This window comes from Aulonocara sp. 'chitande type north' Nkhata Bay, linkage group LG23 (genome assembly GCF_057382095.1).
Source record: "Aulonocara sp. 'chitande type north' Nkhata Bay isolate Kocher_YH1m ecotype deep benthic linkage group LG23, A_spYH_male_GT1.1, whole genome shotgun sequence".
Taxonomy (NCBI): Eukaryota; Metazoa; Chordata; class Actinopteri; order Cichliformes; family Cichlidae; genus Aulonocara; species Aulonocara sp. 'chitande type north' Nkhata Bay.
Window position 1 is genome coordinate 36,898,237 of NC_141365.1, and position 72,089 is coordinate 36,970,325.

The 72,089-nt window shown below is 40.5% G+C and overlaps 2 protein-coding genes and 1 long non-coding RNA gene across 3 annotated transcripts; all 3 read right to left on the reverse strand.

Moving 5' to 3' along the window:
• Window positions 1-7,043: 7,043 nt before the first annotated feature.
• On the reverse strand, window positions 7,044-9,761 carry LOC147302355 (E3 SUMO-protein ligase ZBED1-like). Its single transcript, XM_086283817.1, has 3 exons — window positions 8,387-9,761; window positions 7,958-8,210; window positions 7,044-7,792 (listed from the first exon to the last, which is right to left on the reverse strand). The coding sequence occupies exons 1-3, from the start codon at window positions 9,502-9,504 to the stop codon at window positions 7,376-7,378; spliced, it is 1,788 nt and encodes a 595-aa protein (XP_086139943.1). The 5' UTR covers window positions 9,505-9,761; the 3' UTR covers window positions 7,044-7,375.
• A 1,806-nt stretch (window positions 9,762-11,567) lies between these two features.
• Window positions 11,568-12,967, reverse strand: LOC147302356 (uncharacterized). Its single transcript, XM_086284643.1, has 5 exons — window positions 12,775-12,967; window positions 12,161-12,222; window positions 12,022-12,084; window positions 11,878-11,937; window positions 11,568-11,795 (listed from the first exon to the last, which is right to left on the reverse strand). The coding sequence occupies exons 1-5, from the start codon at window positions 12,965-12,967 to the stop codon at window positions 11,568-11,570; spliced, it is 606 nt and encodes a 201-aa protein (XP_086140769.1).
• An 806-nt stretch (window positions 12,968-13,773) lies between these two features.
• LOC147302357 (uncharacterized) lies at window positions 13,774-20,037 on the reverse strand. The gene is made up of 3 exons (XR_015127187.1): window positions 20,006-20,037; window positions 13,957-14,342; window positions 13,774-13,874 (listed from the first exon to the last, which is right to left on the reverse strand). It is a non-coding gene; the product is annotated as an uncharacterized LOC147302357 (long non-coding RNA).
• Window positions 20,038-72,089: the final 52,052 nt, after the last annotated feature.

The following is a 72,089-nucleotide window of genomic DNA, read 5'->3' on the forward strand; positions in this document are numbered from 1 at the left end:
CACTAATGTGATTTCTACTCAAAGACCACCTTTGAAATTGGGTTAGCACGAAAGTTTGTGCAGCAATACCATCAAAGTGTCATGGCGCTGACAAGCCTATCAGCAGAGAGCAATCAAAAGCATAAGCAAATCTCATTCTCTCACTGAAATGAACTATAACCATCTAATGTAAAAACCACGGGAACCAATAAGTATACCATAGGCAAATATGGATCTGCTGAAGCATCTAGAATCCAAATGGCAATTTCCAGCAATTATTACGTATAAACTGACAAGCTTGACACATGGCGAGGACTTCAGAATCCTTCATTCTCTGCAGCACTGAGTCAACATTCAAGTTAGACTGATAGAGTGAACATCTCATGTATTCAACTGCTACTGTAAAAAGATAGAATAGAGAACTATATATCATAACTAATATATATCACTGGACCCAATCATAAACTGGCATTATAGAAAATTCAGAGGTCAGTAAGCATTGGTTAGCTTAGATAAACTGAACAGACTGCATATTTTAAAAAAAGGAGGACGTAACCACTTGAGTTAGCATGAGTCTTTACAATGGGACCTCACTAAGTGTTTTCTCTTTTGAAACAGGATGTAAGAGATGGATCTGTCTGACAGAAATAAGGGGCCACTTGAGGCTAGCCCAAGTCAAAATGCTATAGTCAGCCATGTTTAAATGCAGATATTTACAACATAAAAAAAATTTACTTTGTTCATTTTTGGTGAGTGAAGTTCAAATCTTTTGTTGGTTTAGCAATAATTAGCAGGGATCTGTGTTTGTGTGCTGTAATATAGATTTTATGGCTTGCCAGCATTAGCTAATAACTTTATACGCCAAACTATACTCCAAATATAGCTTCTTCAACACCAAGACTTGCAACTGAGCCCATAAAACAATATGTCGAGAGTTTACTGAGGTCAGTTAGAAAGACTGTTTAGGCTTAAGGGATTTCTGCACTTGTTTCACTATGAGACCTGGAAGCTAGATTTATCATATATATATGCAATGTTATATATATAATAACCTTAACCCTAGAACACTATCGCCAGGTGATTTTCACCCGAGCAAATGTATTTACATAATTTTCAATATGTTGCGTTTGTCTGAGTGTGGTGGGTCCCTGGGTAGCTTCAGCATTGTCTTTGAGGTCTTTGAAGGCGTGGGTGTTTCCCTACCCCAAATCCCGCTTTTTCCTACAGGCATGTGTTCGGGTAAATTTCACCCGGCAAAAGTGATAGAGGGTAAAGTAGGCTTTGGGTGGATTTCACCCGGTGATAATGTTAGTGTATAAAATCAGGTGATCTTGCCGCATTTCAAGGGTGACAACATTCAGGCTCACCATATTTACTGTCCCTCTTCAACTACAGCTGTCACCCTGTTGCAGGTTTAGTGTCTTTGGCATCCCAGCTAGTGAGTAACACATAGGCAAGGTTTGTTTAACTTGGCAATTATTAGCTGATTAGATTTCTTTTTCTTTTCTTTTTTTTTAATCTAAAAGCTATGTTATGTGGCATGACCTTAGTGGGAACAATAAAAACAAACAAAAGGGAGATCCCACAAGTGATGAAAGTTAAAGAAAATCACCGCCAGGCTCCAGTGCATTTCTCTTTACCAAAGAATTAACCTTGGTGTCCTTCCCTGACAAAGCTTCAAAAAAGAAGTTTGCACTGCTGCTGTCATCCATGCATACACAACCAAGCATAGGACCCACTCGTAAGCCTGAAGTGATTGAATTTTACAACAAAACAAAGGGAGGTGTCGATAATTTTGACCAGATCTGCGCTCACTATGGTTGTGGAAGAAAAACCAAGAGATGGCCCCTTTGCGTGTTCTATGGCATGGTCAATGCTGGTGTGATAAACTCATGGATCATTCACAATGAGAATGCAATGAAGAGAGGTGACAACCAAATGCAGAGGAGGCCTTATATGCAGGCTTTGGCATTGGCACTCATCAAACCATGGGCAGAGCAGAGGCTCCCTTCTTCAAATCTGTCACGTCAACTCAGAGTCCTGCTCTGTAGCGTGCTCGACATCCCTACCCCTGGCACTCTTGAAGGTGAGGCAGGACCAGTGGCAGCAGAAAGCAGTGGTCCCTTAGTGAGGTGTGCTGACTGCCCCACAGGCTTGGACAGGAAGACGTGATACAGGTGCCATGTCTGCCGTCGACGGGTGTGTCCACGCCATTACTACCCTGTGTGTACCGACTGCATATAAGGAATAGGTAAGTAAGAGTGGTCCTGGAATTTGAATGTTATCCTTATTTAGTGCAGTAGTTATGAATAAATATCAACAAGTGGTGATTTCCAAGGGAATTCATATGGTAAAAAAATATTTTAGTCAACTGGTCATTTTTACCCACTCAAAAAATGCCATTTTTTGTTTCTCTCTCCTGCAGCTGTTCGCGTGTCAAGGAGACTGTGCCTTCACCAGGGAAGACTCAAATATCCCAGGAATGGGTGGACCAAAGACCAAGTTTCCAGCATCATTATATTTTTGTTTAGTTCTCCAACTGCTAATTTTCCAGAAATTTTGGAGCATTTTTTAGGGTCCCCCCATGAAACTTTTTTTTCCCATTTTGTTAGATATGGCACAACTGAAAATAAAAGAAAACCACTCTAATTTGTCATGTGTTGTCATATATTTTATATATTTTGATGACAAGTACTTTTTGTTGGGTATATTATATTGGGTAAAAATCACCCGACGTTAGTGATGGTGTTACTATTTTTAGCGATAGTGTTCTAGGGTTAAGAAGACAGACAATGCCTATGCTAGATCATTAAAACAAGAAAAAAAGAGGTTTTTTTCATTTATTAAAAAATAAACAAAAAAAACCCCATTGTCCAAACAGAAATTTTAATATCCTTTGCTCCGTTATCATATTTATTTTTTTGTGCGCTCTTTGAGGTCTCTCATTTGTATATATACACATTTCTTTATAATGACGTCCGCAAGGAAGGAAAACTTAAGTAATTTGTCTCACTCTGCCTGTCTTACTGTGTGATGGACTTACACACAGAAATGCAACAAGAGCTAGGAGAAACTTCAAACAGGCTGAATATTGCCACAGACTTGAGAGTAACTCTATCATGAAACCCCTTTGAAACATAAATGGGTGCGAACACGGAAAAGTGACATGCTGTGTTGGGAGTGAGGCTTTGTCTTTCAATAGCAACTCAGCTTCAAAGTCCTTGCACATAGGCACTGAAGACATGGGGAATCTGTCTGAACATCTACTGCGTGTGGTGACATGCAGCTTCAAAGTGCAACTCAAAAATGCACTGAGAACGTTGGACATTTATCTTAACATCTCTCTGTTGTAACGTATCAAAGAACTCCTCTGCACCATGGGGCAATTTGTTCAATACAACTAATGCGATTTAAATGAGGAGATGCTATGGAAGTTGCTTTCACTCAGATTTTACCTTTATTTAATATTGGTAGTCTACCGACACATTCAGTAACACTTGATGTTACAGTTTATGTGGAGGACTCACACGCAGGACTCAGATGCACACAAGAATTTTTTTTTACAAAGTCCACCGGGTGTATATACAAAAGGTGCAGGGACAGTGCTATATGCAAAAAGGTGACAGGACGGGGCTCCAGGGAAATCCAGGGGAAAAGCACTTGTTTCTCTTCAAACAATCCACACACGCGACCAGTCTCTCTCTCCGACACTCACCACATGGGAAACAGTCCAGGGAGTCTGTACACAGAGAAACGCTTGTTAATACAAAAGCACTAAGACATGAGCGAAAACTTTCTGAGGCTTGACTTCACTAACGCGAGTCACACACAATGATCCAGCGAAGAACAGCAGTCGCTCCTTGGCTTTAATGCTGGCCACACTAATGAGGCTCAGGTGTTTCTTCCTCGGTGGGGTGTGGGCGGAGGGTGTGAACCCGCAATAAGTTCCGCCCAGGCAAGCGAGAGAGAACAAGAAAGAGAAAGGCAGAAACTGCTGATCAGTGCACTGCTGATCCTCCAGGCTGTGACAGTTATCATTTTTTTAAATATTTCATCTCGTCCAAATGTTGCCCTGCCTATGGACATATGAATTGTTTTGTTTGTGCAATCATGGAAGAAATTCAAATGATGACATATTCATCACTTTATGCTTAAGCAAACCTTTGTCACCTAGATAGGTGCAAGAGCTTCTGATGGATAGAGCCCTTTCTGTCAGCATGTAGTTATTTGAAAGGGCAAACTGTAAGATCACTTGTCAACTTCAGCTTCATTCTGACAATGTTTTGTCAGGAATGCTTTCATGGCTCATATCTTCTACAAAGCTCTTTGAGAATACGTGTTAAAAAGAAAACAGTTTCGTAAGTCTCTGTAATTTTTTTAAATTTGAGGCTGTTGTCTTATGCATTGGTCGCCATCCGATGATGAATGGCATAAAAGCGATTCTTGATTACTTTTGCAGGGTTACATGCACACATTTTTCAATCCATCACTGAAATTTTTATTTCAGGTCAACTGTTTATATTGGATATGATTTAATCCCGTCCAGTTTTTACGTGCACCAGCAAATTTAATCAGAAGAGTGTGACATGCATCAATGGATATTATCCTGTTTTTGTTAGTCTTTCCCGCACTTTATTACCTCTCTGAAGAATATCTATTTATGCTGGGCTCAGATTACTCAAGATTTTTGAATGTTCTGACCCTTCAGGTCTGAAAAAAGGGCCAAGTTACTAAAACCTCATATACTCAAGTGACCAACTCCATTTGTGTCCTTCTGTATTGGCCAGTATATACAGTGGGGCAAAAAAGTATGTGTGTCTGTACACATATATCTTATTTTCATTGTGTCCTAATCCACAAAGTCGTCATATATCAGGCTAAGAGGCATAAACAAAACTTAAGCTTTTGGAGTTTGCATTATGTCTGCTCACTATAATCACTATAATAACCACGATACTTACTGTACATCACAAAGGTCAAATTTCACTTAATCTAAATCTAAAGCACTGCAAACAAACAATTCTAATATAATAACAACTGATAAAAATGATTAGGGTCAACAGATTGAGCACTTTTTTAAATTAAAATAAGGATACACTAAAGACAATTAACACAAACCTCAGAAGACTTTTAAACACTGTCCATAAATGGCATCTTCATAATTAAATATAGTTCATTTTTCTGTAATATTAAAGGACCTGTAGCACCAAAGTCATTATTCAAGGGAGCTTCAATGCGTTATATTCAGCTAGCCAAACTTTATTTCACATTATCCCAATGTATACTGTAGTGTGTATGTACAGTGGGGCAAAAAAGTATTTAGTCAGCCACCGATTGTGCAAGTTCCCCAACTTAAAATGATGACAGAGGTCAGTAATTTGCACCAGAGGTACACTTCAACTGTGAGAGACAGAATGTGAAAAAAAATCCATGAATTCACATGGTAGGATTTGTAAAGAATTTATTCGTAAATTGGGGTGGAAAATAAGTATTTGGTCACCTCAAACAAGGAAAATCTCTGGCTCTCACAGACCTGTAACGTCCTCTGTAAGAAGCTTTTCTGTCCCCCACTCGTTACCTGTATGAATGGCACCTGTTTGAACTCATCATCTGTATAAAAGACACCTGTCCACAGCCTCAAACAGTCAGACTCCAAACTCTGCCATGGCCAAGACCAAAGAGCTTTCGAAGGACACCAGGAAAAGTATTGTAGACCTGCACCAGACTGGGAAGAGTGAATCTACAATAGGCAAGCAGCTTGGTGTGAAAAAATCAACTGTGGGAGCAATCATCAGAAAATGGAAGACATACAAGACCACTGATAATCTCCCTCGATCTGGGGCTCCACGCAAGATCTCATCCCGTGGGGTCAAAATGATCATGAGAACGGTGAGCAAAGATCCCAGAACCACACGGGGGGACCTGGTGAATGACCTGCAGAGAGCTGGGACCAAAGTAACAAAGGTCACCATCAGTAACACACTACAACGGCAGGGAATCAAATCCTGCAGTGCCAGACGTGTTCCGCTGCTGAAGCCAGTGCATGGCCTAGCCAGTCTCCAGACCTCAACCCCATAGAAAATCTGTGGCGGGAGTTGAAAGTCTGTGTTGCTCGGCGACAGCCCCAAAACATCACTGCTCTCGAGAAGATCTGCATGGAGGAATGGGCCAAAATACCAGCTACTGTGTGTGCAAACCTGGTAAAGACCTATAGTAAACGTTTGACCTCTGTTATTGCCAACAAAGGTTATGTTACAAAGTATTGAGTTGTATTTTTGTTATTGACCAAATACTTATTTTCCACCCTGATTTACGAATGAATTCTTTACAAATCCTACCATGTGGATTCATGGATTTTTTTTTTTTTCACATTCTGTCTCTCACAGTTGAAGTGTACCTCTGGTGCAAATTACTGACCTCTGTCATCATTTTAAGTGGGGGAACTTGCACAATCGGTGGCTGACTAAATACTTTTTTTCCCCACTGTAAATAGATATAAAGCAGGGCTGTCGATGTTACAGCGTTAACTGGAGCGCAGAATAGACAAATGTTGTACAAACTGCTCGAAATACGTTGACAGTGACATTTCAGGGATTTTGAGTCATTCTGCGCTCCAGATGGGTTAATTGCGTTGAAAATTTTAATCGTGTTAATCGTGACAATGGATTAACGCACGTTAACGTGTTACCTTTGACAGCCCTAATATAAAGGCAAGTAGAGACAGTTATGAAAGTGCTTTCTAAGATGAAACAACAGAGATTGCTTTACTTTGGCACATTTTAATGTATCCGTATTTCTGGATTTGATAAGACATGTACTACTTGCCTTGCTTGCCCTGATGAAATAGCACTGGTATTTAGTGATGGAGCTTTGGTTTATCAGAAGAAGAAGCTTTGGTATGTCAAGACTAGTGCTGTCAAGAGATTAAAAAAAAATAGAGATTAATTAATTATGATTTTTAATTAATTGATCTAATTAATCTCTTTTTTAATCTCACCTAAAAATAGCTGAGGAAAGCCCTCAACTTATTGTGGCAGACCAAAAGACTGATATAACAAAGAAAGTGACTTTATAAAGTCATTTATTGTTTAACAAACGTTAAACAGATGCAACCATTTACATACTGTTGTATTCTTTTGTAAAATAAGTGGAAAAATAAATACAAATAAAATCAAATAAATTAAGTGCTGCAAGTTAGCACATCAGAGTTGCTCTTTTCTGAGCAATACAGCACTGAAATTCCTCTGCTTCAGATAATGAAAAGTAAAACTGACATTGCAGTGCTGCAAGTTAGCACATCAAAGTATTCTTCCATCACAAAAAAAAGTGCTGAACATCAAGCAATCTATTCTAGTAGGCTACAAATGACACAGCAGCTATGCTGACCACATGTGTCTCATTTCTTCTTCCTCAGCCAGTCGCTAAGACACACCAGCCTGGTAACATTTTCTGGAAGCAAGGCTGCCCTTTTCTTTTGCACTATGTGGCCTGCAAGGCTAAAGAGTCTCTCACAGGGTACAGAGGTAGCTGGGGAGGCCAGGTACTTTTGTGCTAGGACTGACAGCTTTTCATAGACTCCTGAGTGAGCATACCACCACTGCAGGGGACAGTCATCAATACTGATGCTGGGTTCTGCTCTGTAGCGCTGCAGCTCTCCAGACTCAATTCCATCTTCTGAGTCAGAGTCAGACCCCAGAAGGAGTTCGCTCCTCCTCTTCTTCTGAGCTGGTCCATCATCCTCTGTGGAGGGCTGGAGACTATCTGCTCTTCTGGGCTCTGCTGCCTGGAGCATATTCTCCAGAATGGTCCACACCTGAATGAATGAATGAATGAATGAATGAATGATTGTGATTAAAACTAAGTGCTTTTTTTAATTTTTATTTAATCTTGTAAAGAACTTTGTGTTCCATATAATAAATAAAAGTTTGATTTGATAATGAATTGGACTCATTAGTCCAGCTTAACCTTATTGTCCTACCTGTTCCCTCTTTTCTCTTGGAAGACATTTCAAATCCTTAAACCGTGGATCCAATGCTGTGGCCACCTCGAACCATATCTCGTTGCCATTAGCTCGTCGTGCTGCCAGATCCTTCTGGAAGGCATTCTTGAACTTCACCACGTAGGCAGGATCATCATCATTAATGTCCATGACACGGTACAGATGGCGAAAAGCAGGCAGCACTACAGAGCAAGAGACGTAGGCCTCACCACCCAGCAGCTCTGTCACATACCTGCAGAGGTGGAGAGGTTTGCTAAATAAACCTAGCTGGATTCATTTAAATCAAAGTGTAACTGATTTCCAATTTAATTGTCCTTAAAAGTTCCTTGTTATGTTCATTAATTTTGATTTTACACATGTAACAGTAGTTTATATAATTAAAATGGGAAGGTGTTTATTTGAACTTACTTGCATGGTTCAAGCAGGAGCTCCAGCCTCTGCAGTTTCGCCCACTCAGCTTCGGTTGGCAAGACCAACCTGTGGTTCTGTTGGTCCAACGTAGCCTGGACAGCCTCTCGGTTACATAGGAGGCGTGAGACCATTGCGAGAGTCGAGTTCCACCTGGTGGGTACATCCTGTATAAGTTGATCGCTCTTCTTTCCGAGTGCTACTTGTTGTTGGTTAAGTTCTGTGGTACTCGCAGGGCTTTGTTTAAAATGACCAACAATCTTGCGGCACTTTGCCAGTACACCGACAAAACCACTGCTATCGAGACATACCGTGATGGTCCTCTGGAGAATGTGAGCATTGCAGGCGATGTGCTCATATGGAAGTGCTCTCATAGCAGCCAGCATGTTTGCTGCGCTGTCTGTGCCAATGGTGGATATCTTGTTTTCAATACCCCAGTCATTTGCTACCTTGAGGAACTGTTCGGCGCATTTATCAGCAAAGTGCCTGGTTTCTGTTCTCATGACGGTCAGTGCAAATGAGTTGAGGTTCCACTCACTATCAATAAAGTGTCCAGTCACCCCAAAATAGCTGTGGTTGCCAGCTGAGGTCCAGTGATCTCCGGTTATAGCAACACAGTTGGGAGAATCCTCCGCCAAAATCTCAAGTTTGTTTTTCTTTTCGCCGTCGTACATTTTGCTGATTTTGGTCGTTACTGTAGTCCTGCACGGCGGCTTGTATGACGGGTCATTGGACGCAATTTGCAACACCTCTGTCAATCCTTCGTCCTCTACTATATTTATCGGCCTACAGTTCATCGCTATCCACTTGGCAATAACATTAGTCAGCCTGTCGGTCGCAGACTTGCTCATACGAGGGGTATTCTCTAGTTTTGTTTGGCGAAAAGCTTTGCTCTGGCTTGCTATATTGCTAACGTCTTCACTGCTAGCTGTTGCTGCACTCGCGGCTGGGTGCTTTGCGTTGAGGTGATAGGCCAAACTTGAGCTGCTTCGGTGGTAAGCAAACTCCTTCTTACACTCTAGGCAGACCACTTTACCTTTGTCAATGGTGCCGTCGGGGCGTTTATGAAATACAAATTTCCCGTTCATTGGGCCAACAACTCTCAGATGCGCCTCCATATCCACACTGTAAGCTAATCACCACTTCTCACCTTGACCTCACGACGTGACTCCACCCCCAACAAGTCAAGCACAAGGAGCCCAGCACATAAAAACGGATTTTATAACATAGCAACTCTCATACAAAATCAATGACGTCAAGAGATTAAAAATTAGATTAACGAGATTAAAAAACATAACGCGCTAAATAGCATTGTAATTAATTAATCGCAATTAACGCGATAATTTGACACCCCTAGTCAAGACTTTAGTTTTCTCCACAGGTGTTTCATATATTTTTGACCCTGGCAACAGTACACAACTACAACCCGTAGGCAACAGTTTGTTAAGGCTCTGCATGGAACCAGCAGTTGTATATTATGACTTAGAGTAATTTTTAAGCAATGCAAACATGAAAATGTGGAAGATGCTACTTAAGAAAACAACCTTTAGAAACAAAAACATGCCCAAAAAATAGCTAATTGTCATGAACCGAAGTTCCGTGCGCAAGCTGGGCCCTGTTTCAGGAAGCCGGTTTAGTGGAAAAACTGAGTAAGTATACCCTGAGTTAACGAAAACTCTGGGTTTTCGGTTTCACAAAGCGAGTTCAGCTGCAGCCTGAGTGAGTCACTATGACGACACACGCCGTGAAGCTAACCTGCCCCCTAGCAGGTTTACTACAACTAACCCTGACTGTCTCCGCCCCTTTGTCGGAAACCTGACAGTAGGAAGTCTCAGACATGGCGTGTCCCTTCCTTGAAGAGCCGGTAGATATCGAAGCCCAAATTCTCCGCAGAGCTCTCCGCCGGGAGAGAGTGATTAGAGCGCGTTTGGACATTTTATCATTTCCTGATGATTTTCTGTGCGAACGTTACCGTTTCTCAGCACAATCTATAATTTATTTGGATAACATCCTCAGGCCATATATTACGCATGTGACACATCGCGGACATGCGCTCAGTCCATTACATATTCTTTGTACCGCACTCCGTTTCTTTGCAAACGGGAGCTTTCTGTACAATATTGGTGACGCTGAGCACGTTTCCAAGGCTACCGTCTGTCGGGCAGTCAGGAATGTCACAGTAGCACTGAAACGTCTCCTGCACTCGTTTGTGGTGTTCCCCGGTCACAGACCCACAAGATTCATCAAAGAGGGATTCCACAAAATTGCAGGTATCAGGAGGACCTAAACGTAATGTATGATGTGGTGATACTTGAACTACTACTTAAATGGTACATAAATTTACAGGGTTCCCAGGCGTGATTGGCTGTATAGATGGCACCCACATCCCAATCATTGCACCCTCAGCAAATGAAGGAGACTTTGTGAACAGGAAGTCTTTCCACAGCATCAATGTACAGGTACATAATTCCCTGTAGCATTTCACACCAACAAGTGATGGCATCATGGTAACGGATGCTAATATGTGTTCTCTGCACTGTGTAGATCATATGTGATGCTGCCAACATCATCACAAATGTGGAAGCCAAGTGGCCAGGCTCTGTCCATGACTCACGGATCTTCCGAGAATGTACACTGAGCAACAGATTTGGACATGGTGGGTCGAAGTAACTGTGAAATATACAGAGACCAATTGCCACAGGGACGTTTGCACTGACATGTATTCTTCTGTCCTAGGAGAGTTCACTGGCCACCTGCTCGGTGATAGGGGGTACCCATGTCTACCCTATTTGCTCACCCCTTACCCTGACCCTGAACCGGGCCCACAGCAGCGTTATAATCTGGCCCATTGCAGGACACGGGCCAGAGTTGAGATGACCATCGGAATGCTCAAGGCCCGGTTCCAGTGCCTTCGTGGACTCAGAGTCACCCCAGAAAGGGCATGTGACATCATTGTGGCATGTGTGATCCTACACAACATTGCCACGATTAGAGGTGAACAGTGTCCAGCTGAACCAGACGACAGCAGTGATCCACATGATGGACATCCTGACCCACCCACGAACGTACAGGATGGGCGAGCAGTCAGAGACACCATATGCCACAACCATTTCCTGTGACCCGGCAACCCAACATGTCACGAGACAAATACACAGATACTGTGGTCAACTTGTTTTATTGGTCACCCTGTATGTCCTGTGCACAATGAATAAATGCGAATATTAGTATGTTGTACGAACACTGACATGATTCGTCCATCTATGATCACTCCACCCACCCTTAACTGTTGTTCCAGCAGTACAATCTCCAGCTTCGACTTTTGGATCTGCAGCTGGAGGTGCACCATTTCCATGTCGCACTTTCTTATCTTCCTGGCCAGATATGTTCTATACAGCTGCTTCACAGGGAGCTATTGCAACAAAGGACATAGCATTGGCATCCATAGTACATGCCTACTTAGGTTGGTTGTGAATGTGTGCTGGACAACCCACTGCGGAAAGCTTCGTTGTAGGAGTGGCTGGACCCTCTTCCTCCTCATTTGCAGCATCACTCTGCCGGGGACATAGTAGGTCCATGGTGTCATCATAGTGCCACATTGTAGTCAGTTGTTATATTTTCCACTGTACACTGTATACCTCATAGTGTGGCACTGATGCGGCCTCCTCTGTAGCAGCTGTCACTGTGTCGTCATCATGTGCCTGTGGTGGAGACATTTAACAACATTGCTGTTCCACTGTTGACACATGTAGTCTGTGGAGTATTACGAGTACTCACAACTGCATGTCGGTCTGGCTCAACAGGGGGCTGCACCAGATGCAGTACACCATCACCGTCAACTGGGGGAATATGGGGTTCATACAGGTCACTCATGACTTATGTGGGCGCAAATGGCAATTACCAGACATACCAATCACCATACACCTCATTGTCAGTATGCTCTCGGAGACAACCGACACTGAGGGAAGGCAAAATCAGTAGGTGTCAGGGTGGGAACGCCTTTATGAGCTCTATGTTGCATTGAGGTATATGTTCATATGTTACACTCATTGGGGAGGGTACGGAATGTACTACTCGCTCTGTCTCTGGGAACAGGGAGCTCACCCTGTGGGGGGTTAACACACACACACGTATGCAAAATTAACGGACACCGCTATGCACATAATAAAGACGTACCACTGCAGCTCGGTGTGTGTGAGTCTCTCCCTGGGCCCTCACCCGTGCAGCACGTTAACAGTTTCCAAGTGTCTCAGTGTTGTCTATTCACCTAACTGTTTGATGACTGTCATTCTCTGTCAGTAGGACAGTAACTGCACTGCGACATAGTTCATTTTGGTCATGGTGACTGTGCAGAATGGATGTGTGCACGCCATGTATTGTTTTGGATTTACCCCTTATGTAGGCACTTGTGTCTTGCGGGGTTATTGACTCAGAGGATGTCCCCGCAGAGATGCCTTCAGCCACAGGGCGCCCACTGTTTTGGCTGAGGGCCAACTGCTCAGCCTCTGTGAGTGGTGGTGGTGGAGGACCCCCACCTGTTTTCCGGGCCTCCGCTTTTTTTCTGTTGGCTGTGACAGCACACATTTGAGCATACAGAGTAAGCAAGTATGTACTTGTAATGTGCTCAGATAGTTTCAATAAGTGCTCACAGAGGGGAAATTACTGTGGCCTCTAACTGCAATTGATCTACATAGGACACACAGACCAAGCACTATGGCTCATGATACAATTACACCTCACCTGTTTGGACTATGTTCTTGTATTTCATTTTTACTTGCTGCCAGGTACGTTTGGGGCCTGTTGGGTTGCACCTGCGCTCACATCACATCACAAAATAAAATGTATAAAATAACAAATAAAATAACATATGATAAAATAACGTGTTAAATGGGTGGAAATCCCTCGATCAATGTTTACATTACCACTCACGCATTGACTCTGTCGGCTATGTTTTGCCATGCATGCTCCCTTTCCTTTGCAGCTGCGGCTGTGTTGCTTTTTTTCTGCATGATGTGCATGCTGTCGGCATATGCTGCCATCAGAATTTCCGCCTCGAGCGCTGTGAAATACGTCGCCCGCGCCTTCTTTCCCTCCGTCTCCATGGTGACTCGCTTAATCTGTGCTCCGCTTATCAGGGCTTTATGTATCCTCGTCCGCGCGCTTCACTTGGGGTTAAAGCAACTCCGCCTTGATTGAACTAATTGTTATCAGCCTTTCTGGAACGGAATATTCCGAGTTGGACAGTTCGGGGTTACTCAACCGTGAGTGTCGTTTTTCACTCTGAGTTTTCCAAACCGGCTTCCTGAAACAGGGCCCTGGACCCAGAAGCAGAACACACACACCAGGGTAGGAGGGAATAAAGAAAGCAAATTTATTATAACTAAAGGTGTCCCGTGAGGGTAGCCGAAAAAACAACGTATGGAACCAGAAGAAACCGAGGGACTGGGGAGGTGAACTGCGCAGGGAACGCCGAGAGCGGGGCTGTGAGAAGCTGCAAGACAAAAAAAGAGAAACAGATTACTGGGGTGCGGAAAAAAGGCAGCATACGAGGGAAGGTGGAGTATACGTCTTACGGAGGTAGCCGGGCTGAGTGAACCAGAGGGGGGGGGCTCCAAAAGGGTCGAGACGGCGAGGCTGATAGTGCTTCCGAATCTCAGGCGGACAGGTGGACAGGCAGGTGGCTCGCAAAAACGCCGAGTTGTGATCTGAGTACACAGGGTAAAACAGAGTCAGTTCCAATGGACAATTTGTCATAAGGGGTTTTTTCCCGCAGGTGTACGTTACCGCTGAGAGGCGACTACGGACTGGCGTGGAGCAGCAGGTAGGGCAGGATTAAATAGTCCACTTGGTGATCGCCTGGGATGGGATGCAGGTGTGGGGTTAGCAGCCACGCCCGTGGGCGTGGGCATCCCAACAGCACCCCGGACGCCGGGCCGCGGACCATGACAGCTAATAATTTCTAAATACATAATTTAGGGCCAGCAAAGAAAATTTAAAATGAAATTTCATTGTGCAGATAGTTTATATTCTTTCATTATTTTTTTTCTATACCAGTTGTTCAATTTTCTGTCTTCCTGTCTGTCATGGCAAAACGTGGTCTTGGAGACACCTGCTGCTACTACAAAGACAGACTTGAGTATTTTGGTAACTCTTTATATCCGTCTCTAGGCTGATTTTGTAATGATTATAATTATTCATGCAGACTTCATTCAGATAGGCCACAAAATCAATCTCAGGAGTGATCATGGCAATTCGGCTGATCTTATTGTTGGTCTAGGTAAGCAAATAGCTTAAAAAAAAGCACATAGCTGAAAACACCTCAACACAAAGATTAATAGGTATGATAAAGTGCTTTTTCCATACAGTGTAGCTTTTGCTATTTCATTTGCTTTAACCTGTCCATAACTGATACATATCTGCAAGCCACTTTGCAATACACCTAAACCCCAGCTCCTTTATTTAATGATTTATTTGACTTACTGATTGTTAAATATACTGTCTCAAATCTCCACCCCATCCATTCCACATGTGTGCAATCAATAGCCAGTCTTAGAACAGGGCATACCTGCTAAATAGAAACAACTAAATGCAAAACTGTCAGTCATGTTTTGCATGTAGTGGTTCTGACTGAAATCAGTTTATATTTCAGTCAAATGTTGCTACTTTTAATTTCATAGCTATATATAATAGAACTATGATTCAGGTAAGAGGGTGAATGGGAATACTACTCTAGGACTAACCCCTACCTAAAAACAAGAAAAAAACTAAAATATAAAAAAGAGCCATAAGATTACCATAAACTTGTTTTATATTTTGTACAATCAAAAGGTTGTACAAAATATAATGTGCCTAAAATCTTGAGAATCTTGAGAATTTGAGATGAATTTACACTTAACAAAGTTATTAGTTCCATAGATTCGGTGCCAAGCTACTATGACCTCTTGTCTCAATTAATCTATCATAGTGGCTCACCTTTGACCCTTTTTATATTGTAAAACACAGTCAAAGGACCTTACTCTGGATAGATATTTAACCTTTCACATTGACACTTGCGCAGCCTGGCAAAAAGGGCATCTCTGCCCTCATCAGTTCAGTTGTTCAATGATCATTTGGCAGATGTATAATGTAAAATTTCTCACATATGCCCACCAGTAGATACAACATACATGGTGAAGCAGAATATATAATAAGGTGGCATCACCGAGAGAAGAATTTTTGGGGGGCTTTCTCACTTTTGTAACAAACCAGACCTTTCTCTTTGCAAAACTAGTATTAGCCAGGTTTGTAGCTTTATCTTCCACACACACATGCCCACACACACATACACACACACACAAGTGCTGTAGAAGTAATATTTTGTTTCTCAGTACTTAATCCTCCTCCTGTCTGATGATCTCTGGGATCTGCAGTATCCATTGCCTTGGTCTTGACAATCCCCCCTAGATTACTTATCTTACTTATCATCCATCTATATCCCTCTCTCACTCTATTTGCCAACATATCCCTCCTTTCCTCAGTTCACTTTCCTCTTATAAACCTTCCACCTCCCTCGCCCTTTCTCATGCAATATGTCTCAGCTAATTGTATTAATAGAAACCAATAGCTCAGACATTGTAGGGTTGTAAATGACTACAGTCTTCTCTCCTTTGTTTCAAAAATACAAACATGGGACAGAGGGAGAAAAGACAAAGGTAGAAAAAGAGAGTGAAAGGGAATCCAAAACGGGGGGGGGGGTTAAGCAAAGAGAAAGTAATTACAGCAAAGGAGAAGGAGAGAGACTACAGACCCCACTCAATAAATCAGAGCTGCAGAGCAACCTGTCAGTCTCCAGGCTCTTTTTATTGGTCACCAAGGATCAGCTAGTATTAGTCACTGGGGTCTCACTGTGTGTGATTGGATGGTCGAGTGGGCAACGAGTGTGTGCCGGTGCGCGAGCATGTGTGTGTGTTCACGTCTGGAAGGATTCCATCAATAACACATGGATTGGGGCCACAGGCGGAGACAAGGAGTCATGTTGAAGATGGTGGCAGGAGAAGAGCAGCCTTCCCCGTATGTGTGTCTGTGCTGCATATACATGTGTCAGTACTCAGACTGGGAGAAAGGGAGAGGGGGGGAGTGAGAAAGGGAGAGGGAGAGGTTTTCATGTTGGGTAATGAAAGCGCATACAGTGGGAGAGGGAGTGCAGGGGAAGCGAAATCCAGTACTCACTAATGATCATCATGAGCAGCAGCAGCCTGTGTGTGTATCTGTGTCAGCTGTATATGTGTCTGAGAAGAATCATAATTCAAGGCCCACTTTTGCCAACTCTAGCACCCAAAAGCATTAAGGTTATTATTGATGAGTGGAATTCTTGTGATTCTTGGACTGAGGCTCTGTTTGTATGTGTGGCAACAGTCAGGTAAAGAAGATAAACTTATGCCCCCCCATACCCCTAAGCTCCTATTATGGCTGTCCAAGGCAGCAACAGGGTCAAGCTGAAAGAAATAAAGAGGTAGAGGGAATCACAAGAGGGAAGAATTCAGTGAGCACCCTCAACAAAACCTAAAATACTGATTTTCTCTGTCTGTCACACACATGCACCTGGACACCTATGTTTGTGGGGACCAGTCACTGGTAAATGCATTCCCTGGCCCTTTATCTTGGCTATCGAATGGCTAACCTCATTCAGATTCAAATTAGTGCAAATACAATTGTGTTGTAATCCTAAAACAGGAATTTAAAATTTGTGGGGACAAGAATATTGATACCATACTGGCCCACTGGAATTGAGCCTAATATTACTTCTTGAAGTAAAGCTCAGAATGCCACATCAGCTGATGGATGAGTCAGTTCCCTTCTGTGTACAATACACCTCTGCTTGCACATAATTGCTAATTGCTGTTAATTCTACTATCCACTTTGCAACAACTTTTCTCCCTGTTATTTTCTTTGCAAATCCATTTCAACCAATTTACAGTAATTAGGCCAGATTTACTAAATGGGGCAAAATAGCATCTAAACACAATCCCCAAGTAGTCCACATAGGTGTGGCTAGTTTTAAGTGTAATGCAAAAAACTTGTCCTGTTTTCTAAATCCAGCAGATTAATTTCGATATCAAGATAATAAGACATCATTTCTTCGCCATTAAATATTGTTGCCATTAGCTGTACATTGCATGTCGTAAATGTTTGTTTGCATATTTCTCCTCCCTATATTTTGCACCTTGAGAAAGGAAATCCCAGATATACACATGCAATAGGGTCAGTTGCAAAAGTCTCCAAGTTCCAACCTCTTATTCGCATGAGCTCTCTTTGTAAATAACAAAAGGCTTTATACCAAAATCTATACATTGGTAAATCTGACTGTTAATCTGTCAGATATTGCTGCTCCTCTTCCCGCTTTTATTGTATGCACATGGAAGATGCTGGCGAGGTGTCACAACAGAGCCGTTACACCAAATATAGATTGCTGATGGAATGATGATTCTTTTTTGACTAAAGTGTTCTTAGCAAAAATATAAGATGCTCTCTGTCTCTCTCTCTCTTTCTGTTGACAATACTCAAAGACATCATGCATTTTGGGGTCAAATTGAAAGAAAGGCACATGAGAGGTCAAATCTGATATTATATTTAAATGCTAGCTATAATGTGATACTTAGAATCCCTAGATGCCAGTAAAATACATTTTATGAAAGTTTGACCTTATTTGACTTTGAAGGAAAGGTCAGAGGTCAAGTGATGCAATTGTTTAAAGAGAGAGAAAAAAAGGTAACAATAGGAAGTTTTAATCCCTTGTGTCTTTTTCTTTCTCAGGCGGTCGAGTGAAATGGCATCAAACACAGAGTTTAACTATAAAAGTGCAGTTAAAAGGGCTTACTGAGTGTATCACAGACTACATAACTTTCTGCACCGACTCCATTGTTCCAGCTCAGACTATTCATTGTTACCCAAATAACAAGCCGTGGGTGACTAAGGACATCAAAGCCCTCTTCAACAACAAGAAGAGGGCTTTCAGAGGGGGCAACAAAGAGGATGTGAGGAAGATCCAGGTGTTACTAAAGGACAAGATCAGAGAGGCTAAGGACAATTACAGGAGGAAGCTGGAGTGGAAACTCCAGCAGAACAGCATGAGAGAGGTGTGGAGGGGCATGAAGACCATCACTGGATTCAGGCCAACCAACAGCAGGGGAGCTGAGGGAGGTGAGAATAGAGCCAATGAGTTGAATCTGTTTTTCAATAGATTCGACACCACAGTGTCTGCTCCTACCCCCACAACCTCACCTGTAGTCAGCCTGGAATCCAGAGCCACACCACTGTGCCAGCCTCTCTCTTCACATGTTGCCTCCTGTGAGATTCCTGACACCCCTCCCCCACCCATCACCTTCACTCAATACCAGGTTGAGATGCAAATGAGGAGACTTCACTCAGGCAAGTCTGCTGGACCAGACGGAGTGAGTCCCCTTGTCCTCAAGACCTGTGCCCCCCAGCTGTGTGGAGTCTTTCATAAACTGTTTATGCTGAGTCTGAGTCTGCAGAGGGTCCCGGTGATGTGGAAGACATCATGCCATCATGAAGACCAAGGAACTGATCGTGGACTTCAGGAAGACCAGGAAACACTTGACCCCTGTTTCAATTCAGGGGGTCAGTGTTGACATTGTGGAGGACTATAAATACCTTGGAGTACACATTGACAATAAACTGGACTGGGCTAAAAACACCACAGCACTTTACAGGAAGGGCCAGAGTCGTCTCTATTTTTTGAGGCGACTGAGGTCCTTCAACATCTGCCAGAAAACGCTGAGGATTTTCTATGAGTCTGTTGTGGCCAGTGCGATCCTCTATGCTGTTGCATGCTGGGGGAGCAGGCTGAGGGTTGCAGATGCCAACAGACTTCATAAACTAATCCGTAAGGCCAGCAATGTTGTGGGGATGGAACTGGACTCCCTCAAGGTGGTGTCGGAGAGGCGGATGCTGTCCAAGATAAAGACAATGTTGGATAACACCTCCCACCCACTCCATGACATGCTGGTCAGTCACAGGAGCACGTTCAGTGAGAGACTGAGATTACCGAAAAGCACCACTGAACGACACAGGAAATCATTCCTGCCTGTGGCCATCTCCCTGTACAACGCATCCACTTAACACACTGGTTACTGCTACAACTACACATGTTTCTTTTCCAACTATTTATTTATGAGTGACTTATGTATGTATGTATGTATATATATATGTATATATTGTACTATTCTTAGTTAGTGTATTGTCTGTCTTGTCTTAATGTTGGTTTAAAATGGAGCACTGTAACAAAAAATAATTTCCCCCAGGGATCAATAAAGTATTCTGATTCTGATTCTGATTCTGAAAAGGTAGATAACAATAGTAGGGAACTGAAATGTAATCACTGATAGCTTGGATGAGAGAAAGCTTCTAAATTACAGTGGAGTAAGACCAAAGAGTGAAAGTGAAAAGCAATTCAAAATCCCAGAAAGCAGCCAATTTTTTTAAGCTAAAAATATATATATCAGCGTTTACTGTGTTTTTAGCCCTTGTTCTGTCGTTATTGTGCGTCCCTTTGCCCAACTTGACAGACAGCTAACGGTTTCAATGAACATTGGAGGCGGAAGTAAGTTTAAGGCTTTTTACTTCGTCAGTAGTTCAATGATTGACATCCTTTTCTTCCCGTAAAACTAAAAACAAACACAAAGTAAATGTCACAAGATGTCTTTTCCTCTTTACACACACTTCTAGGATATGAACTATACTGTTATATAGTATGTGTAATCAACAGCGACTCAGTATTGATCACAATACAACTTAGCGAGTTTAGCTTCCTCAGAGATAAACATAGCAGATGAAATAACTGGTTTCTAAACAAATCTATGTAATAGAAATGCACCAAATAAACTTGTAAACATGTTGTACATTAATACTCACAAGCAATAACTCTCGAAGGCAGAAACGTTTTAAAGAGCAACAACATATCCTGCAGGCTAACAAGCGACCAGCTTCCTGTTTCCTCTACCCACAGGAACACAGAAAAACCCCACCAAAATAAAAGCAGGTGAGAATTCCCATTATGACCAGCTGAGGGTGCTGAAGAGAAAGAACCTATGCATGTCATAACAGCCCTCTTTTGGGAAATATGTAGTGCGATTGTTGAGGTTCTTTGCTCAACTTCTGGTAGGATCAAAGTAAAGTTTAAGTAACAGAGATGCCTTGAGTCACTGCCAGAGTCGCAGTGATTCTCTTCTTTGGAACTAATGGGCTCGCTCTGTGCAAAGTCACAATCTGGTGTGAAATCTGCCCATTTGACCAAGGAGTCACACTTAAAATTAATAATTAAAATGTAGAGTTTTAAAAAGTAGAGGCATATGAGCTTTCTTGTTGACCTAAACGAACAGAAAGAATGATAAATAAACGCATTGTAATTGGTATATCTAAATATGTTTAATATTAGTATGGTCATATTTACATAATTTCAGTACAGATAATCATTGAATTCTGTAATGCAAATTAATATCATAGGGAGAAAATTTGGTAAGCTAGCCAACTGGTATACTGATCAAATATAAATCTATAGAAAAATGCTCTCTTACCTCTTATTCCTGATGAGGTTTTTTTTTGGGGGGGGGTCATACCGAAACATCTCAATTTTGTAAATTTTGGTCATATTATGTTTCAGTAAGGAAGGGGAGCCAATGAACATACTGTTTCCCGGTCCACTCCACGCCTTTCTTGTCATAACCGATTTCAACACATCAAAGAGGCAATGGGAAAAACATCTTGAGGCTTTAAAATCGGACTTTACAAACCAGTGGTGATATCACGGTAGTTATGGCCATCTTTTAAACTGTCTATGGCAATTATGTTAGCAATAGAGCTAACAATACATATACAAAAGAGTTCAACAGTGAGAATTCACAATCTTCTTCATATTATAGAAAGAAAGTATACTTTATTGATCTCCGTGGGGATTCCTCTCTGCATTTAACCCATTCTCTCAGTGAAGCAGTGGGCAGCCATTGGGCGCCCGGGAAGCAGTGTGTAGGGACGGTACCTTGCTCAGGAGTACCTCAGGGTAGCCGTTCAGTGGATTCAAACCATCGACTTTCCGATCATGATTGGGGCCACCACTCTACCTACTGAGCTATCCCTGCCCCCTATTCTATGAATGCTGCCTATCTTGATTGGGATTAGGGTGATGGTCTGTCTGTCACATTGCGATTTTATTTGCAATGTGATGGAAAAGAACTACTCTACCCGCAATCTTTTGAAACAGCAACATAACTCACCAATGGGGGTCACTTTAAATATATCAGGTTGCTCAGTGAGAGTGGAACTTGAGAAAGTGTGAGGATGGTAATTGCAGTCAGAAATGAAGCACAGTACTATATAACAAGCCTATACTTTGCTACATATTCACATAACACAAAAGATGTTATTATACATTACTGCAAGACTTAATTGGATTAAATTAGAGAAGGCTAAAAGTGGAATCAGGGATTTGCAGTGCATTATGTGATGAATAAAAATATTTTTATTTTTTGGTCCTTTATTTTTATTGTCATGATTCACCACATAGCTGGTTGGCTTGGTACAAGGGTAACAACTTTTTGTATTGTATTGATTTTCTGAAACATTGGCGGAAAAAAGTGAAAGTTACCCTTATACTCTGTTAGCCAGCTTGGCATAACTTAGCTAGGTTCTTCATCATATCAGGTCAATAAAGTAATCTGAAGATAGCTATACAAAGATGGCTCAATTTGATCCCAAGCAATTCCTCGATTCACACATCAGAGTAATGCAAAGAGCATTTATGTGCATATAGCATATTTAACAGACTCTACACTACATATACTGTACATACACACTACAGTATACATTGGGATAATGTGAAATAAAGTTTGGCTAGCTGAATATAACGCATTGAAGCTCCCTTGAATAATGACTTTGGTGCTACAGGTCCTTTAATATTACAGAAAAATGAACTATATTTAATTATGAAGATGCCATTTATGGACAGTGTTTAAAAGTCTTCTGAGGTTTGTGTTAATTGTCTTTAGTGTATCCTTATTTTAATTTAAAAAAGTGCTCAATCTGTTGACCCTAATCATTTTTATCAGTTGTTATTATATTAGAATTGTTTGTTTGCAGTGCTTTAGATTTGGATTAAGTGAAATTTGACCTTTGTGATGTACAGTAAGTATCGTGGTTATTATAGTGATTATAGTGAGCAGACATAATGCAAACTCCAAAAGCTTAAGTTTTGTTTATGCCTCTTAGCCTGATATATGACGACTTTGTGGATTAGGACACAATGAAAATAAGATATATGTGTACAGACACACATAGGGCCTCTCTACTGTGAGACAGATACTGCTTAATGCCACACAAAGGCATCTTTTTTGGCACTTCCTATGAGGTGACACCGTGCCAGAGTCTCATCCTAGTTGCACACGGAGTTCGGCAGTAGTGCAAAGCCATTATCACCTTCAGGCAGGGGGAATAGAGCAGAGGATTACTCCTGCAACAGTCAAATATTGCTTGACTCTGAGCCATTATCCCAAAGCCCCCTTATTCACTTCTCAGCCTTGCATTCATCACTTCCAGATCCTTGAGCAGCTCTGCTGCCTTTCAGTCCACACACACAGTATGTGTGGATGCTACATGCTGGCAACCACTTTTTCCTGCTGTGTGTATGTATGTACAATTTGTGTATCATCTTGCCCAGTGCATATCTGCTGAACAAAGGGAATTACACGTATTTGTATTCTAATTGAATTTGTGTTTTTGAATATTATTTGGACATGGATTTGGCCAGAAATATTATTACACTAATACATACATCCATACATATGCAATAATACTAAGTGCAATAATCCTTTCTGTCATCGTTGTATTTTTACTCAGTTGTATATAGCATTTGTATTTGTATTCTATTTTTATCTTATTGTATATTTATTTTATTTTATTCTACTGTATATAGTATTTTATTTTATTCTATTCTGTACAGTTGTGTACTGTATTTATTCTTATTGTATCCTAATTTTTGCCTCATAACTTTTGCACTGTCCACTTCCTGCTGTGACAAAACAAATTTCCCACGTGTGGGACTAATAAAGGTTATCTTATCTTATCTTATCTTATTTCAGCAAATTCCCACTGTGTCAAAAACTGCTGCTATGGTGAAGCAGCTTGTGTCTCACAGATACCCAAAATGTGTTCTTTAATGCTGATGCCATGACACCCCTAGTTTATGATACACAGCCAGCAGCCAGACTGTAATGTCCTAGTTTGGGCAGGATATGACATTCTTTCAATACCCTGCTCACAGCAGTCCTCCAAGAGCATTAAAATCCAACACCAAGAGGGTCCAGTGTAAGTATTTCTATGTAATCATCTGGGAGTGTGACTGGACTTACCGAAACTTTAACAGGTGCATCATGTCACCTATACCATTCAACACGTGCGTGTGTGCGTGCGTGCGTGCGTGCGTGTGTGTGTGTGTGTGTGTGTGTGTGTGTCTGTCTGTCTGTCTGTCTGTCTGTCTGTCTGTCTGACACAGCGGCAGCTTAGACAGAAAAGTGGTATTTAATATCCACGGGGACAAGCTCATTGATTACAAAACCACAGCTGGTAAGGATTAATAAATACATAAATGTTGCGTCCTGATGTCATCAGAATCATGTATAATCAATCAAACAATCAAAAATGATTATGTATAATCTTATTAGTAACAATGTATTACATCAGACAAGAAATTATTCATTAAGTATTTCATTTATATTTCACAAACTAGTGACAAACTGGCAGACTCACCAAACTTTATCCATTTGTTAATATGACCAACTATTTACTAAATTTACAATTAATTGTTATTAACCATGGTTAATATAGAGATTTACTCACAAAGCTAGACAACAGGATATCAACCGCCTCTTCCTCCCTGACATATTTATGACTTACTACACTGCACTTCTTCCTTCCCAACTGCAAACCTTGATAGCAATTTAACCAAACAATGACATCAGTGCCTTGCTTTTACAGGACACAACATTCAAGTCACATCACCTGTGTGTTCCAGTCATTGGTTCGAACTAACTCAGACTGATTGCAACACGTTGGCACTTTCTCTGAGTTTATAAATTAGCGGGCAAACATTTGTCAGCCTTTGCCAATCTGTCTCTAAGTAAATGAATTCGGTCTGAGATGGACTGAGAGTGTATGGAAACACGTTGCCCACCAGTCAACGTGTGCAACTGCCTTGCAATCAAAAATGTTGTAAAAGGTGTTGAATTCTCAGATTCTTTGCAACCAGTCTCCAACAGCAAATAAAAGAACAAGTAAAAATGAATGCTACACCTGCAAGCCACTGATTGTTCCTATGTAAAAAGTACTTCTTCTTGTCCTTTTTCTACTCTAGTGTGTCTAAGCCATTTAATGTAAAATACGGTATATTGTTAGGACAAGAAATGAATTCACTACTTAGAGAAAGATAATTAGGTAATAAAGACAAATTAGCAGAGCAATTAAGAATGGTGCACATGTAAGTGTGTTTGAGGAGCAGTGAGTGGGAGGCTGCTCCTTCCTGTTCAGTGTTGGATACGTACAGTAGTGCCCTCGATATTTTTGCACTTGGAGACAAAAAGAAAAGAAATCATACAGCATAATACAATAAAAGAGTGCCCTTTTAAAAACGAGTATACTCGAACATGGGCTATTATAACCCAGAATTTAGTGTAAAAGAAAAAAAAAAAACAATCATCACCTTCCTGACACTGCAAACACACATCAAACATTTTCCTTTAAACTACTTGCAAAAGAAAAGAGAAGTGTCCGGTATCACAGATCTCTCAGCTATTAGATCAAAGTTGTTCACAAGACCCAGCAGCTATAAAAAAAGAATAGTCATGATAGTCATGACCAATAGCTGTTCTTGTTCTCATGCTAACATGACACAAAAAACAGTTTTACATATATAAATGTGTAATGAAAATAATATGTTACACTGAAGTGTTCTCTATGAAGTTGTTGAACAGCACCCCCAGAAAGGCCACTGTTAGGGGAACACTCTTGACAAGTCTTCAGCATCCAACTGACAAACTAGCTGGCAGACCAGAGACATGAGAGACTTTTTGTTTACCGTAATCCAGCATTATATTGACTCAGGGAAAGATACTGGGCTCTGCTAGATAAAAACGCCTTTGTAAAGCTATTTTGCATTTGGAAACAATAACGAGATTAGCGCGTCAGTCCAAGCTCCAGTGTCGGCCTGGCTGGTCACCAGTGCACAGTTTGCTCAGTTACCATCTTTTGTTGGAGGAAATTTGGTCAACATTAGTATGGAGCAACACAAACTCACACATAAGTTTTTTCTCTGTGACACAATTTGTTTTTCTTTATAGTTTTCACAATTGTAATTCAGTTCAACAGGTTCAAGGACATTTTTAATAGCATAGATTAAATCAACAACAGTTTCTGTAATTCCCAGTTCATTTAGGAATTTACATTTAAACATGTATTTTTTTAATGTCTGGATCTCTTGTTCTTCTTGGGCAATATTTGCTTGTTTATTTACTCATCCCAAAGAAAGACTCCTTTATTGTTTCTCGCTGTAATGGAAAATGGAGTGCACAGTAATGAATACACATTATTAAATGCTCAAGAGATGCTGAATGCACAGCTCCCACACATTTTAATGGGCCCTTGTCAACAAGCTGCTGCCTGTTCTGTACTTTCGTACACAGCTTGAGTATATAGGAGATGTTGCCAGGTTGGAGGGGTCTCCAAGGGAAGACATACACCTATTATTCATTGTATGTTTGCACATAATAAAATGTTCTTTTTTTATAATGACTTTCATGGTGACAAACCTCTCATAGAGCTTTTCCTGAGATGAGGTTTGCACTTTGAACCCCTAATGGACAACCATCCTCCTGGTTGTCTCAAGGAAGTGATGCAAATGTATTAAGGTCATGTTCATGACTATAAGCAGCTTAACAATGCAATAACAATAAAGCCATACAAAAGAAATCAATCTTTCCTAACCCAGCCCAGACGACCTTGGCTCTTAGATGGTGACCTACTAGTCACAATGTATTACACACACGAACGTGCATCAATAATAATAATAATAATAATAATAATAATAATAATAATAATAATAATAATACATTTCCAATGCACAGGAATACCATGTAGCAACTTCCAGTTTGAGGAGGAATGAAAACCTTCCAGAGGAATTATATGGGCCTCAAATAAGAATGACAATGTTTCTTTGTTTTTTACCCAAAATACTCTATAGGTTGTTTTTTCTCCTTTAAAATAGATTTAGTCATTAAATTAGACATTAAACTGTTTTGTTTTTTTAGACAATAAAAGCATGTAGTTAGGTTTAAGCACTAAAACTACATAATTTTGTTCAAAAAGGACAAAGATGAAAGTTTGGAAAAAATAGATCCCTCCATAATAGGGCCTGCCTATTGTTTCTGATTTGTAAGACTTCAAAATAGATAAAAGTCCTGTATATGTTAAAATGTAAATATCCGCCCTTGGTTATGATATATCCTGCAAATCAAATGTAACAATATAATCCAGTGCTTTTGTCCAAGCCCTTTTTGGGTCTGTTTGTGGAGGAGTCTGACTTTATCAGACTACCCTGCATGCTGAAAATGAAGCTAAAGAGGTTCCAAGTATGATAAAATGAGAATGTATATAAAGGATGGCCTTAGCCATCACAACCCATTTGTTACTGAAGTCCTGTTGTGAAGCCTACATGCTTGCCATTTTTGCAGTGGTGTTCTGAAACCAGGCGTCTTTTTATAATCCACTTCTTTAATACTGGAAAACTTTTTAACCCTACTGGCTATTGAGAAATGCAAGTTTAAGGCACTTCTGTATACAGCTGAGCAAAGTAGATGATTTTTGGGGATTATTTTCAGCTTTGTATCAACACATCCATTGGTATAGTGAGGATTCATGGCAGGAGTATGTTATACTGGTTTGTTGGATTAAACAATTATTATTAATATTATTATCATTAATATTACTGATCTATCAATGGCCATAGCAGTGAGTCTGCTTGTTTAGCATTCACCACTTTAGTCCAGACTGAAAGCAACAATTAGATGGCTTGTCATTAAATATTGATTCATTTTGACCACACAATACAGCTTGCTTACTTTGGTGATACCAATTGACTTTGTGGGTCTGAGTGAAATGTATGTCCCAGTTAAGAGGATTAGGAGGTAATAACTTTGGTTGCCTACTACTTTTCACTTAGTGCTATCATTAGGTCAACATCTCGATTTATCTCGTACTTTGATTTAAATGGTAAATGGACTAGTATTTATATCACACTTTTCAAGACTCTAGCCAATCTTGCATTTCAAGCCCCATTCATGCATTCATGTCGATATTTATCCTGTCATGGAGGCATCGGGCCAGCTTGTGCTTTGGTAGCTTTCCCAGGGAGACCTATTGGACTGCAAGTTGGGATCAAACTGCACCCACCAGTTAACTACAGCTACCCTTTACTATAGTCTAGTGCTAATTATGGAAATGTTAGCATGTTAGCATTGTGCAAGCATTGTTTTTTGTAACATGTTAATCTTAATGGACACCACTGGAATTCATTGACACCAAAGAATAAGGTATATCAGCCTACGCAAACAATGACTGCTAATAGGATCATTTTATTGCTGGTTTTATTAACAAGAGAAATATGGCTGACATTTTCTCTCAACTGACTTTTTGGCTTTTTCCATTCATTTTGGCACACTGTGTAATATTTGGCTTGTTAATATTTCTCCGTTCCATGTCATGCTGTAAACCGCTGCTTCTTCATATTAATAAATAAATAAAATATAAATAAATCAGCAACCCTCCTGTGAGGAAACCTCTCTCCACAAAAAAGGATTATACCCTGTAGCCTTGATGGTGAACCAGTGGGATAAATGATTAACTCAGCAGAGACCACTGCAACTACAGTGATGGTTTGGGAGTGCAACACAATTTTCCATCTCCTTCTGGGAGTTTTATGAACAGGATTTCTTGTTAAAGTAAACAAGAATCAACTTGTACCCTGAAAAATATTATCTGTCTAGGACAGAAGTGCTTATTCATGTAGTTAACTGGATAATGATATTCACTTTAATGACTGCTTTTAGAGCAAAAGTTAATACATAAATAAGGGATTTGACATTTCACCAATATAATTTACCTGGCCAAAAACTTCTGCAATTAAAAAACAAAATTAAGACTTTAACATATATTATATAACCTACATGAATATGTCTTTCAATATTTAACCAATATTTAACACATGACTGTGTAATGAACGTTCTGTTGTTTGGTACAGATCACCTAATTGTGCAGCTTATAAGGCAAAAAAAAGTGCTTCCCTGGCAAAGTGAGTTTTCTTCAAAACAAAGCAGTGTTAGTATAAGAGTTATTTCTCACCTTTGAGGCTTAGACCATACAAGGACAAGAGATTAAAGAGTGAGACAGTTTACATTTGGAGCATTTGGTAAATCAAAAACTTGCAGCCAGAAGATGAAAGTTGCTTTTCCTTTTGGCGCTTTGTTTTATTTTATTATCCGGATTTTGATGCACTTACTTTCAGTTTTCAGTGCCTACATCTAACCAGCAACTGCACATGAAAGTAAAAAGATTGCATTTTGGGCTAGAATACGCCACTTCACAACTTTCAAGTTGCAAGCTGAAAAACTGTGCTTTCCCAGTGAGTTTAAATGTAGCATCAAGGGGTTCTTTACAAGCATACATATGTAACAAGTTAGGGATGACAGACGAGTCTCAAGCTTTGATATGTTCATGCTGGACACCACAGGGATGCACCTGAGAAAACAGACAAAAAATTATATTCTTTTGATGAATAAAAATCTCCAACTTCAAATCTGTCTTTTGTGGCTCCCAGCATGTGGTTTGCCTTTTGATGACAAAACAAAAACAGCAAACAATGAATCAAAAATTTAGATTCAGCAACCAAATGCAACATGCCAAATGCCAAATGGCAAAAGCAAGAACAGTGATATCAATAGCAAATTTTGAGATTTGATACATTTAGCACATTTGGAGTGTATAATACTGTGTAGTATAGTATATAATTTTTATTGTTGAGGCAACCACTGAATACATGACTAATGCATTTTAATGTAAAGAGTTACCTTGTTTGATAAATTTGAAAAAAAAAAAATTTGAAATGTACAACTTATATTTACAGTTCAAGGTATGAAAATTATTCTCTAAACAAGTTTGTGGTTTTCATACTAAAAAATCTAACTTTTTTCTGTTTGGATTTTAGTTCCATTGTGTTAATACAGTATGTCAAAATAAAATAATAATTGTAATGTCAAACATGTGAGGTTGTGCTGAAAAGAATGACACCAAGCTAAGCAAGGTAAAAAGTTTTTAAAGATGAAACATAAAGGTAAACTCAAAAGTTGTCCAAACTTGCCAATTACAACCTTGACTCACCATGGTAAGCACATGAAATACCATTAAAAGTTGATAGGCCGACATTTGAATGAGGCATCACCACCACAGAGGACCAGTGATCAGCTCGAGGTTATCTAGAGTCACCAAAGCGGCGCCCCTGAGGTTACACCCCGCAAGGGTTTTTGGTCTGATAAGTGCACACATACCCAGAGGATTATTAGCTCTAGAATTGCCACAGTTATCCAAGTAGTGGATGAGCGATCATAGGAACCATAAGTGATTTAATGAGCCATTCGCAGTTTCACTGCACTGGCCACATGTACTTAGACCTGCATGCTTAATCCAGGCAGCCCCTTGGGCAGCAGCCCCCCAGCCTTGACTGAACTGTTCTGGCAGGACTTTAAGAGAGCTGTGCATGAAGAAATACCTGCAAATGTCAATTAACTGAAAAAATGTTGTAAACAGGAGTGGACAAAAATTCCTCTGCAAGTTGTGAGTGAATTACAGGGAGTGCAGAATTATTAGGCAAGTTGTATTTTTGAGGAATAATGTTATTATTGAACAACAACCATGTTCTCAATGAACCCAAAAAACTCATTAATATCAAAGCTGAATGTTTTTGGAAGTAGTTTTTAGTTTGTTTTTAGTTTTAACTATTTTAGGAGGATATCTGTGTGTGCAGTTGACTATTACTGTGCATAATTATCAGGCAACTTAACAAAAAACAAATATATACCCATTTCAATTATTTATTTTTACCAGTGAAACCAATATAACATCTCCACATTCACAAATATACATTTCTGACATTCAAAAACAAAACAAAAACAAATCAGCGACCAATATAGCCACCTTTCTTTGCAAGGACACTCAAAAGCCTGCCATCCATGGATTCTGTCAGTGTTTTGATCTGTTCACCATCAACATTGCGTGCAGCAGCAACCACAGCCTCCCAGACACTGTTCAGAGAGGTGTACTGTTTTCCCTCCTTGTAAATCTCACATTTGATGATGGACCACAGGTTCTCAATGGGGTTCAGATCAGGTGAACAAGGAGGCCATGTCATTAGTTTTTATTCTTTTATACCCTTTCTTGCCAGCCACGCTGTGGAGTACTTGGACGTGTGTGATGGAGCATTGTCCTGCATGAAAATCATGTTTTTCTTGAAGGATGCAGACTTCTTCCTGTACCACTGCTTGAAGAAGGTGTCTTCCAGAAACTGGCAGTAGGACTGGGAGTTGAGCTTGACTCCATCCTCAACCCGAAAAGGCCCCACAAGCTCATCTTTGATGATACCAGCCCAAACCAGTACTCCACCTCCACCTTGCTGGCGTCTGAGTCGGACTGGAGCTCTCTGCCCTTTACCAATCCAGCCACGGGCCCATCCATCTGGCCCATCAAGACTCACTCTCATTTCATCAGTCCATAAAACCTTAGAAAAACCAGTCTTGAGATATTTCTTGGCCCAGTCTTGACGTTTCAGCTTGTGTGTCTTGTTCAGTGGTGGTCGTCTTTCAGCCTTTCTTACCTTGGCCATGTCTCTGAGTATTGCACACCTTGTGCTTTTGGGCACTCCAGTGATGTTGCAGCTCTGAAATATGGCCAAACTGGTGGCAAGTGGCATCTTGGCAGCTGCACGCTTGACTTTTCTCAGTACATGGGCAGTTATTTTGCGCCTTGGTTTTTCCACATGCTTCTTGCGACCCTGTTGACTATTTTGAATGAAACGCTTGATTTTCCGATGATCACGCTTCAGAAGCTTTGCAATTTTGAGACTGCTGCATCCCTCTGCAAGATATCTCACTATTTTTGACTTTTCTGAGCCTGTCAAGTCCTTCTTTTGATCCATTTTGCCAAAGGAAAGGACGTTGCCTAATAATTATGCACACCTGATATAGGGTGTTGATGTCATTAGACCACACCCCTTCTCATTACAGAGATGCACATCACCTAATATGCTTAATTGGTAGTAGGCTTTCGAGCCTATACAGCTTGGAGTAAGACAACATGCATGAAGAGGATGATGTGGACAAAATACTCATTTGCCTAATAATTCTGCACTGCCTGTATAAAGCCATATGGAAAACAAGGACATTAAGATACTGTTGCTAAAGGTCCTCCTTCATATTCCTGAATTGTGTGTACTATACGTAGTCCTTTTCACAACTGTATTTATTATAGGTGATAGAATAGTAAAACAAGTAAAGTTAAGGATTTTTTTGTGTTTGATTCAAAATGCAACATATTGTAGTGACGGTACTGTGGATGAAGAAATTACCTTCTTTGCCTCCAAATCTATGCATTTCCCTCTGCTGAATGTCAGTGCAAAAAGTGGATAATGTAGCAGGAAGCTCCTTGCACTTAGACCTGACATTGAGCCATCGTGTTTAAGACTGTATATTTGCATTTCTTCTCCATAGCCTTCATTGTGATTAAAGGCTCTCCTGTAAGTGTCATCCTTCAAAAAATGGATGAAACAAAGACAGCAGGAGGGAAAGAGAGATCAAGCTTGACAGAGACAAATAGAGAGATAAAGCGAAGGAGGCTGATGGACTGAGAGGAGAGGAGGAGTACAGCGAGAAGAGTGAACACTATCAGTCAGTGAAATATACCTCATGGCGTCGGCACCAAAGGAAAACATCACTGCTCTGGGGTGTCATGCTGAGATGGACGATCAGGACACTTCCTCTGTGTGAAATCCTCTGTGTGTGTGTGTGTGAGAGAGAGAGAGAGAGAGAGAGAGAGAATATGTGTTCAACAAAAGAGAGAATGAATTCCTGCTTGATACATAACAGGCACAAAAGTAATGTCTCACTGTGAAATCACTGCAAGCTGCCAACTGTGTGCACTCCCCTGTACACAAACACACACAGAAAGTCAAGCAATCACCACCATCACAATGGTAGAGTGGTACGGTAGGTTAAAAAAATGGGCATATATAAATACACTCAACCCAGAGCAGTACTTGTGGTGCACACCTTATGGTTGAAGGTATTGTGGGTATTTCTAGCAATGGAAAATGCACATGGAATGTTTTGATTTTGTTTGCTTATTTTATGTCCTGTTATGCAAGTTAATATTGCTGTGTCTGTGTCAGGTTGGCTTGGTATGTATATGTGTTTTTTGGAAACAATATGTCAGGAAAAGCTTGGAGCTACTGCCAAGAACCGAGCAAAGCTTTTCTGTTGAGCTCAGTCTTTGCGATTCACTTTGTAACACAGATTTTATACACCAAAAGCTTTGAAATGTAAGCAATTTAAAAAATATATATATATCATTTGAAGATGGTGTTTTCCAGTTCATGTCTGGGCTACAGAGTTTTAGGAATTCATACCTCAAGACAATGTGTAAACTATTGGAATTTTGTAGAAATAAATAAGAGAAGATCAACACAACAAGCGGAAGTGGAAAACTACAGTTCGATTCCTTCCTAATTTGGTACATGATCATCAATAATCAGGTCAATCCCAACTCATTTAATAATATTTTTGGCTTTAAATGAACTATCTATATTGACCTGGAATTACATTTTTGACAATATTCTAACTTTCCACTTAGATTTTACCAAACTGATTTTCACTTGCTACCTGTTTTATACTCCTAAATATGACAACTTTTACCAACTTATGCCAAAAAACCAACACACAGACATTCCCATACACATGTTGGTCACTCGTAGTTATGCCTGCTTCCAGAGACATTAGCCAACTGCATCCTCAATGTGGCAGTTTAAAAGATAGATGCACACAGGCTACGGTAGAAGGTTTGTGTCACAATGCTGAATGAAGAGAGATTACTTTCACTTGTATATATTTTAACTGATTTCTCTATAGAAAAGCTGCTTTCCTTGCTAGCTCTGACATCTAAGGCTAATCTTGTATGTCAAAATGTCCACTTTTAAAACAGGAAACATGTTTACCACCCTCTGAAAGGATAGTGGAGTACTTTATTTACTAATTTATTTTTAATGGTATCGATTGTGAATAATTCTAAAACAGGTCCTCATATCCCGTAGCTGTCAGCTAACCTAAAAGACAATTATTAGCAAGCCGTTTGACCCTGTTTGTAGTGTACTTCTGAGCCTTTTTAATGCAAGAATAAAATGACTCAAATGCAGGGCCCCAGAGGTGAAAGCAAGTTTAAAGATTTTATTTGGAATTATTATTAAATATGGAATTCAAACACGGGAGTGTGTAGACGGCGTATAACTCAGGTAAGTTTGTTTTTCTTTTCAGAAACTGGACACCATTTTACTGAAAGACTTCTAATGAGGACAGACAGATTAGTACCCAACTTGATTTTCCAGCATTGCTTTGTCTATTAGCTGAGTTCTTACTTTTATTTCTATTTGTAGTTTCTGGTAAGGAAGGAAGTCTATGTTATCTGGAGGTCGAGAGTGGTAGAGAGTGAGCAGGCACATTAGCTTCAGGTGAGTGAAAGATTTCTGCATTTGCAAGAGATAACTTGCTTGGGATGGCCAGGTGAGTGTATCTTTTCAGGTGGCCACAGCTCTGCGTAGTTCTTGCAAGGGTTTTTTTGTTTTGTTTTTTTTGTTTCCAGGATCCATCCAGGATTCAAACTGAGGGGATAGTTGTCCTGATTATCACCACATAGGCAACAATGATCTGGCAGAGAATGAATGTCCAGCAGGTTCTTAAATCCAACGAGGCAATGAGTAAATAAGGAACTGGTTTGATAGGTAAAGCTGAGCATCAGGCGTCACCCATACGTGGGTGACTCTGAGAATCAGAGTGCTATGTTTGTTCTTTGTGATAGACTACACCCTTACTTTACTTCCTGGCATTAGTAGATAATTTCAATTTCCACTCTTTGATCTAAATATGATCAAGGACAAAAACAGGTAGGCGATGTCAGTGTTGCTAAAAATGATTTCTCAAAAGAGGTCTTGGCAAACTAAAGGGTGACATGGCAAGAATGATGTCACCTTTTAGTTTGTGGTGCTAATGTGTGCTTACCACATTTTAGCATTTAGTTGATATAAGACTGTGCCTGATCAAAACCTTACAGATCCATCAAGACGGTGGATGAAGACTGTTTCCTTTATCCCAGATCCTCTGAAGCTGGACTCTTTTTAATTTTTCTTCTTTTTCATTTTCCAGAGAAATGCAATTTGGTCAAACAGGTAAACACAGCACAAATACAAAGGATCCCAGCTGAAAGGGAATTATATAAGATACAACTATTTTACCTCTGTGTTTTGTACACCATCAACAGCTGGCTTTTGTAAACTAAAAATGACAGCACTTTGGCATCAAAACATATTTCTTTCTGTTTTTTTCTTAGTGAGATGTTTGCTCTATTATACAATAAATGGCAGTTGATTTATGAAAATTGGGCCTCCATTGATTTTTTTTTTAATAACAGAGGAGAAAAAAAGTATAAGTAAAGAAATCTTGTGTTTACATGTTATTTGGCTGAACAATGATCTCTGTTAATAAGCAGCATTACAAAGACAGAGAAAATATGGAGTTAAATTCAAGAATCCTGTCAACTTTAATATCACCCTCTTGAAAAGAGAGTAAGAGCATGCTTTCCATGTATGTTAAAATCTGTATTAAAAAGATTAATGCAAGATCGTTTCTGATTTTCTGATAGCAGAAAGAAGAATTTTCTAGAGGGAAATGTGAGGGCTGAGCAAAGAGAGAAGTCGGAGATTTAACTGATCATGTAGCTGTGACTAGCATGAAAAACAGTGCCTGTGCCGCTGGGATAACCAAACCAACAGTTGGACCAGACAGCAATGATGGCCGTGTGATGTGAGATCATAGAGAGAAAGAGATGGATTAGAGTGATGCAGCACTAATTAGATTAACACTTCAACAGGAAGCCTGTCCAGACAGAAGAGGTGAAGAGGTTGTGCAATAGCATGAGGATTGTAAATATAAAATAATGAGGGGACTCCTGGGTTAGATGCATCAATCTTATGTCTAAAAAGACAGAAATATGCATTATCGTCTTCATGTGACATTTATAAAGTCATGCATCCACATGGTCCGGGGTAATAAATCTTAATCAAGCCTGACTTTACTTCCATTCCTATAGATGACCATAAATAAATGTAGACTCACTCCTTCCCCTGTTAATAAATGAAACATATGACCTCTGTCTGCACCACCAATCTTTACACCTGTCAATTATAAGAAAAGGAAGACGCATTGATTCTGTCACACTGGGGAGGGTTTTTTTTTTTTTATCACAGCATAGTCACAGGTTATAGCACCTGTCTTTATCATCATGTGTGCCTATTCAGTAGTAATTGTTCATTCATAATAATCAAAATACAACATTCTCATTGAGTTCGCTATCAACCATTCATAAACAACAAAAACAAATATATAATTTATCCTATACTATGTTGTTTGCAAGACATCTTTAAAATACAACTTTTAAGTCAACCATCAGAAAACCAGATGTCTAACCAGGCTGGAAGAATTATAAAGGAAATAAAAGCACCCAGCTAATGTCTTGTCTGGGTTGTGACCACCTGGTAACCACTGGTTGCTAAGGAGAAATTAGTATTTGTGAGTGGTTGCTGTGAAATAATTGCTAAAGCCCCTGGCATGCAGGCCTAGAGATGAGTCCACATATACCTACTGGCTGGTGAAGTGTTGCTGGCAGTAGTTGGTTGCAAGAAGGCATTTGTTGCAACACTGAAAATCTCATTATAATTGCTTTAGTTTCTAGCAAGTCGCCGATGTCACCGGTAGTTTGTATGGAAGATGTCGACTTGTCTCCAAGCGTTGACTAACTTGCGTTGAAGAGCGTGACGCAAAGTAAGAACAGAGTGTAGAATGTTTTCTGTTTATCCTTTGCGTGGCAGTTTCACTACAACTTAGTTGTTAGCTAGCAAGTGCACCTTCCATGCAAATGGGAAACTGCAGCAATCTGCTGGCAACCAATCCAATCATAAGGATGTTTCTGGTGCGGTACCCTCTGTGGCACCAATTTCACCCAGCAACAACCAGCAACCTCCATTAACCACTCACCAACTGGTCGAAAAACAAAATTTCCACAGCAATAAAAAATTGTGACGGGGTTACTGATCAGTCACTAGCCCTGTGTGACTGAGGCCTAAAGCAGAAATGTCAAACTTATTGTATAAACACATCACAACCCTTTTTGACCTTAAGTGGACCAGACTAGTGAACCTCCCTTTTCTGTTAGTGTACAGTTTAACCACACATTGAATCCATCAGATATCTTCATATTAGAAAAAAAAAAGTAAATTTTCAAAAGTAAGTCAGTTTTTCAACATGATAAAAAAAGGTGATAGGCGTGCCATTCTGTAATAATAAAGAAACGTTTTGACTCTTTTTTTCTTTTAAAATCGACCATGATGAATAAAATAAATAAAAAATAAAAGAAACAGTTATCGATCTACAAGCTCGTAGCATGCGTGATAATCTGGTATTTTCTGGTATTCCAGAAGCCGCTGGAGAGGACGCGGAGACCACGGTAAAAAGCTTCATCAAAACCCACCTGAAGCTGCCGGAGGACACTGTGAAGAACATCGTCTTCGATCGGGTACATCGCCTCGGCCCCATTCGGGCTACGGCCGGGAGACCACGTCCTATCGTGGCCAAATTCGGCCACTTCAAACAAAAGCAACATGTAAAAAGCCGCGGCAGGGAATTAAAAGGAACGGACTTCAGCGTGAACGACCAGTTCCCCAAAGAGATCTTGGAACGACGCAGGGTCCTCTTCCCAATCCGACGCAGCTTCATCCAGAAGGGCTCCCGCGCTGTCATCGCTGTGGACCGGCTGTACGTGGACGGACAGCTCCACCGCGACCCCAACATCACTCCGTGGCTGTATTAACCTCACACCAGATAAGAATCAGCTACACCATTTCCCTATCCACTCACACTAACTTGCATTAACATCTGTTTAACTTACCAGTATCAAATCGCATCTTAAAGTGTGATTTCATAGCAGAATTAACACCGTCACTCTCCGTCAGTGATTTAATTGGAATGTTTACGTTTTGTTTCTGGTTTTTTTTTTTTCCTCCTCTTTTCCCCCTCTTGGTTTTATGCTGCTCACCCCTGTCCTTGGTTTCTTTCTTTATTCCTTTCACTGCCTCGATCACCTGCTTCGACACTCATCCACAAACATCCTTTATTTCGACACATACGCACCATGCGCTCAACGGCAGCACATTTACATCAGTCAGACAGCGCACACAGTCATATAAGATACACACACACTTAAGCCAAGCCTACTCATATTAGTAACTATGCATACACAAAGTCAGACTCAGGGAGCATCTCGCCACACATTTTTTCTCTCTCTCCTTCTCTTTATTTATGAACAAGTGACGTATTCTCTCCACCTGTCTAAGCGACGCACACAGCATACATCCCTAGTTATACACAAACATCTATGGGTACACTGAGGTTCATTACATGGAATATAAATGGAGCTGGCTCCAGAGAAAAGAGGTTAAAAATATTTAACCAACTCAAAAAACTACAGGCAGATGTTGTCCTATTACAAGAGACCCACAGACCTCTTAGAGGTTCGAATGAACTTAAAACACCTGAGTTTCCTAATGTGTTCTCAGCTTGTTATAATTCTAGACAAAGGGGAGCAGCAATTTTAATACATAAAAATATTAATTTCACAGTACTCGATACAGTTATAGATCCAGAGGGCAGATTCTTAATCATTAAACTATCTATACGTGATAAAAAGCTATGTATTGCAAGTGTATATGGTCCAAATGTTGATGATCCCTCATTCTTTCACGGTTTTTTCAGTGCACTCTCTGAACACTTAGATGGCACACTTGTTCTTGGAGGTGACCTCAACCTTGGACTAAATGAAGACATGGATAGGCTCAATACAGCGGGAACTCAGCGTAATTGGCAGTCCACAAATATAATCAAACAATATATGAGCGACTTTGGTCTTTGCGATGCATGGCGCTCCCTTCACCCCACCAGTAAGGAATATACTTTTTTCTCATATGTCCATCACTCCTACTCTCGTCTGGATTATTTTTTGGTCAGCAGCTCACTGCTGAACGACATTTCAGACACTGAGATTCACCCTATAGCTGTCAGCGATCATGGTCCTGTATCTTTAACACTAATGCACAAGAATAATACTACGCCAAGAAAAAACTGGAGATTTAATATATCACTACTTAAAGATGAAGACTTTATTAAATATTTTAAAAAAGAGTGGACTTCATATTTGAACTATAATGACACTCCCGAAACATCAGCTTCTGTTCTATGGGAAGCAGGGAAAGCTGTGATGAGAGGTAAAATAATTTCTTTCTCATCACATAAAAAGAAAAAAGAAAACAAAAATATTCAGGAATTATAAAAAAACATCAAATCACTAGAAGAAGCCTACGCGTCCCACCAAGATCAGGAAACATTGAACAAAATGCGCAAAACAAAACTAGAATTAAATGAGATAATTGATAAAAAAACAAAATTCTTAGTACAAAGACTACGCCTACAAAATTATGAACATGGTAATAAATCCGGTCAATTTCTAGCAAACCAGCTAAAAATAAATAAAGAAAAAACAACTATATGTGCTGTTCAAGATTCATCTGGGAACACATTATATGAACCGATACAAATAAACAACATTTTCAGGGATTTCTATAAAACGTTGTATTCCCCACAAATAAACCCATCTAAAAAAGAAATTGATCAGTTTTTGGACAACATAACTCTTCCAAAATTATTGGACACTCAAGCAATGGCACTGGATTCACCACTGACACCAGGTGAACTCCAGGAAGCCCTGATAAGTATGCACAATAATAAGGCTCCAGGTCCAGATGGCTTTCCTGCAGAATTCTACAAAGAATTCTGGTCGATTCTAGCACCAGTTTTCTACAGAACGTTGTTGGAAATTAAAGAAAAGGGCAGACTTCCATCAAATATGAATTCTGCAAACATTAATCTCCTGCTAAAACCAGGCAAAGACCCTGTATATCCCTCAAGCTATCGTCCAATATCCCTTATAAATGTAGACCTTAAAATAATCTGCAAAGCTCTCTCAAAGAGACTGGAGAAAATAACCCCCCTCTTAATTCATCCTGACCAAACTGGTTTCATAAAAGGTAGGCACTCATCAACAAATACACGTAGATTACTTAATTTGATAGACTACTCATACAGTAAAAACCTAGAAACTACAATATTCTCTTTAGACGCAGAAAAAGCATTTGACAGAGTTAACTGGAAATTTCTATTTGCAACTTTACACAAATTTGGTTTTGGATCCTCTTTCATAAACTGGTTAAAAATATTATATAACTCCCCAACAGCTTGTGTTAGAACAAATGACCAGACATCCTCCAGCTTCTGTCTCTTGAGGGGCACCAGGCAGGGATGCCCACTCTCCCCTTCACTATTTGCAATTTTTATTGAACCACTAGCAGCAGCAATTAGACAGAATTCAGTAATTAAGGGCATAAAATGCAAGAACGTGGAACATAAAATCAGCCTTTATGCGGATGATGTGTTACTCTTTCTCCAAAATTCACAAACCAATATCTCTGGGGTGATTGAATTGATAAACTCTTTTGCAAGAATATCAGATTACTCAATTAACTGGTCAAAATCTACAGTCCTACCGATTAATTGCTCCTTCCATAATTCCTCTTCTACACCACTGCAATCGGGAAATATAAAATATTTAGGTATTAATGTTTCTCCCAAGCTTGCAGATCTAACTAAATTAAACCATATCCCACTTTTAAAGAAGGTAGAAGATGATCTGGCTAGATGGAAATGTCTACCCATATCACTCATGGGAAGGGTTGCCGCTATAAAAATGATGGTCTTACCAAAAATAAATTATTTATTCTCAATGATCCCAACTAAACCGCCACAAGATTGGTTCAGATCTCTAGATTCATGTATGTCCAAATTCCTTTGGAAAAATAAACCCCCACGTATAAGCGTAAAAACATTACAAAAGACCAAGGATAAAGGAGGACTAGAACTGCCTAACTTTCAGCACTACTTCTTAGCCAACAGGCTTCAGTTTATCTCAGGATGGCTCTTAGATGAACCTTGGCTAGATGTAGAACAAGCACTCTGCAATAATCTAGAGATCTCAGACCTACCATTTATCAGCTCAAACATCCAACGACATGAATGCTTTAAAAGCATCAACATCAGCTCTTCTCTGACAGCATGGTGGGAGTTTCTAAAATTGACAGCGTCTTCATTAATCCCATGCAAACGTACACCTATCTGGAACAACCCTGACATATTACAAAACAATAATATGATAAACTTTTCAGATTGGAGTGATAAAGGAATCAAATATTTAGAACATATACTAGAAGGAACAGAATTTATTTCATTTGACGGACTAGTTACACAATATGGGATCAACAAGAAAAGATTTTTAGAATATCAACAAATTAAATCCATAGTAAAAAAAGAAATTTAAACCGGGTCAAGTTGAACTACAAACACCACCAAGTGTGGTTCAATTTCTTACTCTTAAACCCCCCAAATTACTATCCAAAATATACAGAATGCTTTCTAAAACAGATGAATCAATATCACTTCCTATTGCAAAATGGGAAGCGGATTTATCAGTTAACTTAGACCTAAACTTCTGGTCTCAGATTTGCTTAAAAACCTTTCATCTAATTAGAAATCCCAGTCTTCAATTAATTCAATACAAAATATTACATAGAGTGCACTATACAGGTCATCGGATGTTCAAGATGGGCTTTACGTCTACCAACAACTGCTCACACTGCCAAACCAATTCACCGGACAATTATATCCACGCTCTTTGGTTCTGTCCACCAGTTCAGAAGTTTTGGCGCGAGATATGTGAAGACTTATCGAAGTGTCTGAAATGTAACATTCCAACTTCCCCCTTAGTGTGTTTGTTGGGCAGCTTAGATAATGTCACTTCAGAAAAGAATATCGCCTATATGGTTTTCACTGCCCTATGCATAGCCAAGAAAACAGTCCTCATGAACTGGAAAAATAAAAATAATCTTAATTCTAACCAATATAGAAATTATCTATTAGATTACATTAGTCTTGATACAGCCTCTGCCACCACATCAGATCAATTGCTCTGGGCTCCTTTGATCAGCTCCATCACCTAGTGGGGGTGGGGGGTCATAGTTTGGTCCCGCCTTCACTGTTGTGATTGGTGTGGGGGTAGGGACAGGCTTAGGGCGTCGGGGGGTTCCCCGGAGGCATCTTCCTTGGGGGGCTCAACCCGGGGTAGCAGTCATGTCCGGTTAGGGGCTCTGTTGGCTCTCCGGTGACTGTTTCCTCGCGGCTGCGTGCAGCGGGGCTAGGGGAGGGTCTGTGCTGACGGACGTGGGTTACTGACCTGGTAGCCTGGCTGGCCCTGGGTGGGTCCGGGATGGGCGTGAGGTTTTGGGGGCGCTCCGTCTCTGGGCTGGGACCCGGACCGGGCCTCGGGGGCTTGGGTCCTGGTTGGTGTGTTGCCGGGGTTGTGGGCGGGTGGGTGCATGGGGGCCCAGCCCTGGAGCAGGGTGCCGCCGGTGCGTCGAGCCACCTGGGGGGCTCTTCAACTGGTGGGGGAGATTGTCACATCTTGCAGGAGCTTTCCTCTCCTCAGGAGCTCCCTCTGCAGGAGGGGGAAATACAGGAGAGGTGGAGGAAGATCTCAGCCTGGGTGTTTATTGTCTTATGTAGTCTGGAAGATGAGTGGATGGTGGGGTGGGTGCAGTTTTCTCTGTGGTGGGGTTGGGTGGACTGTCCCGGGCTCTGTGGGGCCGGGCGGCGCTGCTGCACTGGGCCCGGTCTGGATGGGCCTGGGCCCCCTTTCCCTGGCGGGTCGCGGAGTATGGGGGTGCCTACTGGGGTCAGCGGGGGAGCTGGCCCCAGGGAGAGGTCACTTGCCCCTCCCTTCCTTCCCTCCCCATCTCCAGCTGCCTCCCTCTTCCCGCTCCACCACAACCACCCACACATGCAGGGCCTTGGAGTAGGGGTATGTCACCAGGGTGCAGAGGAGGCTACCCCCCCCCCCCCCCCTCTGTCCCCTTCTGGCTGCCTCTGCCTCAATTTTATCCCACAACTTAGACATTCACATTACTCACACTCTCATTACACATACATATAGGATCTTGGGGGTGGGCACGATACACAGAGTCCAAAGTACCATCAGGGTGTACACCCCACCCCTGGCATCGTTGCCCACCTCTCAATTTTAAATACACGTAGACATTGAGGGCTAGCAGGAGGGACCATGCGCTTACCTGCTGCTCTCTGGCAGGTAGCTCCATGCCCTCCTGGGTTTTAAATGCACCTTAGAACACACATGCATCAACATTACAATGAGCGGGTGGAGGGAGGTTTGGAGTCTTCTCTCACCCCCGTTCTCTGCGACCTGCTGGAGCAGGGGGGCTAGGAGGAGGAGTTGGCCGTCCGACTGCGGTCTGGAGTGTGGAGCCTTCCTGCTGCTGCGGAGTCGGGGCGGTCTGCCTCCCCCCACCGCAGGGAAAAGGGAAACACCACCTGGGTCTGGGTGCAGTTCCACCCTCCAGGGGCGGGGGCACCTAGACCCGGTTTGTAGAGTACGCTTGGGGAGTGTGATCGTGTGTACAACGTCTCTTTATGTCTGTCTCCACGTTGGTTGAGTGTGGAGTAAGTGCATATGAGAGCATGAGGGTGGGAATGGATGTTTGTATCTGTGTGTGCCTGTATGTCTGTGTCTATATGTCAGGTTGGGTGTCAGGCGCCACCTCTCTGGGGACATCTCAGGCCCTCCAAGGTTTGGAGGCCTATCTCCCCCTACCACCACTTCCCCTGCCAGTAGCGGACCCCCTCAGACATCGGTGCGTTGGTGGTTCTTTGTGTCCGGGGATGGGCGTCCAGGTACACACCGGCTCACTCCTTGGCGGCCGCTTATCGGGGCCTGGAGCCTGGGGCTGGCTCGGGCCACTTCGGAGGTCACTCAGGCGCAGCTGGCTGCCGGCGGAACTCACGGGCGCGTCACTGCAACTCCCCCTGGCTTCTGCTCCGCGGCTGCTGAGTGACCCCTCATCTGGGACTCTCCTCAGCTCTTTCCGGGACAGTGGCGCAGCTGCCCCTCTGTTGGTCTTCCTTGGTCTCTTGTGTTCTGGGGGCCTCTGGATGTCTGGAGTTTTGATCTCCTCCACACCTGCTTCAAGCCCTGGAGGACGGGGCTGTGGCCCCCCCACACCCTCTAGCAGATTATTACATGAAGGAACCTTTTAAAAAAACAAAAAACAAGCGCGTCCATGCTCACAGGTGTACACACGGGTGATCACACCCACAAACTACACCCTTTTTGGCTCCTACCTCAAAGCACACTGTGTTCTGTTGATCTTATGTGCTGCACAATAATGTTTAACATTTAGTATTTACTGTCATATTCCCATATATCATTGTGATGTTGTTTATTCTATTACTCTTGTTCTCTTCTGCTTGCTTTCTTTTTTCTTTCTCAGCAGGTGATCCAGGTGATTGATATATGCATTTTTTTTCTTTGCCCGTTCTGTTGGTTTTTGTCTTTTGCCCTTCTCCCCCGTCCCTCTTCTCAGCTGTTTCTCTTTCCCTCTTTCTTTCTCCCCTTCTTTCCCCCAGTCAAGTCTGTCCCGTATTCAGTAAGTGAAAATAAAATAAACAATAAAAGGTGAATCAAATGGACCATTACGGCAAGGCTGGGATGGTCAGTTTGGTAAAGTAAATCCGTTGGGCATCTTTCTTTGCCTTTAGACAACAATTCTGAGGGCAAAAGAGCCAAACGGGACAGGCAAAAAAAAAAAAAAAAAAAAAAAAAAAAGAATAAAATAAATAAGATTAAAAAAGAACAAACAATTAAAAACAAACAGATGTTTCTATTGCAGATAGAACGGGAATGTTTATGCCAGTTTTAATTGTTTATCAATTAGTTAGTTACTTTGGAAAATGGAAAATACTACACCAAAGCCACTGGATTGGCCGGATTGGTCAGTCAATTCTGGCCCTGGGCCTTATGTTTGACACTCCTGGCATAGAGGTTAACTGAGATTCAGAGTTAACCCGCTTTCCTGCACATGGATCTGAATGGATCTGTCAAAGCTATTCAAAAAACAGCACAACTGTAGAAATCATGTTGGATTATTTGATTTATAAATGCAGAAGGAGTGAAAATATTGTCACTGTGTGCTAGAAATTCTTATGGTCACTTGAATGAATGCATTTATGACCAACCCAAAGAAATTTGTGTTTTTTTATTTGTATATTTATTGTATATTGGCTTTTTTAATATCTAGTAGGGACTCACAGGAACCACCAAACTAAATGGCTGTGGTATTCATACTCATAATTCATATAAACTCCCCATTAGTTTCAGTTTATGTAACTTGCTATTCAAACATTATAAATGTCTCGTCAGGCACTCTTCTTGGCTGAAGTGGTTATTATTATATTTACATGCTTCCAGCTCCCGTTTTTCCTCGATGGCAACTCGTACCTTTCGACTCCCCTTTTTCTCCCCCCTCGCGGTCACAGACACATAACGTTTATGGCAGTCCATTCTCCCTGCAGCACGGACTACACTGCCCATGATGCTACATTCTTTAGAGTTATGCTTGTAGCATTCTGCCTGTTAGCTTAGCACAACAACAACAACAACGAAAAGGCGCTCTCTCACCCAGGAAACACGCAGTAGCAGAGAGAGAGAGAGAGAGAGAGAGAGTGTCGCCCTGTAACCATGGCAACCGTAACGCTGCCGCCTGGAACAACAGAACGTAGCTGTCAAACAAAACCCAGACAGTCCTGACCCGCCACAATATGAAACAGGAAAGTACCGCAGTGTAATCCATTTATTTCAACAAAGTAACTGTATTCTGAATACCACCTTTTTAAACGGTAACTGTAATGGAATACAGTTACTCATATTTTGTATTTTAAATACGTAACGGCGGTACATGTATTCCGTTACTCCCCAACACTGGTCACTGAACACATCTAATGTGTTGAAACAACTTAGGATCTGGAAAATGCTTGATTCTCTGCATTAGTTGAAGGGGGGGAAAGGGGGAAGACAACACAGATCAAAGTGTGTGAATCAAGTAGAGATAGCGGGGGCTGAAAGGGCATGGAGAGTATAAAAAGAAGAGGCAAAGGGTTGGGGGTGTGCAGGAGGAGGAAACGAGGAGGAGCAGCAGAGGAGTGGTAGGAAGGGCAAGCCAAGTAAGCAGTTTCCTGTCCATTTTTCATCAGGCGGGCTAAATTAGGCCAGGCTCGTCTCTCCTTCTATGCGTGCGAGCATCTGCTCCCACATTCTTGACACGTCTCTCCTCTCTGCAACCCAGAGCATGGGGCAGTGTTGCTCCGAATACTCTCCTCAGCATCCTGCCTTTTCAGTGCGTCTGATTTATTAGTCGGTGGGTGCCGTCCATCACACCATGACGCAGGGAAGCATCATGTTTTCTCTGTGCACTTCACCACTCTCTTCCAACCCCTCCTCTCCCTGCTTTTCTCTCCTGCCTTTCTCCCCTTGTTCTCTGGTTGCGAGGGCATCTTTGTCATCTCGTTTGCTGTTTCATTTGGTGACCCGCTGACTCTTGCTTGACTTCTCCCCTCTGAAGCCTGTCATTTGTAGTCCCATAGTGTCTGCCATTTATATGCCCTTACATGAACTGACTAGGTGCTGACATTTAGATAAAGGAGAAATACTTTGGTCTCGGTGCAGTCTGGAGAGGCCCAAAAGGCTCCATCATGTTTTTTAAAGCAACAGGTAAGATGTTAAACCAGTGACAAACTGGGCAGCTTTTTGGGAGTCCAAAGAGAACATAAATTAAAGATGTGCCTCGCAAAAAGCCTGCCAGATTGTTTCATCTTTGCTCGGCTTGAACAGTTCTCTGCTGGTCAAATCAAATCAGAGACTTCACAGAGGCTTCTGAGCACAGTTCTTGGGACATTTTCCATATGTACTGGAACTAAATTACAGAAACACTTTACTGCACTACCACAACTTTTTTTTTTAAATCAAGTCTTACCTGCAAAGTTGAACTTTTCTACACTACACTGATTTTTCCACTGCACATGTTCCACTCTCTTTCCAGTTTTGATTCTTGTTTGTCTTTATGAACTTCGAGTTCTGTAGAAAAATCTCAGCTTTATTCTACTGAAATAATTCGCTAGTCCTTTTTGGGGGCAGCCAACAGAGGTACAACAGAAAGATTTCCCACTTCTTAAACTATTCACTTGAGTGAGAAGCATAGCAGAGGTTTAAATCAACAAATTTTTCCAGACTGAAGGACAAATTCTGTGGTCTGAATAAGACAAAATAGTGAGTGAGTAGCAGTTCTCAGGGCAAAAATGCCTTTTTGATGTCAGAGGTCAGAGGCGAGTTATAGAGAAAAGCGTCTTCGAATGTCCAACATGTCCAACATTGAAGCAGATGGACAAACAGCAGCTGACAGGAGTGGCATTCACTGCGGGTGCCACTCCTGTCAGATGATAAAAAACACATTGAGGCTACAGTTTATACATGCTCACTAAAAAGTCCCCTGGCTTGATTGGTCTCAATTTCAACTGTGACATTCAGACAGCAGGGTCAAAATTGCAAAAATATGAAGCCATACTAACTTGTATCAAGTCTTTGTTTAAGCACCTCAGCCTTGCTTAGTATTGTTGCTGACCATGTCCAATGTAACCATCTTCTAATACCTGCAAGATAACACTGGATGTCACAAAGCTCAAATCATCTCAACCTGGTTTCTTGAACATGGCAATGACTTCACTGTACTCAAATGCTCTCAAATGCTGTCACCAGCACTTCATAGTGAGTCTAATTTGGTAGTAGCAGTGTGTACCAACAAATACAGCAATATCCTCATTTTATTCTCCTTAACGTTGATTACAGTACTGCATTAAATATACCCGACAGCTACGCTGTACTTTGATGTGCACCTTCCCATCCATGCAACCCCAACGACTTTGTTACTGCCTTGTAAATATACCATACTTATTAGCAGGATGACGACAATGCCTCAGTTAACAGGGTGTAATTACAACTAACTTGCACACAGTGTTAATGCACTAGCATTGTATCAGTACAGCCTTATGTTGTTTCTTTTTATTCAAAGATCTAACAATTTTGGTATATTCTCAGTGAGTGTGAAGTAAAATAACTGTTTAACTAATATGATCCAGTTGGAACTGGACAGATCAACCACTTACCCCTATGTTAAAGTCATATGTCCTGCTTATCTAGCCAACTAGCCTGATCTAGTATGTCTACAAACTATGTTGCTCAGTATCATATTTCCTCGTTTGCACTCATAAGACAAGAGAAATGATTCTGTCATTTTGGGGGAGATGAGCACTTATAAAGGCCAAAAGCAATGACGTTTAAACATTGTAAAAAGGTAGTTCCTCCGAAAGTAGCACGGATCAAAAGATGGGGACCTAAAGAACAAAAACAATCATTATTTTAAAATGAAAAGGCCCGGTGTAGTTTGTTGAAAAAAATAAAGTGAGGAAGGTTATGTGTAAGTGTTTGAGTATAGTGTTTGAGTCCAAGTAGTAGTGAGTAGTGTGGAAAAATTGAGGGGCTGGACCCAGAACCAATAAAAGGTACATCGGTTTTTTTTTTGTTGTAAAATCAAAAGGTGAAGAGTCCCATGTATTTAAAACCCTAGTTGTGGTTGTCAGTTGACCCACTGTTGATCATGTGGGTCATTACATAAGCCAAAGTGTGCACAAAAGGTATGGGTGATTCCCACCACAGCTTTCAGGTGAATCCATCATGAGACCTTACCCTGTCATGTGACTTATTGAGATCACCTGACCCAAGGTGTGAGTGGGTGTTGAGGTGCCTAGGAAGTGATCTGCATTGTAGGCTGCATTGTAGGTGAATTTGACCCAGGTGTCATCAGCATATCTGTACCAGTGGCTAGGTACAGTCCCTTTGAAAGAGCAAAGAGATCCTGCGGCACATCTATGCTTTTGTTTCTACAGCAAGAAAGCTCCTTACACAACACAACCTTTGTTACCACTGATCTGATTTACGTCTCCACTGCCTCATTTGTAGGTATACAAGTGAAAAATGAGACATCAAAAGACACGAATCAGCATAGGTTTGCAGGGCTTGTTGGTAAAGTCAATAGAGTTTTTTAAGTGATAGTCTGTGTTCCTTACAAGCATGGTGCCAAGAATAACAGGTCATTTTTAAACTCCCTTTCCTTAACAAAGCACTGATTTCACCTGAACAATGACCCTTCCAGAAAACTGACAGGCATTAAAGTCATTAAACCTAATGAAATCTTAAAGATCAGCTCTAAACTTCTTCAAAGATTAACAAAGCCATTCTGCTCTAATAATGCTCTGTACCTGTTATGTTTTTTTTTCTCCAAAAGTTCAATTATCTGCTTATAAATTCTTGAAATGGCATCTACACCTCCTCCTCTTAGAAGAAACTAGAATTTATAAATATGAAATTATCTTCTACCACTTGAACTCTGAAAAATGAGTCATTCTGAGCATCTGAACATCAAACATCCATCATAAACACATTGCTTACAACTGAAATTTTGGCAATTTTAACAGTTGTAAGAGGCATATATCAATTATGCTTTGATAACAGAGCTTGATCCTTTGTTGCGTAGTCCAAGAGGTGATAGAAAAATAAATTTTTTTTTGGGTAATTGGAAAAACTGTTGCCTCTTTTTTTGGCTGGCAGAATTTTTTTTTGATTGTTATTAACTGCTGATTTTAGATCTTATGTTGGCTTCTTTCTCCCATGGCATTAATTAGATACGTACATAGTAAGTTTTGTCACCAGTGCCCCAATGCACTGCTTGTGATACTTGTATATAAAGAGAATGGTCCTCTTTGGTTCTTTCTTTGGATTTCATGCAATTCCTTCAGCTGACACAAACCATACAGGCAAGTCAATTGTCACCCTCTCTCATGTTATTCTGCTTTAAAGCAACTGTTTGTCTGAGATGAGAGAATTACATTACAGTAAGCTTAATCATTCCTTTTTCCTGGTTTGAATATGAGGTTAAAAAATATATGAATGAACATTTCTGGATAAACGTTAAGTAGGAACTGAAATGCTCATTCACTGTTCATTCTAAATAAACCCTTAATATGACAAGTTGTTTAATTTGTTATCACGCTTCTCTTTTACCAGAGGTACATGCTCTGAACTCAGCTCTGATTGCACTCCTGTCATGTCCTTTTCTACATAGGGACTCCCCCATCCAATGAGAACAATGCAATTACCTAAATGAATGAGGGACGCCTCAACTGGCAGGTTACTCCCCTCAATTACCAACATGCTTTCCAGCTGACACCTGGGAAATAAGATAAGCAGGTAAATGTGCTTAGACTAAGTGCTAACAACAAGGTACTCTTGGTGATGACTAAATGCTGCTTCAGGCTTTGGGATAAAGGAGGATTGGCAGCGACTGCAGAGATCTCCTGCCAATGCTGCTTGCACACAGTCAGCATTGGTTTTTAGTTTGAAGTGAATGCAAATTGGTGGAGAAAGTAATGGTACCCTCTCCTCTGCATTATGAGGCAGACTGCTTTTTAGCAGGGTCAAAATCAATCAGGAGCAATACAAAATTATTTTAAATAATGCATGTGAGAGACCTAAGTGTTGCTAATAATAAACTTTGAAAGAGCGTGATTACATAAATGATCAGAGAGGTGTGTGAAGAGATGAGGGAGACCCATTTAAAGATGCTACTCCTGCATTGCTCCCTTAACAAGCCAAAAACATTGACAAAACTCACAAATTATATTCTGGTTGTTATATTCTTTAGATTAGATTCTGGTCCTCTGTTATAGGAATCATCTTTTTTTCTGGTTTATACATGCTGTGCCTTTTTGATAATGTGGCCAATTTCCTAGCATCAGGGGCATTGTTAAATCTGAACAGAAAATTGCATATGTTTGTAAGAAGTAGTTAGGTGTGATGGTTGGAGGTAACTTCTACTATCTTTCTTTCTTTCTTTTTTTTTTACCCCGTGAACATTACCTTGCCCCTTGTGAAACAGGAAGTTCAGAGAGACCAAGTTCTACTCCATTTAGAAATTCTCTGGGAGTATCAAGCTACTAGCCTCAATCAGAAATGAGGCCACAGAGGTCTGGTAAGTTCACTTCTTCTCCAAACCTTCTGATTTTTTCAATTTCACTTACATCACTTTAGGCAATTTATCAGAAGTTATCAGAGCCAGCCTACAAAAAGTGCAAATCAGAAAGCATACTGCCAATTTGCTTTGCCGAAAAAATATTTTCTTCTTTTATTCTCAGGGAATGTAGCTGGTGCCTGGATTAAGGGTCTATTTTTGTGTGCAAGTGAAAAAAGTGCTGAATCTTTCCACGTGTGGTTATAGCAAGTCAAAGCAATGAAAACATCTGAGGTGAAGGTAACTATTAGACTATTAGCGCTCCTTTTTTTCTATACTTGCACTGTTCTAGAGTCACTTTGTATAGTTCCCACCTCTATGTAATCACTGTTTAGCTTACATTTGGAGTTGGTTAGGCTCTTAGTTCATCCTCTGTGAAACAAGCTGCTTTAGCTCCCTTCACTGTCTTTTAAGGCCAACAAGAAGTGGGAGGGACAGCAGCTCTCACTGACATCATGCAGATTTAAGATTAAAACAAAAAAAGAGTAATTGAGTGTTTAGAACAGTCTGAAGCTTGGTTTCTGATTAACAGGGCTTATCTGTTATTATGCTCAATTCATTATTTTTGACTTAATTCCATCATAGCAGTGTGTAATTGACTGAAAACCAAAAGCAGACATCTTTAAACATAGTTTTCTATTGTCGTTGTGTAGTTTCTTTGAAACCCAAACTTAATGTATTAAATTTCATGAAACCCTGAAAAGCCTTCATTTGCCACCTCCATGTTTCCCGTGGTCTTCCTCTGCCTTCCATTTCAGTGTAATGTGACATTTCTATGCACATAACAATATTTGGAATTATTTGAATGGCAACAAAGGGTATTTTCTGTTTCAAAAAACAGACGGAATAGACAAAACATAAATGTAGGAAATGCTGAGTAACTAGCAACCTCTTTTATCAAAATCAAACAAACAAAAAGAAAACATTAATTTTGGTATCTTTGATTGACGGGTTATGAATACAAGTTATCTGGAATGAATAGTGTTTTTCCTCAAGTGCAAGAAAAAGGAACTAAAATGAAAAGAAGGCATGTGTGTCATTTTTTGTTTTAATTTCAGTCCTGTACAACAGCGTTTCATGACTAACTGGTAGCATGGGTTTCCTTGGTGAAAGGACTTGTTATAAGAAATGATGAGTCTTCAGCTAAAATAATTTAAAAACATTGAAATCTCCCACTTCTCCCATTGGCCCTGACTCTTTCTTCTCACCATTTGAAATCAACAACTATTTGAACAATGCAACTATGTGTCAATGAACCTAAGAGCATAAGATCATTCAGGTGATGGGCAAGGACATGAACTATTCTTTATGAAACACGTTTCAGAGCAGACATCACAGTGCCCATTTGCTATCATTAATAAGGACCTCTTTAAATTCCTGTCCATTCTGTCACATATTCTTAGAGATTTGCAATAGTCTGAAGGACAAAGTTCTTGTGTACCACTCAGCTTGGAGCTGTGCGACATGTGTTTATACCTCAGCTTTTACCCATGAACGGCCATGAGTAAACACACATTATTTCCCCTCCCAATGCCCTGCAAGAACTTTTTTCACCTTAAAAAAACAAATGATGAGCATGCTCGTTTGAGAGGAAGGTCAGCTTTAAAAGCAGGCCTCCTCAATAAACAGTGCAGGGGGAACAGAGTGAATCAGTACATAAGAAATCTTCGTTATCTTTGTCCGAGACACATTTTCACAAGAAATATCCAAGGCTAATAGTTTGCCCATTTGCCCCTTACCTTTGTTTTAGGAAGTGTTTTGGATGTATGGCCTTTTATAAAAATTCTGGTATTGATTTGTAAATCAGGTTTTTTGATTTGTTTTGTTTTTAGTTGAGGCTTTTGATCTGTTATATTCTTGAAAGATTGTTCCAACTCAAAATTTAGCAAGTCTGACACTATGCAATTCTACCCCCTCAGAAATGGACAGTAAGTTAATATGTTTTATAATAGATATATTCCCTCTTGGGTTTTGCATTGGACAAGGTAACTATGTATTTTTATAGAAGTATTTATATGTTTCCAAGTAGTAAAAAGTACATATTTGCACAGTTTCTTCAAGATTTTATGGTCTTGTATCAAAACATAGAATGTCCTTACCTTTTAGGAAAAGGAATCCCATATCGTCTTATTATGTGTTACCATGGCTTACCAGTCGGGAGTTTGTTTATTTCAGCTGTTAATGAGCCTAGTCTGATACAAATTATTATGCTTATATGAAATGAGAGTGAAACGCAAACACGTTTCGAGGAACATGTACTGCTGTCAGGATCATGTTTTCTAACAGTCAACAAATGTTGTTGATGAGCTTCACAGTTAAAAAATGGTTACCGTCAGTTGCTCATATTTGATCACCCATTATGGCAGCTGATTGGAATGATTACCCTGCCATTCACTAAAGCTGCTTACATGCATCTCATTATAAAGCGAGCCCTCAGTAACAGAAGTCTGTAAATTTAGAGTGAACATTTGATGACTATCTATTCTCAGCCACTTAGTATTAGTAGTGAAATTGTTTGTAAATCAACCATCATCTGTCCATTTACAGTTTATTAATTTTTTGTCATCTATGTTGGGAATGTGTATAAATAAATATATATATGGCCGCAGGTTGAACTCAAACCATGTGGCCACCCGCTCATGCCACTGAGCCACACCTGGACGAGTTTTGAGCAGGTAAATATTGTCAGTGTTTGAATCATGTTTGCTGGATATTTGTAAAGAGGCAGCATGAAATGCTAATGCCAATTCTCACAATGATAAGGAAAGTTTATGCAAATCCAGCCTAAATAATAATAAGCAGATAATCTAAAACATGTAGAAGCAGAGTGAAATAACAACGCCTATCTAAACAGATACTTGAACATATAATGTATATATTGTTATCTACAGACTTGTAGATCTACAAATGAACTCTAAAACATTATTTCCACTGCAGAAGTAAGCAAAAGTTAAATGTCACCCTTCAGGAATATGAAGCTTTGTGTACTTTTCATCCAAGGACATAAGAAGAGAAATATAGAGATTGTCAGACTTTATTGTTTGCATGCAAATCAAGACTTGCTATACACAACAAGTATTGAGTAATTTATAACTTGCAGGTGTACCTAACTGCTGTACCTAACTGGTCACTCCTGACCCTTCTTACTTGATAATGCAATCCAAAGGAACAAGGCCAACTTATATTGAACTAAACCTAATATGTCAACAATAGGTGGGACAACCTATAAGAAGGTGCATTTAGAACCACTGGCATTCAATGTAAACAACAAAAGCTAACTCCTACCACACTCAGTGAGTCTTCATTATCCAACGCCTAAGTTGCCAAGCTTTTAGGCCTATTACTGTAGGCAAACAGGGACAAAAGCTCTCTGTAATTACTCCGCTTCCCCAGTGGGTAAAGCCAGCATTCTTAGGGAGCTGTGCAATGGTTTTCCACGTAGCTCTCACCATGTCTCAGCTGGGGAGATCCAACACATGCTGTTCTTTGCCTTCTTTTTTTGCACATTGCTTCTTTTTCTCCCTCTCGTTCTCTCAGTCCTCTGTCTATTGCATTTGTCCACTGTCTCATCCCTACAGTCATTTAAAAAAAATAGATAAAATACTGAAAACAAAACAATTTTTATCATTTATTTTTCCAATTATATTTAAAAATGTACATAAAAAGAGCAATTCAACTAGTTACATAAACATTTTTTTTACAGGGCATAAATTATTCACAACTCAATGACAAGATTCAAAGTATGGAAGATAATTTTCAGCAGCATTTCAGCTCTTAATTGTTGCTTCAAAAATGTTCAATATTGAAGGGTAATTAAGTCACTAATGTGTTTTAAGACAGGAAAAAGTAGAGCCAGGACACTCTGGAGAGGTTATTTCACTTAACTAGCTTGTCTTGGTCTCCCCCTGCATGCATTGGAGGTGGTGTCTGGGGAAGAGAAGATCTTAGTCTACTGCGCCCTCAACCTGAACCCAGATAAGTGGCAGAAAATAGATGAATTCATGGGAACGTCTTAATGTCTTGTTTTGCATGACCAGATTTTAAACTACTAGATACTTTACCACAGTAACATTTGCTCAGGCTGGGACATCCTGCGCATTAGTTCCAAAGATTAATAAATATATAACTAAATATTAATAAAGATTAATTCTCGCTTTTACTATGGTATATTTTTATGTAACAAAACACTAAAGTGTAAGTATTAAACATATTCCAATAACAAAAGGAAGTCTAAATCAGAACATTTTTCTGTTCAAAAATATGTTCTTTCTTCTAATATATTATTATGTTTAACATCTATTAATCAGGTTCTCTATTCTAAAGTTGCCTACACTTCACGCTTTACTTCATATAAATTCAATAGGGCCAGGATTACAATTAACAGACTCTCCTCTTGAGTGCCAGGTTACACCTTGAAAAAGCTAGACATCTTTTGAGATGCAGATGTTGAATTAACATTCAGCTTGATCCTTTTTATTTATGGACCACTTCAAAGATTTTCAAATGCAGCAATTTTTATTTCCAGTTACTGGTCAAGAGCAAATGTACTGACTAAACTTGCTGTCCGGCTCTCAGATCACAAAGCTTTTTTAAAAAAACATGTTATTCAATATTTTGTTCCAACAGTCTCGCTGTGTATTTTTTTTTTGACTGAGTATATAATAAATATATAGTAATCAGATATTACTTCTCAGAAATATTTGTTAATAATAATAATAATAATAATAATAATAATAATAATAATAATAAGAAGAAGAAGAAGAAGAAGAAGAAGAAGAATTGTTAGTATAAACTCTCGCTGTCTTCCCCTTTTCCAGTATCCACTGTGCTATTCTGCGCACTCCTACTGAAAGGTGACTGATGTGAAAAATCTTTGGTGGTGACTCCAAAATGTAGTGGCTCCTACATAAGTTAAAAGAAGTTTAAAGTTGGTCACATTAATGGTTTTACAACCAAAGGTAGGCTGGGCAATATTATTTCAGAAATCTGAGATGGTTATTTCACAGTGTGACTGGTGCTGCAATCTACCTATGACGCCCTAAGGTGGTGTACTTACAAGCACAACACCAGAACGCAAACACAAACTCAAATGGAATAGATGGAGGCAAAATGTGCAAAACAAAATGTTTAGGTTTCCATTACAGCCAGTATAATATACTGTAAATAAAATATCTACGTTACCACCCACAGCAAAGTCCCTTTGTAAAGTTTCAAACAGAGCATGTTTAGTGTTATATTGGTGTTTTGAAACTGGATTGGTTGAGCAATGACAAATCTGGCTGGTTGTGTAGGTTCTCAGTCATGTAGGTCATGGTAGCCTTAAGTACATGAAATGCAGGGAACTTGACTTTGTTTGTGTGAAGATGTTTGACCCCTTATATCCAAGGGCCATCTTCTGCTCTTAGAACTGCAGTTTGTGCTGAAGTCATCTGAGTAATTAAGAGTCACATAAACCAAGGTACTAGTTATTACCATAATTTGGGCCAAGGTGTGAATCCTTTGTGACACACTGGATCACCCTACCATTACATGAGTTATTAAAGTTACATGGATCAAGGTGTGAATGCTGGTTGAACTGAATGAGAAAGGCTCTCAAAATTGCATTCAGCATAGACCTATGTTATACAGACCCATAATGGATGAGAGGTGAAACATCTTTAGAGGAAACGAGATTGTCTTGATCCACTTGAGATAATCTGATAATCTGAGGGATACTGCATGCTCATACGCTGTTGAACTCCACAATGGTCAAAATTTAAAAGATGAAGGCTTGATTCAGTAAAAGGACTAGATGCTACAATCCCTGATAATGCGTTGCTTTAAATGGAGAACATTTTGAGGGATGGCTGTTATGAGGAAAGGCAGCCCAGAAACTTTACCAGTTTGGGACACATAGTCCGTAGTTGACCATGGATTCATCGAGTGTTTTGTCCATTATCATTAGACACCCTCATCCAAGGAGGCCCTCCGAGGGTTGATTAGGCCCCGGAGTGTGTCACTGGTTTATTTTAAATTGTTATTTCTCTTCTGCTTTCTTCTGTTTATTTTTCTACAGTTTATTTTATTCTATCTATTCACTGCAACTAAGAAATAATACTTACCTATTTAACATTTATGGAGCCTCACTTCTTCAAAGGGATAGAAAAGGTGATAGAGAGAAGTAAAACAAAATGGACAAGATAGGAGAGAGCAGAGAGGAGAGCCGGAAGGGGGGTGCCCAATCTGGCTTCCCACACCTCCCCGCCGGATCGGGCTGTACGCTCTACCTCCCCACTGCCTCCCAGAAAAGGGAATAAGAGCAGAGCGGAACACTTTTATTTTATTTTATTTCACTCCTCCTTTTGGTTTCACTACCATGAGGTTAACTGCACAGTCCCCAGGAGGCCCTGAGACAGCTCTATCAGTCAACCAGAGAAATTTCGAATGTTATGTTTTACCCTTTTGACGCCCCCTGTTGAGGCAGGCCCACCAGGGGTTGATCAATCCTGGGCGTGTGTCTCGCGGTTAGCTAGCTGCCTTATCTGCCCAAGTGATGTCAGCCCTTTTTAGTCATAGCCAGTGACTGGTCCTCTCGGAATTGTTAGCTAGTTCTCTTATAGCCTGCCATTGCGCCTGTCCTCTGATCCCAATCTCTCTAAGCAGTTAAAGCCCCTGCACCCCACTTCCACCGGGCGCACCTTGATCTTCCAGCCTCTGTCCTCTGCCTCAGCTGCCAAGTTGGCATACCGCAGCTTCTTCCACTCAAATGCTTCCTCAATTGCTTCCTGCCACAGTACCGTCAGCTCAATGACGTACGCAAGTTTTTGGGAGATAGACAAAAGGATGAGGTCTGGTTGCAGAGTAGTTGTTACAATCTCTGTGGAAAAAGCCTCTGATCCAAGTCCACTTGCATCTGCCAATCCCTGGCAACCTTCAGCAGGCCCAGGTCCAGGTTTGAGGGGCTTGTCTTCAGCTTGTCTTCCTTACAGACAAATGCTGATGAAAACTGGTTGACCCTCCTCTTGGTTCCTGAAAGGTTGAGCATTGATGGATTTTCTTTTGCACTCAATTTTCTCGGCTAGACACCTGAGGACCTTGTTGTCTCTCCATGTGTATCTGCACTGAGTAAGGCTAGTCCTACAACCAGCCAAGATGTTCTTGAGTGTGGCTGGGACTATACACAGGGGGCAAGATGGGTCCATTCCAAACCACAGCTGCAGATTTATTGGGGAAGATAGCACATCGTATGTCACTATGAGAGTTTACTCTTTTCAATACTCTCCCAATTCATCCAGTGACCCTGCTTGGCCAGTGCTCCTCCTGTTGAGGCACCTCCTCCACCACTATTTTTCGACGTTCAGTTACAGATGCCTGTTGCCACCGAGGTGTTACTGCTCCAAGACCAAATCCTCCTCTGCCCTGTTGGACGTGACCCACCATGTCACGATGCCAAAGAGTAGATTTGGCCTGTAGCACAGATGTGGGCTCTCTAGTCGATTGGCATGATTGAGTGAGACCTCGTACATTGTCAACCGCCACAGTAGTCTGGGTAATAACCCAAACTTGAAGTACCAGAGCTTCAGTTTCCCTGGGAGTACTGTGTTGTTAATCCGCTTGAGGTCATTAGCCAGGTTCTGCCTTATTTGTTCTAGTTGCCATGCATCATTGAGGTCTGCATTATACCACCGTCCCAGGCTGTTTATGGGATTCTCTAAGACTATTGGAATTCATTCTCCAGTGATATAGAATTGCTTGGCTGTCAGTTTTCCTTTTATGATGGAGATGCTACGAGATTTACTTGGCTTGAACTATATTCTTGCCCATTCAATATTTTCCTGGAGCTTCTGTAGCAGTCGCCTAGTACATGGTTTTGTTGTTGTAATGATGTTCATGTCATCCATGTAGGCGCTAATGGGAGGAAGACGAAGGCCACTCTTGAGTCTCTCTCCTCCCACTACCCACCGAGATGCCCGCACGACGAACTCCATTGCCATGATAAATGCCAAGGGGAAAAATCGTGCAATTCCCAGGTGTTGCCAGGCTGTGGTGGTGTTCTCAGCTGCCACACAACACTGTAAATCCCGAAAGTAGGTCTTGACCAGGCCAGCAATGTGGTTTGGTAGGCTGAAATAGTTGAAGGCCATCCATAAGATCTCGTGTGGAACTGACCCAAAGGCGTTGGCAAGGTCTAAAAAGACAACATGAAGGTCTCTTTGTTCTTTCTTGGCAGCATGAATCTGGTTTCAGATGACGCTGGCATGCTCCAGACATCCCAAGAAGCCTCGGATGCCGTCCTTCTGCACTGATGTGTCAATATAGTTGTTTCTTTGCAGAAAAGTAGATCGTTTTGGGCCAAGACACTGAAGAAGATCTTTCCCTCTACGTTCAGCAGGCTGATCTGGCGAAACTGGCTGATGGATGAGGAGTTCTTCTCCTTAGGGATCAGAATACATCCTGCTCTTCACCAAGCCTTTGGAATCATTCCTTTCTGCCACGCTACCTTCATCAGCTTCCACAGATATTTGAGGACTCGTGGGGTGTTTTTATAGAGCCTATATGAAATGCTATTAGGTCCTGGGGCCGATGCTACTCTTGCCTGTTTCACTACCTTCTCCACTTCACTCCATGTAGGTCGTCTTATGTCCATTTGGTGTTCAGGTGCCTGGATAGGCGGCATATCACTCGGAATGGTAACTGGCTCATGCCTCGGATCCTTAGAGTAAGTTTTCCTCAGATGATCTTCCAGGTCTTTTATGGGGATTTTGAGGCACCCGCTCTTCTCTTCAACAAAAAGGCCCTTAACAAAGCTGTATGGGTTGTTGTAGAAAAGGTTCCTTGTCCGTTCTTTCTTCTTATGTTGTCATGTGAGGTGTTCTGCTCCTTGCAGCATAGTACGTTGTTGCTTTATTTCCTCCTGCCGGGCAGTAAGTCCCTCCCTTTCTGTCTCATAGGCTCTCCTTCACTGTTTCCTCAGTTGTCTTCTCTCTTTCACTAATCTGTCAATTTCCCTCTGTCTCCTGGACTTCAACTGGTTTAAAGGGCATTTCTGCTGTCTCTGAGTCTTGTTCTTTACCCCAAACCACTCGGCCCCATAGCTGTAGATGATGGTTCCCAGGTTCTCCAACTTCCTTTCAAGTGGACCCTTTTGTTGACCTAGTATAAGAGCCAGTTCCGAGTCAATGGTTTGCCACTTTCTTTTCTCACTGGATCTCGGGCAAAGAATCTGATCTTTCCTACCTTCCATCTTCCTTTCCCTTGCTGGTAGTGGTTGCCTAGACTCAGTGTTGGAAGATTCTGTCAGCTGCTTCTGGATGGGCTCTGGGCTGTAACATGGTGTTGATTGTGGCTGGCTTACATCCATGCACTAATGTGTTGCTAGCTGTTGGTGGCTAAACTCCAAGCTAGGGGCTGATATTAAACGGCTGGGCCCTGAGCTAGAATCTAATATTGGGTGTGGCTGGCTAAGCTCTAGACTGGGAACCGCTACTGGCTGGATTTGATGGAGTTCCAACCTGGAGACAATGGGAGGGTCTGTACGACAATGAACTTCAACCTGGGTGCTGATACCCTGAGGACAGTGGGGATTCTCCTGCCTCTGGGCTTCAATCAACTGATTTGACTTCTTAAAAAGTATGTGTCAAGGCTAAGGCCCCTTTCTCAGCTCGCTCAGGCACTTCTTGCAATTGAGACCAGACACCCATCGAGAAAGTATTTACTGATGCCAATGCATAAGCAAAACTGTTTTTTTGATAGACTTTTATATAACCAGATGTTGTTTAGCAAACAAAGAAATAATTCCCTGTGGGCCATGAGAAAGAATGCAGGTTTAAGGCACTTCCAAAGTAGCATTACTTTTTAGACTCAAAACCTACATCTGCCTTTTTGCATCCACTCTATTGTGGATTGTGGTATTCCAAGTCGATTTATACGTTGTGTCATGACTGAGCAAAAAACTGACATAGCACGAAATACATAGAGGAATACCAGCTGTACATAACAGTTACTGTAAATATGTCATTGTATTGGCTCTCATGGTTTGGGATAGGGATCATGGCTGGGATATTTCTCTGTGTCCACATCGGGTTGGGCTCCTCCCTCCAGGCAGAGTTGGGTTCTCGCCACTTACCAAGCTTGTCTGTTCCTGAAAAGCCAACAATCAAGGAGCACCATTTAAGAACAAGCTCGAGCCTCCACTCCCCGTCGGATTGTTTTCTCATCTGCAGTGGTAAATTGATTCCCCATGTTTCGGTTGCAGCATCCAGTTGTCCTATATATTAACTATGCTGTCTCTATGTGTTCTCGGCTTTTGTCCAGGTTTCACAATTCACCTGTTCAGTCATGTGATGCTGGTCTGCTCCACCTTGCTCTTCCAACTCAAACCGCTGGACCTTTTCCTGCTTGCGCCCCCCCTTCCCCCGTGTCTCATGCTTCCCATGTTTCAGAGAAAGAAAACCAGAACCCTCTTCCCTCTGGGACTCCCCATATGGAAAAGAAATAGGAAAAACTTATGAAAGACTTGCATCAGCTTTAGCTTGCTTCATATAGTAAATGGTAAATGGTAAATGGCCTGTATTTGTATAGCGCTTTTTACTAGTCCCCCCTAGGGACCCCAAAGCGCTTTACACACCCAGTCATCCACCCATTCACACACACATTCACACACTGGTGGAGGCAGCTACAGTTGTAGCCACAGCTGCCCTGGGGCAGACTGACATATAGTGAATCATATAAGGCTTATATGATTTACTCATGAAAGTGGCCACTTTCTCATTATTTTCATATATTGTTTTAGGAAGTATCCAAAACATACAAGTTCCATTTATATAATTTTTCAAGGGGTCTTATATCTGTTTTCACTCTTTTCATACACGTTTCACACAAGACAGATACAAACCTTTATAAGATTTTTTTCCATATGGGTCAACTGGCAACCTTCACCTTAACCTGAACCTCACCTCTCAAGTAAGCTCTCCTTTTGCATTACCACCAACTCCCCAGCAGTAACCTTCATCCCCACCTGTGTGAAAACCCTGGATTAACACTACTGTCCTCTCTTCTTAGAAACCCACTTCTGGTGATGTCCACTCCCAGTGCTTCCTTCTATCCGAGTTCGAGCTGTAAATAAACTGTGTTTTAAACTGTCAATTTTTGTTCATGTGTGCATTCAGAACCCAGTACTGGCCTAGTAGCCCTGTGACATTAGCTGCATGAATTAAGCTGTCCTGTTTAGTTTTATTTGTATGCCTTGAAATGAACACATAAGATTGCTGTAGTCTAAGTCAGTAGGCATCCTCAGACTCTTAGTATTGTGTATTACATTTAATATGGATTGCACAAGATGTGAACACAGGTATTGACTAAGAGCAGTTCAGAGTGTTTGACCTTTCTGTCTTCATTTTCTTTCTGAAACTACTTACTCAAAAACATGTCTGATGGCTGTATAAACGCTTTGGCTTCTGAAGGAAGAAAGCTTAAGCTTTTGTTCAAGTGGAAAAGTTTCTGTCCGACATTGCGGAAAGAGTCTGCTTTTAATATCTCAGTAATTTGAGGGTGCTATGATTTAACCCTCTTTGTTGTCAGCACTTGCAATTCAAACCCACACTGCTGTGGATTTAGACACAATCATGACAACCTCAACAGCTGGCAACACAAATGAGAAACACATTTCTTTTCTCTTGACTGAGGAAGTCATTCTGTTATTCAAACACTTTCTTTCCATGCTAAGCAAATCTCCAAAGTGTAATTTGTGCAATTTCCTGGGTGGGCTTACCTTGGTACCTGTTTCTTTTCTTTTTTCTTTTTTTTAATACTAGGTTAATCTCAACCGGTGGGATTTCTGTGTATGCAAGCAATGGATACAAATAACCCTGGCTGGCTGGGTAATGATGAGGACTTACAATATCGGAAGTAAAGCCACCGTGACGACTCTCCAATCTAGGGGAACCTTCAAAACCTCTACCATCTGTGTCTCTTCTCTTCATGAGCTGTAGTTTCATCTGTGAAATGAGAATGCAAATCATATTTAGTAGTGTTTGAGTGTGAACTGGCAAGGCAGAACATTCAATTCAGTCAGATATTACCAACATGGAAAAGGGAGTGGGAAAAGTAAAGCCTTACGCTGTATACTTGTCACAAGTCCAACAGTACAATGTCTATAAAACAGGATGTATAAAAGGTTTGTTCTGCCAATTCCCACACTCATTTTTCCCCATGAAATCATGTTGAACAAAAAAACCTAAAAATTTATTTGCCACTACTTACACTGTAATATTTTGTAGGACATTTGCTGGGACAATTGTTCTAGACGCAAAAAAAATTAAAATAGTAAGGATAGTCTACTGGTCTTTCGTCATTTAAGTCTGCTACATTCTGTGACACAACAGAAAAAAAAATATTTTAAGAGGATTTGTTGATGATGAACCTTTGCGTTATTGAACTGTTGTCGATTTTATTGAAACAAGGTTGAAGCTTCAAGCAAGCTGTGCTCACTGATCTATTATGCATTTAGGGAGAAAGAATTTTTTTTTTCTTTTTAAATTTTCTTATCAGCTTTCCTTTTTTAATGTTAATTCTGTTTGGCGAATACCAGCCAATCTGTCCAAGCCCATTTAAGTTCCTGAAAGCTTATCTTCCAAACAAATACAACAAATTTTTCTGTCAAAGTCAGAACAATTGGGGTTATTACACATGGGATACGTCTTTGTAATTTTTTAATAACTTTGCTTACTTTCTTATGTGTGTGTGTGTGTGTGTGTGTGTGTGTGTGTGTGTGTGTGTGTGTGTGTGTGTGTGTGTGTGTGTGTGTGTGTGTTGGACTCAGAATTGTCATGCGGTGATTGTGTGAAGGCAAGAGAGGACCCAAATGCACGGCTCTAGACACACGGGGATGAACTCAAAGGCAGGTCTTTATTAACAGGAACATAAGCAGTCATACAAAACTATACTGGGAGAAACTAAAGCTGAGGTGCTGGGAAGACACGGGAAATGCACACAACCTAGAGGGACGACGCAACACGGAACAAAGGGATACTTTGACATAAATACACAGAAGGTAATGAAGGAAGTGGGAACACACGGGGAACGCAGCTGAGGACAATTACTCGTGACAGAGCGGGGAGCACACGAACCTGAAAATACTGACACCAAGATGTGGACCTTGAACACAACACAGTACACAGAGATGAGCACAGAGAGAGAGGCAGAGAACAAGGATGAATACACGAGGGGATGAGGAGAACACAGAACACAAAGGACGGGAACACGGTACCAGAACAAACACCACAATAACAGCATGGACACAGGGGGGATCCAAATACCAAACCAAACAATCCAATGAACATAAGGAACAAAATACAAAACCACAGGAAAACTAAGAACACTGGGTCAAAATGACCCAGGACCATGACAAGAATAATGACAGCAGTTGGGCAGTGCTATTTCCAGTGCTGTCAACCAAATCAGATTACAAAATGTCCACACTTAACTTCACAGTAGTGTTTAACTCTACTAACCTTTACAAACTTTAGCTTTAAGGCCTAATGGTTAATATTAAATAAGAAGCAGTCAAAGATACAGACGGATTTGTGGTGGGGTTTTTACAGCATGTAAAAGAAAGAAAAAAAAGAAAAAATACATTTGAAGGTAAGTGCAATATAAGACGAAGGTTTTAACAACATACAGTGTTGAGCAAATTAATCAGACCACTTGTCATAAAAGGAAGAAAGCAAAAATATTTTAGATATTTGTCTAAGCATCTTAATCAAAACTACTAACGTTACTTGCTTTTTTTTTTTTTTTCTTTGAGGGGGGCATACATAACAGTTCTTTGCATTAAAATTAAAGAAGTTGTGCATTATAGTTGTTGTGCACAAACTTTACATTGGGTAGTGGTCTAATAATTGTGTTAAGCACTGTACTGTGAATACGTTCCACAGTGTTTTATACAGGATGTTTTCCCTGATGGTTTCAAATAAATTTTTAACATCCATGTTTTCAATTGTATGAGGGTCAAAGTGAGATTTGAGGAGGGCAATGGGAGAAATGACTCTTTTTCCAGTAAATCACATGTAATTTGCAATCCCCCTTCTTCCCCCTCTTCTTTGCATCTTCCTTAATGTTTAAGAGCGACATAATCAAAGATCTAAATTATCTAGCAGGGAAGTATATCTGGCTTCCTAGTATCAGCACAGACAGACACAGAAGTTAAACATTGAAAATAGCTTGTCTGTGATGTATGCAGACACGACAAAATTACGCACATTTGTCACTTATGTAGAAGTACAGATACTTTGTGCTAAAAATACTCTGCTAAAAGTGAAAGTACTGATTCAACTTCTTTCCTTAAATGAAAGTAAAAATGTACAGCCTTTTCACCTTTCAAGTACAGCTGTTGCCTACGTTGTAGGTGACTTTGCCTCCATGCCTAGGCAAAACAAAAAGATTGTATAATCAGGGCTTATAATGGGATTCCACAGTTGGGGGAACAATAGCATCAGTTGTAATGGTGCAGAGAGGGGAGAAGTATCAATAAATAAAGGCTGTGATCACCTGATCTGTGCTGCTGCTTTTCATGAATTTAGCTTATTGAATTAAATGAGATAAGAGGATGTTGCATGAGCTATCGTGGTGGATTTCAAGCCCCTAAACAGTACAATGCTAGATTAAAGGTGGAATTCAGTGAGTGAATCATCAGCTTAAACTTAAATTGATACCTGTTATCCTGATGCACTGACCACGAACACCACAGCTTTACTGCAACAGTCCAACATAGTTTGTTAATGTAAACTTCACCACAGCAGTGCAAGTTAACCAGAGTAGCCCACTTACTTCCACTTACTTAAAACACAAAAACATATCTGTTCATATTTGAAGGTTCCAAAAAAAAAATTTAGTCTTTTTCATCTCTGTGATTTTTTTTTTTTTTTTTTGCCTTATTCAAGTGATTTCATTTCAGAGGTTAAATAACAAACTCTAATAGCTCATTGGACAGTCTTTACCTCTGATGATGGGACATACTGGCTGCGGCATTATCCAGCTCAATCCTAGCACCGTCATATTGGAACACACATCAAAGAACAAAAAAGGACACAGATGGAAAAATTTAATCATTCTATATACTCAACTAATCAGCTGACTTTTTTGGGGCAAAGAACTTGTCTAACAAACTGAAGAAACCAAAGCTCATAACACTTCCCCATAGGCTTGTACAGTAGGCAAAAGGTATGCAATAGATAAAACATGACTTACCTTATAATCCCTTGAATTCTCTTTGCATGTGAGTAGATGTGTGTGGAAACGTTCTTACTTTTACTATTAAACATAGAGACAAGTTATGCTGTTGATCTTTTATGATTTCATTTCACCAAATGTTTAAGTTGTCTCTAAATACAGTAATGGGATGTGGATTTTTTTCCAACCACATTTCTTCCTTCAAGATGCTTCACCACCACTTCTTTCAACACTTTTTAATTTGTTGAACTGTATGTATCCCAACCTAAATAATTATAAGAGAGGAACTGAAAGTACTGAACAACTGAATTTAGTGTTTATACTCTGATGGCAGAATAGAATCCCAGCAGTGATAGGATTTAGGACAGGAACCCGTGGAGTCTAGACACTGAAGATGAAGTTAGAGACTTGGATAGAGCTCTGACTGAGGTGCCTGTGGTCGTAATAGACAGGAGGTGGGTTGCATGAATGCAAATCTGAAAGGGAGAATGATGGAGAGCACAGATTTAAACTACACAAAGTGAAGGCTGATTGGCTTGAAGAAGCCAGGCAAATATGTGATTGGATTATTATTATTTTAACATTTTGTTGCCACAGTTTTTTCTTAATCTTTATCCTAAAGGAATGGAAAGCCAATTTTAACATAGGGGTTACCTATACAGATAATGCAGCGAGTGATAGGGAATGTTTTTGCTTATGGAAATGAACGTAAAGATGAGTAGAAACTAAAAAGATTTCAGCTGTTGAAAAACTGTCTCTGTGAATAATGTAAATGAGGAGACAGTTAAAAAGAAAACTGGGGGGGAAATTACAGGAAGTGATTCTCGGAATGTTATAGTTTATCAGGTGGGATAATCACATACTACCAGAAAAACCTACAAAGATAATACATTTTACTTAACATTAAATATAAGCTTTTAAATCTTATAATTAAATATTTCAGCAGCAATTCATTATGTATAACAATACAATATAGTCTGTTGTTTTGTATTTGAACACTGGGACTATAGATGACAATCAACTTCAAATGGTGCAGCAGGTTCATTGATGAATTTCAATGGTGTGTACCATCAGCAGCTCACAGGGGATATTTGTGAACACACTCGAAGCCTGTGAAAAGCTTCTAGGTAAGTGTTCACACCTTTTTAAGTGGAAGGTACTTGGAAAAAAACAACAGAAGAGAATGGAAAGGCTATAAAGTGTGGTGACTTTAAAATAGTTCAAAACTAACAACCAGATTTCTCCACTTTTTGCCATTCAGTGCAGCCACTTCAAAAATCAGAACTCATTCAGTTTTGATTATCGCTCATTTCCTGGTTTGATAAATAAAACTCTCCATTTGAGAGCAGCATGATTTGCTGCTGCCGGTCAAAAGAATAAACTTTGTTGAATTTTTCACTCACAAGTAATTGAAGATTTTAGGTGTTTCATCTCAGTCCAAGTGAGTTAACGCTTATTCCCTCCAAACGCCTCATTTGTGTCATAAAATGACAGGATTTTTTTTTTAGAAAAAGTAACCACTTAGAGTTTTCCATGTATAGTATTATAATAGAGTATAGTATTATAATACTGTAATGACAGAATTAGTTTTTAAGAATAAAGACTGAAGTGAAAAAGACCTTCAGGTGCATAAAACCATTAATAGTCAATCAAAATTGCAACTTGTGTCAACAAATGGACCTCAAAACCAGGCAAGACCTTGAGATGACAGAAGTCATGTTACTTCTTTTGCTTTGTATAGTGGGTTCATTGGAAACAGGGCTATATGCTAACAACTCATCCATCCATTTTCTTCCACTTATTCAGCTCTGGGACACGGGGATTGAACCTATACCAGCTGTCATAGGATTAAAGGCAGGGTACACCCTGAAAAGACTTATCGCAAGATTAGACTTGAAACAAGAAGAGAAATATTAATGGGATTTGCGTTTTCCACACCAAAAGATACTAAAGTCCATGTCGTATCTCATTTTTTGTTTTCATTGTTTAAAGCAATTCCAGTTTTGGAATTTCTAGACTGATTGTGGTGTTGACAAACGGATGTATACCACTTGGTTGACTGACCACAGCCACTTCATGTAGGTTTCCATCCCTTTTTCATTCCACTTTCATCACACTCCATGTAGTTTAGTTTCTTCGTGCGAAAGAAAAACTGACCTTCCAGCTTGTCCTGATTTTTGCTACCTGTATGCTGGTCCTTGCTCCTAAAAAGGTAAGATTTACAACTGTGACCTCCAGACTCACTATGTCTGCCCATGTGTCTTTGGTAGCTTGTAAAGTGCCTTCCTTTGCAGGCAGGCGACATCCATCAGCTTGTGTGTCTTGACCTGCTGACTTTAACCTTTTAAAGCCGGTCGGAGCGGACACACTCCATTTTGCGTAACTATTTTAAAATCCCGGTAGCACTGCAACCACGTAAGCTAGCGCAATAATTTTTTTTGCATATGAAACCGGAGAAGTTGTACTTACATCTTATGCCATCAGCTTGTCCAAGGTCACAGTTTCCATCCACATATAGCTTTGCAAAAATTGCATAAAAAGCACTTGCAGCAACAAAATCATAATATTCCAGAAACACGCTTTGCCGATCCGATCAGCTGTTCGTAACACTTCCTACGTCCATCAGCGCGAACTGTCGCATGTCCGCCATGACCTGGCCGAAACCGGAAGTGACGTCATTTTGCGGAAATGTAGTTTTTTACCATCAAGGCCTCATGAGCCTATACTGGTGTTTTTAAAAGTTATGTTTGACTTTATGACTTTCTGTGTCGTTTCTGGGATGCTTAGGACTCATATTGCACTGCTGGAAAAAGTTTATTTTGATGCATATGCTGTTATTTTGCAAATTTGCATTATAATATTTATTTTCGTTTTCCTGCAGTATATGAAAATTGGTGTATTTCAAAAATAAAACTATGAAGACACTCAAAATAAGTTTCCTGTGGTAGGAAACTATTTTGTGCAACTTTTTTGTATTTACAGTTTTGAGGGATAAGCCTCTTCTTTTTTTTTTTCTTTTTTGAAATGCTCCCAAAAATGGCTCCACAGCATGTAAAAATACAATATAAGCTCTGGCGGACTTGGTTCTATGGTAGGTCTTAAAGGGTTAAATACCTTGACAGCCAAAACAATTCTGCCCTCTCAGTCAACTGTAGGTGCTTTCACGCAAAATGGTGAGGAGGAATGTGCATTTAGTAACCTTTTAAAAGGCAATTTAAACACTGCAATAACTCCTTCAGATGTAGCAAACCATCACAAGCATGGGCTGCCTTGAAATTTTGCTTGTTTCCAACCAGAAGTGAGTGCTGTAAGACAGCCCTGGAGGATGGTTTCTTTATGTGGCACTCAACTATATTATAGAGAATCTGTAGTGCTGCTTTTTTTCCAGAATGATAGTATACGACTAAGTGAGTCATAAAATAAGACATGGAGAAAGACAGAAGGCACTTAAAGCACTCCTCAGCATAAAAATCCTACATCTACTGTTGAATCATTTTACCTATGTGATATTCACTGAGTTGATGATCTAGTCAGCAGACAGGACAGAGTCGTTCTCTATCTCAAAGAAACCTTTTCAGCACTGGATAAAATCTTGGGAATCCACAGTGCCTCAAGTACTGGACCAATTAGTGGATGTAACATCAGCTCTTTGATGATGTCCTTTTCAATAACTTCTGACTGCACTGACAGGCTTATTTTTATAATGAAGTGTGTCTTTTCAGACTTTCTTTTGGGTTTTCTGATATTTCAAAAACTGAGCTTGTGCTTATTTGTCTGAGTTTGAATATCTCGAGCGTACTTTTGTTTCATGTACTGATAGTCCTGACCTTATTGAATCGTTCGGTCATTTTTTTTTTTCAAAACAGTTTATGTTTGTCCTCACTCAAGCAAGATGTAGCTCAATGCCCAAACGAATTTTATTTGTGCTGATTATATTTTTTTTTTACTTAGTAGGTACATATATACATATGTGTACATATATACATATACATGTACACACAACAACTTTATAGAATTATATTTGTTTGCAGATGTTGGCCGCTATCAGCGAATAGTTCTCAGCTATTTTGAAATAAAAAAAGACACTTTTTATCCATAACAAGAACTCCATGACAGCAAATGAACTGTACAACAGAAAATGCAAATGCTATTTATGGTCTCCTCACAACAATGATAAGAAAAATAAACTGGGCCAATATGGCATGCTTGTTAATACAGAGATACACATGTTAATGTGATCTCTGGTCTCCCACTCAGAGACACAGGTCTCCGAGTGTCCAGCGTTCAGACGGCTACCTGAGGACAGTCTTCATGTGAGAGAAAGTCTGCTCACACAGATGTGTAGAGCCAAATACTGTCAATAAGGCCTCTGCAATGTTCTGAAGACAGTTAAACTTGTCAGCTAGTGATGTCCAGCAGGTGGAAATGCAAGCTACAATAACAGGCACAGCTATGGGTTCCAGCTGCGTTTGTAGTTCTGCAAACTTTGACCCTCACAGAGTTGAGGTTTTCAGTTCAATCAGCTGCATTATGATGTCCTCGCATTAACTGGCTGGACACCAACCAGTTAATGCGAGACAAATCTAGCTGCTCATTAAAGCTTTCTGGTTTGATCAGAAATGAAAAAAAAAACTGCCAGCTAGCAATGTCCCTCTCACTGGTAGGCTAGGTTATTTTTAGCCAATTACAAGTTGAATCTGGTAGTTGGGGTTGTTAGCTAAGATACCATCATTAAGAAGTGGCACAACTAATGTGTCTATGCAAGCTAATTTGCGATGTGCACCACTGGCCTGGCCATTTATTTTTCTAATGCACCTTCTCAGATAAATTCACTGCGTGTCGTGCCCAGGGCTGGACTGGGACAAAAAAAAATTGGCCCGGTCATTTTGACTAGAGACCGACCCACCAGTTATTAAAGCCATAAAGCCTTTGAATGAAAACAAATGCTGTGGTGACAGTGATGTACAGTCTTGTTGGTATATGTATGATTTCTATACATTTTACATCAGATAAAAACTTTGGTTGTAAGATTCAGATAATTATTTATTAAAAGCCAGACATTTTAAATGAGAATAAGAAAGAAAAGTATTTCTTTGTGCCCCCCTCTCCCTGTTAATGCCCTACCTGCCCCCCTGGCAAAACTTTGCTAGACGCGCCCCTGCACAGTTACTTAGCTAGCTAAGAAACTTAGAAAAGGATCCTGGTGTTATTTGTCTCTCAGAAACAGTTCATAACTTTCCTTCAACTCATTCATGTCACCTAAAAGGTAAACCTGTTTCTCCATCACCTGTTCAGCTCTGATGGTTCAGTAAGGACATCTGTTACGTTCCCCCCGAAGGGGTCTAGGCATGCGAGTGAGGGGATGTTGTGTCCACACATAGTATTGCATTTGTTCTGTAGATGCATTTACCAGAAGCGCTAGAGGGCGCTAGTGAGTATGTTGTTCTGGTTGTGGTTTTGAAGAAGAAAAAAGAAAAAGAAAGAAAGGAGTCAACTCCGGTAATCCTCTATTCCTACCTGCGTGTGTGTGTAATGCTTGCTGAACTAACACCACACAACAGGGGACCAGTAACAAATGAGTCCGGAAACAGAATGAAAAGGAAAACAGACAGAGTTGTTCTGTATTAATATAGTTTCATTACGAATGATATAGGTTTATTACAAACGACATTAACTTACCAATTAACTTACCAATAATGCCAAAGAAACAAAGGAAACACTCGTAGCAACAAAAGGCAAGAAGACTACTAAACAAAAAAGGGAGGCACTTCCCACACTTCCTACCCTACTCCTCACCACGGGGAGACACTCTCAGGGCCCACAAGCCGTCTACTCACTAGTCGGAAGGAGGCTGTCCGGGGGGGGAGAAAAAAACAAAAAAAAACAAACCACCCTGCTCACACAGGGTCA

Excerpts from the sequence above, each read along its gene's own strand:
- LOC147302356 (XM_086284643.1), bottom strand. The coding sequence starts at position 12,967 with ATGTGTGCTGTCACAGCCAACAGAAAAAAAGCGGAGGCCCGGAAAACA. Across the intron at positions 11,938-12,021 it reads CATCAGTGCCACACTATGAG|AGTGATGCTGCAAATGAGGA; the intron begins GTATACAGTGTA and ends TGTCCCCGGCAG. Across the intron at positions 11,796-11,877 it reads CTACAACGAAGCTTTCCGCA|CTCCCTGTGAAGCAGCTGTA; the intron begins GTGGGTTGTCCA and ends TTGTTGCAATAG.
- LOC147302355 (XM_086283817.1), bottom strand. The coding sequence starts at position 9,504 with ATGGAGGCGCATCTGAGAGTTGTTGGCCCAATGAACGGGAAATTTGTA. Across the intron at positions 8,211-8,386 it reads CTCCTGCTTGAACCATGCAA|GTATGTGACAGAGCTGCTGG; the intron begins GTAAGTTCAAAT and ends CCACCTCTGCAG. Across the intron at positions 7,793-7,957 it reads CAAGAGAAAAGAGGGAACAG|GTGTGGACCATTCTGGAGAA; the intron begins GTAGGACAATAA and ends TCATTCATTCAG.